The sequence below is a fragment of the Mauremys mutica genome, chromosome 10 (genome assembly GCF_020497125.1).
Source record: "Mauremys mutica isolate MM-2020 ecotype Southern chromosome 10, ASM2049712v1, whole genome shotgun sequence".
Taxonomy (NCBI): domain Eukaryota; kingdom Metazoa; phylum Chordata; order Testudines; family Geoemydidae; genus Mauremys; species Mauremys mutica.
This window is the reverse complement of record NC_059081.1, coordinates 25,961,729-26,033,339: the sequence shown is the minus strand read 5'-3', so window position 1 is coordinate 26,033,339 and position 71,611 is coordinate 25,961,729. Positions and strand designations below refer to the sequence as shown.

Sequence of the window (71,611 nt, the reverse complement as noted above, 5' to 3'; positions counted from 1 at the left end):
CCACTGAAAATCAGCTTGTGTGCCGCCTTCAGCACGCGTGCCATAGGTTGCCTACCCCTGGGACAGAGAAATGACTTTCAGCAGATCATAATGGCAGAGAGAAAGGAGGGTCAGGGCAAAACTGGGAGGCAAGATCAAATCAGTGTCTTTGATGCCTATATACAAATGCGAGAAGTATGGGTAATAAGCAGAAAGAACTGGAAGTGCTCATAAATAAATACATTGTTGGCATCACCGAAACTTGGTGGGATAATACACATGATTCGAATGTTGATATGGATGGGTACAACTTGCTCAGGAAGGATAGACGGGGGAAAAGGAGGAGTTGTTGCCTTATATATTAAAAATGTACACACTTGGACTGAGATGGAGATGGACATAGGAGACAGAAGTGTTGAGAGTCTCTGGGTTAGGCTAAAAGGGGTAAAAAACAACGGTGATGTCATGCTAGGAGTCTACTACAGGCCACCTAACCAGGTGATAGAGGTGGATGAAGCTTTTTTTAAACAACTAACAAAACCAACCAAAGCCCAAGATTTGGTGGTGATGGGGGACTTCAACTATCCAGATATATGTTGGAAAATAACACAGCAGGCACAGACTATCCAATAAGTTCTCGGACTGCACTGAAGACAGCTTTTTATTTCAGAAGGTTGAAAAAGCTACTGGGGGGAAGCTGTTCTAGATTTGATTTTAACAAATAGGGAGGAACTCCTTGAGAATTTGAAAGTAGAAGGCAGCTTGGGTGAAAGTGATCATGAAATCATAGAGTTCACAATTCTAAGGAAGAGTAGAAGGCAGTACAGCAAAATAGAGACAATGGATTTCAAGAAGGTGGATTTTAGTAAGCTCGGAGAGATGATAGGTAAGGTCCTATGAGAATCAAGACTGAGGGGAAAAACAACTGAGGCGAGTTGGCAGTTTTCCAAAAGGAACTATTAAGGGCCCAAAAGCAAGCTATTCTGCTGGGTAGGAAAGATAGAAAATGTGGCAAAAGACCACCTTGGCTTAACCACGAGATCTTGCATGATCTAAACAATAAAAAGAAGTCATATAAAAAATGGAAACTAGGACAAATTAGAAAGGATGAATATAGGCAAACAACACAGGAATGCAGAGGCAAGATTAGAAAGGCAAAGGCACAAAATGAGCTCAAACTAGCTACAGGAATAAAGGGAAACAAGAAGACTTTTTATCAATACATTAGAAGCAAGAGGAAGACCAAGGACAGGGTAGGCCAACTGCTCAGTGAGGAGGGAGAAACAGTAACAGGAAACTTGGAAATGGCAGAGATGCTTAATGACTTCTTTGTTTCGGTCTTCACTGAGAAGTCTGAAGGAATGCCTAGCATAGTGAAAGCTAATGGGAAGGGGGTAGGTTTAGAAGATAGAATAAAAAAAGAACAAGTTAAAAATCACTTAGAAAAGTTAGATGCCTGCAAGTCACCAGGGCCTGATGAAATGCATCCTAGAATACTCAAGGAGCTAATAGAGGAGGTATCTGAGCCTCTAGCTATTATCTTTGGAAAATCATGGGAGACAGGAGAGATTCCAGAAGACTGGAAAAGGGCAAATATAGTGCCCATATATAAAAAGGGAAATAAAAACAACCCAGGAAACTACAGACCAGTTAGTTTAACTTCTGTGCCAGGGAAGATAATGGAGCAAGTAAGTAAGGAAATCTGCAAACACTTGGAAGGTGGTAAGGTGATAGGGAATAGCCAGCATGGGTTTGTAAAGAACAAATCATGTTAAACCAATCTGATAGCTTTCTTTGATAGGATAACGAGTCTTGTGGATAAGGGAGAAGCAGCGGATGTGGTATACCTAGACTTTAGTAACGGCATTTGATACGATCTCGCAAGATATTCTTATCAATAAACTAGGCAAATACAACTTAGATGGGGCTACTATAAGGTGAGTGCATAACTGGCTGGATAACTGTACTCAGAGAGTAGTTATTAATGGTTCCCAATCCTGCTGGAAAGGTATAACAAGTGGGGTTCCGCAGGGGTCTGTTTTGGGACCGGCTCTGTTCAATATCTTCATCAACTATTTAGATACTGGCATAGAAAATGAGCTTATCAAGTTTGCAGATGATACCAAACTGGGAGGGATTGCAACTGCTTTGGAGGATAGGGATAGGGCCATAATTCAAAATGATCTGGACAAATTAGAGAAATGGTCTGAGGTAAACAGGATGAAGTTTAATAAAAACAAATGGCAGTAGCCACTGAGGCAAGGTGGGGATAGAGGGTTGGGGTTTCCCCTGGATGGGGAGACCCAGATCGTGGGTTACTGCTGGGGGAAGAACCTGATGTAGCAGGGCACTTGTCCTTGTTGAACCTCATCAAATTTCTCTTGGCCCAATCCTCCAATTTGTCTAGGTCACTCTGGACCTATCCCTACCTTCCAGCGTATCTATGTCTTCCCCCAGCTTAGTGTCATCTGCGAACTTGCTGAGGGTGCAATTCATCCCATCATCCAGATCATTAAGAAAGATGTTGAACAAAACCAGCCCCAGGACCGACCCCTGGGGCACTCTGCTTGATACCGGCTGCCAACTAGACATCAAGCCGTTGATCACTACCTGTTGAACCTGACAATCTAGCCAGCTTTCTATTCACCTTATAGTCCCTCCATGCAATCCATACTTCTTTAACTTGCTGGCAAGAATACTGTGGGAGACCGTATCAAAAGCTTTGCTAAAGTCAAGATATATCACATCCACCTCTTTCCCCATATCCACACAGCCAGTTATCTCATCATAGAAGGCAATCAGGTTGGTCAGACAAGACTTGCCCTGGGTGAATCCATGTTGACTGTTCCTGATCACCTCCTTCTCCTCCAAATACTTCAAAATGGATTCCTTGAGGACCTCCTCCATGATTTTGCCAGGGACTGAAGTGAGGCTGACCAGTGTGTAGTTCCCCAGGTTCTCTTTCTTCCCTTTTTTAAATATGGGCATATATTTGCCTTTTCCCAATCGTCCAGGACCTCCCCCGAGCACCACGAATTTTCAAAGATAATGGCCAATGGCTCTGTAATCACAACAGCCAACTCCCTCAGCACCCTCGGCTGCATTAGATATGGACCCATGGACTTGTGCATGTCCAGCTTTTCTAAATAGTCCTTAACCTGTTCTTTCACAACTGAGGGCTGCTCACCTCCTCCCCATACTGTGTTGCCCAGTGCAGCAGTCTGGGAACTGACCTTGTCTGTGAAGACCGAGGCAAAAAGAAGCATTGAGCACTTCAGTTTTTTCCACATCATGTGTCACTAGGCTGCCTCCCCCATTCAGTAAGGGTCCCACACTTTCCCTGACCTTCTTCTTGTTGCTAACATACCTGTAGAAACCCTTCATGTTACCCTTCACATCCCTTGCTAGCTGGAACTCCACTTGTGCCTTGGCCTTCCTGATTACACCCCTGCATGCTCGAGCAATATTTTTATACTCCTCCCTAGTCATCTGTCCAAATTTCCACTTCTTGTAAGCTTCCTTTTTTAGTTTAAGCTCACTGAAGATTTCACTGTTAAACCAAGCTGGTCACCTGCCATGTTTGCTATTATTTTTGCACATCGGGATGGTTTGTTCCTGCATCCTCAATAAGGCTTCTTTAAAATACAGCCAGGTCTCCTGGACTCCTTTCCCCCTCATATTAGCCTCCCAGGGGATCCTGCCCATCAGTTCCCTTAGGGAGTCAAAGTCTGCTTTTCTGACATCCAGGGTCTGTATTTTGCTACTCTCCTTTCTTCCTTTTGTGAGGATCCTGAACTCAACCATCTCATCGTCACTACTGCCTAGGTGGCCACCCACTTCTATTTCCCCTACCAATTCTTCCCTGTTTGTCAGCAGCAGGTCAAGAGTAGCACAGCCTCTAGTTGGTTCCTCCAGCACTTGTACCAGGAAGTTGTCCCCAACATTCTCCAAAAATATGCATTGCTCTCCCAGCAAATGTCAGGGTGATTTAAGTCCCCCATTAGAACCAGGGCCTGTGATCTGGAAACTTCAGTTAGTTGTCCAAAGAAAGCCTCATCTACCTCAACCTTCTGATCCGGTGGTCTATAGCACACGCCCACCACAATATCACCCTTGTTGCTCTTGTCTGTAAACTTAACCCAAAGACTCTCAACAGGCTTTTCTCCAGTTTCAGACTGGAGCTCTGAGCAATCATACTGCTCTCTTACATACAGTGCAACTCCTCCACCTTTCCTCCCATACCAGTCCTTCCTGAACCCTTTATATCCATCCATGACAGTGCTCCAGTCATGTGAACTGCCCCACCAAGTTTCTGTTATTCCAATCACATCATAGTTCCTTGATTGTGCCAGGACTTCCAAAGCTTCCTGCTTGTTTCCCAGGCTTCTTGTGTTCGTATACATGCATGTACGATAACTAACTGATTGCCCTACTTTCTAAGTATGAATCAGGAGGCTTCCTGTCTTGTACTCTCCTCTTTGTGTTTTCTCTCGGTATTCCACTTCCCCACCTACCTATGGGGTTAGGTCACCATCCCCCAGCAAACCTAGTTCAAAGCCCTCCTCACTAGGTTAGCAAGCCTACCTGCAAAGATGCTCTTCCCTCTCTTTGTTAGGTGGATCCCATCTCTTTTTAGCACTCCTTCTTCCTGGAACAACATCCCATGGTTGAAGAATCCAAAGCCCTCTCTCCGACATCACCTGCGTAACCACGCATTCACCTCCACAATTCGACCTGGGCCTTTTCCTTCAACAGGGAGGACGGATGAGAACACGACTTCTGCCTCAAACTCCTTTATCCTTCTTCCCAGAGTCATGTAGTCTGAAGTGATCTGCTCAAGGTCATTCTTGGCAGTATCATTGGTGCCCATGTGGAGAAGCAGGAAGGGTTAGCGGTCCGAGGTCTTGGTCGGTCTCACCAGACACTCCATCGCATCCTGGATTCTAGCTCCAGGCAAGCAACACACTCCTTGAGTCTCCCAGTCTGGGTGGCAGATAGATGACTCCGTCCCCCAGTTCTGCACAGCAATCTCTGATTATTCAGCAGGTTGTGCTTCCAGCACCAAATGCTGACTGCTATCCAGACGGTCTTCACGTTCACTGCTGAGCTGCAGGGTTGATACTTGGCGCTCTCGCCCTTCACCCTTCCCTTCTACTATGCGGACCGGTGTGCACTTTGTGCAGACCTCGTTGCCTTGGCTCTCTAGGGGCGAGGTGACATGGCGCAATCTGGGTGGCTGCCACCGGCTGCATGCTTGCTAGCCATGTATTCCTTCCCTGCGGCTCCTCTGCTGTCGTATGGCCTGCTCGCAGCGGCCTGTGGGACAGGGCTGCTGTGCGACCTCCCTGCAGGTGAACTCCCCGGTAAACTCCCTCTGTTTGCCTGTCCCCTGTTCGCTGCTCACCCAGTTCGCAACCGGCAGCCCTTTTATCAGGCTGAGGGCTCAAAGCCTTCCCTCCAATCAACCACTCAAGGCCCACCTGGAACTCATCAGTCCCAATTGACAAAAAAGCACACACCCAAACAGATGGTGGACAAAGACACACACTCAAAGGTTCACCCTGCCAGCTCACAACATAAGTCCCTTAATAGAGCACACACCTTAGCTGCCTCTCGCGAGAGCCCTGACCACTTCTGGCTCGCCCTCCCCCGTGGTTGCTGGAGTCCCCCCGGGCTACTTGGCATCTGGGGGAAATACCCGCGTATGCTGGTCGAGCAAGCCGGCCCCACCCCTCGAGCCTCTCCCTGATGGTCTAGTGGTCAGGATTTGGCGTTCTCACCGCCACGGCCTGGGTTCGATTCCCAGTCAGGGAAACGGGCGGGCTGGCGGGCTCTCGTCTGCGCTGGCTGCTTTTCTTTCAGCCGCCGCCGCGTTTCAAACCCCTTTGCTAAGAGCTGTCTTTCGAGAAGCTCTTGTAGCTCTTCTGCCGCAGCCGCCCTTTCGCGCTCCAACTTCCAGGGCCTTTTCCCTCTCCTGCCACCTCAGGCGTTCCTTCCTGCAGCTTCGCTTGTGGGCGGGGCCGTTTTTCTGCTTCCTCTTCTCGAGTGGTGAGGAGGGGAGGCGCTCAGCGCCGTGGCGCGACTTCTGTCGCCACTCGAGGAAGGCTTTTTCTTGCCCGCCCTGCTGAGGGATGGGCTGGGGGCTCTATGTCCAGGAGCAATTGCGGGAGTGTCCAGCTGCAGGGGTAGTTTGGGGAACTGCGTCTGCCTACAGCAGGCTGACGTCACCACCTGCACCACCGTCTCTCCTGCAGAGGAACTCCAGTGTGCTGTGCTCTCAACCGGCACGGGGCAGCAGGCAGGCAGGCAAGCCAGCCTTCTGGGCGCCGTGGGTAGCGCGTCAGTCTCATAATCTGAAGGTCCTGAGTTCGATCCTCAGAGAAGGCAGCCTTTTTGCCTCTCGCTAGAGCCCTGACCACTTCTGGCTCGCCCTCCCCCGTGGTTGCTGGAGTCCCCCCGGGCTACTTGGCATCTGGGGGAAATACCCGCGTATGCTGGTCGAGCAAGCCGGCCCCACCCCTCGAGCCTCTCCCTGATGGTCTAGTGGTCAGGATTTGGCGTTCTCACCGCCACGGCCTGGGTTCGATTCCCAGTCAGGGAAACGGGCGGGCTGGCGGGCTCTCGTCTGCGCTGGCTGCTTTTCTTTCAGCCGCCGCCGCGTTTCAAACCCCTTTGCTAAGAGCTGTCTTTCGAGAAGCTCTTGTAGCTCTTCTGCCGCAGCCGCCCTTTCGCGCTCCAACTTCCAGGGCCTTTTCCCTCTCCTGCCACCTCAGGCGTTCCTTCCTGCAGCTTCGCTTGTGGGCGGGGCCGTTTTTCTGCTTCCTCTTCTCGAGTGGTGAGGAGGGGAGGCGCTCAGCGCCGTGGCGCGACTTCTGTCGCCACTCGAGGAAGGCTTTTTCTTGCCCGCCCTGCTGAGGGATGGGCTGGGGGCTCTATGTCCAGGAGCAATTGCGGGAGTGTCCAGCTGCAGGGGTAGTTTGGGGAACTGCGTCTGCCTACAGCAGGCTGACGTCACCACCTGCACCACCGTCTCTCCTGCAGAGGAACTCCAGTGTGCTGTGCTCTCAACCGGCACGGGGCAGCAGGCAGGCAGGCAGGCAAGCCAGCCTTCTGGGCGCCGTGGGTAGCGCGTCAGTCTCATAATCTGAAGGTCCTGAGTTCGATCCTCAGAGAAGGCAGCCTTTTTGCCTCTCGCTAGAGCCCTGACCACTTCTGGCTCGCCCTCCCCCGTGGTTGCTGGAGTCCCCCCGGGCTACTTGGCATCTGGGGGAAATACCCGCGTATGCTGGTCGAGCAAGCCGGCCCCACCCCTCGAGCCTCTCCCTGATGGTCTAGTGGTCAGGATTTGGCGTTCTCACCGCCACGGCCTGGGTTCGATTCCCAGTCAGGGAAACGGGCGGGCTGGCGGGCTCTCGTCTGCGCTGGCTGCTTTTCTTTCAGCCGCCGCCGCGTTTCAAACCCCTTTGCTAAGAGCTGTCTTTCGAGAAGCTCTTGTAGCTCTTCTGCCGCAGCCGCCCTTTCGCGCTCCAACTTCCAGGGCCTTTTCCCTCTCCTGCCACCTCAGGCGTTCCTTCCTGCAGCTTCGCTTGTGGGCGGGGCCGTTTTTCTGCTTCCTCTTCTCGAGTGGTGAGGAGGGGAGGCGCTCAGCGCCGTGGCGCGACTTCTGTCGCCACTCGAGGAAGGCTTTTTCTTGCCCGCCCTGCTGAGGGATGGGCTGGGGGCTCTATGTCCAGGAGCAATTGCGGGAGTGTCCAGCTGCAGGGGTAGTTTGGGGAACTGCGTCTGCCTACAGCAGGCTGACGTCACCACCTGCACCACCGTCTCTCCTGCAGAGGAACTCCAGTGTGCTGTGCTCTCAACCGGCACGGGGCAGCAGGCAGGCAGGCAGGCAAGCCAGCCTTCTGGGCGCCGTGGGTAGCGCGTCAGTCTCATAATCTGAAGGTCCTGAGTTCGATCCTCAGAGAAGGCAGCCTTTTTGCCTCTCGCTAGAGCCCTGACCACTTCTGGCTCGCCCTCCCCCGTGGTTGCTGGAGTCCCCCCGGGCTACTTGGCAGCTTGGTGGAAATACACGTACATGCACATTGAATAACCGCCTAGATGTTCTAGTTGTCAGGATTTGCGCTTTTCAGAAGAATGTTTGTTTCTTTTTTTCTGTCATTGCTTTAAGTATTTTTATTTCCAAGGGAAGTTAACTTATCTGTCATCCCATTGGCAAGATGATATACGACATCTCCTCCCTTCTTTTTCATTACCATTTCTTTAACAGTTGGATGCAGTTCCTCTTTTCAAATGCAAGGGCTAGAGGTTCAGCAGATTGTGTGAAGGAGACAGCAGGAAATTCCAAAAAAAATAAATCTTGAATATAAAATAAATAACATCAAGAATAAGGAACAGCATAAATCTTAAAGATTTCTGACCTGTGGAAATGAACATCTTGCACAGAGGAAATGCAGGTACTATGAGGAAAATCTTCAAAAATGTAGAAATGCAAAAACCACTGGATGGGAGTAGAGGACAGATTAACAACCCACATTTTTTTCCTATCTCCAGTACCCTGCCTCCATATCTAAGTGAACCTAAAGTAGACTGGAAGATACCTATGTTTACAGTGTTATTTTAATTTAAGCGCCATTTCTTATGAAAAAAAATAATAATTAGGTGAATTTCTTTTATTTTCACTCTATAAATGAATCTAATTTATTTCCTAATTACAGTTCTATAGTAAGGGCCTGAGCCTTCTACTACTGATGGGAAGGCAAGCATAGGACAAGAAGTATGTGTTTTACATTTAAAAGGCACGTTAGATAAAAATAATAAATATACAGGATGAAGTTGTATGTGCTGAACCAATCAACTTCTTCGGTCTTCATCCTGCATGCAAGATGCTCCATGCAGACAGACCCTTGTACCTGCTTAGAGCCCTTTTGACTTCTGTTAAAACTTTGTTCCTAATTTTCAGAAGTTCTGAGCACCTAAACCTCCAGCTGAAATCAAAGGGAGTGGTGCGTACCCTGAATTTCTGAAAATCAGGCCCTTAATTATTCCTAAATGATACAAGGAGACCCCCCATTCTACCTCAGGCCCTACTCCCATCCTCCCTCTTCCCACCCCTGCTTCACCTCTTAGAGACCACAAATCAATTAATTTCAGTTTACCTAAGTCTTAATGAAATTTAATTGAGGCTGTTGCATAAGTGGCCAGCACCAGCACTATTCACTATGGCAGACAGATTGATATAGTGACAGTCACTTGTACTAATCACTTAAAAAATATATTTTTAAAATATTTCTCACTCATTTATTTAGCTATTTAACTAACTTCTGCCATTCTAAATGAGGCATCTGTGATGGGATGGACTGGCCCACACTGGAGCAGAAGGGGTTAAAGCAGTGCTCTCAGCAGATGGAGCCATGCTCCCTCAGCCCTGTGGGGCAAGCTCCAACTGCTGCTAAGAGCATCAGAAAGTTGGCACCTCTGCAACACCTCCTTGACTCCCTATGGCCAGAGGGCCCCTCCCTCCCCGACCCACTATGGTCAGTGCCTTCCCAGATCCCCCATACAAATGCACAGTGCCCTGCACACCACCCCTGCCCAGCACCCCCCTGCCCACAGCCACAGTACAACAACCCAGCACCTCACACATAACCCCCACTCCCTAGTGCCCCAACACACAGAGATCTTCCTTGCCCCCTTACAGCCCAGCACCCCCTTCCAGGCCCCCCAGAGACCCACTTCCCCATGCCTTGCCTCCCAGCTGCACTCACCAACCCTGCTGGGAGGCGACTGTGTCTGCCAGGCTGAGCTGGGAGCACAGCCAGGGCTGGTCCCGGGGCGGGGAATCGCTCTGCCCCTGGGGAGTGGCACAATCAGCCAGGCCAGGGCCTGCCCCGGCCGGGCTCCTTCAGGACCCACTTGCCTGGAGGGGCCCAGCCAAGCCCCCTACACTGTCCGCTGAGACTGGCCAGGCTTCTGCACCAGTCCCAAGCGGCTCAGCTCCGGGGAGACAGGCAAGGCCCCACAGGTGGTGGGAAGCAGAGACTGTCCAGAGCTGGAGGTGCACTGGGGTCCGGCCAGGGGGTGGAAAGGAGCCCTCGGCCGGCAAGAGGCGGAGAGGAGCAAGTGGTGGGTGAGGGGGAGCCAGTGGGCTGGCAGGGTGTCGGGCGGAGTGCAAGTGGAGCAGGCCGGGGCCCCTTCTGAGCATGGGCCCAGCTCCATGGTGCCACTATAAACCTGATAGTGCTCTTTGGTCCTACCTGTAAGGAAAGATAGAATGGGATTACAGTCCAGCAGCCTCTTTTCTGCTTACCTCATGCTCCCAGCTCCACTCAGCACTAAAACTTCCTGCTGAGAGGACAGAGGGTACTTGCTGGGAGGAACCAGGAAGTCCTCGCTCCATACAGCAGTTTGTAGTCCACAGTTTCTAGTTCTTACCACTGCTGCTGCTGAAGCACACTGGACCTTGGGCTACATAATCTCAGAAAACTTTTCCAGTAGGAGGTCACAAACTTTAGTGCTTTAATACAACTAAAGTCTTTGGTCTTACTATAGGGGTATCTGGGTTAAAATTAATGGCCTGTGATATACAGGAGATCAGACTAGATTAGGGGTTCTCCACCTTTTTCTTTCTGAGCCTCCCCCCAACATGCTATAAAAACTCCACAGCCCAGCTGTGCCACAACTGGTTTTCTGCAGATAAAAGCCAGGGCCAGCATTAAGGGGTAGCAAGCAGGGTGATTGTCCAGGGACCCAGGCCACAGGGGGAACCACAAAGCTAAATTGCTCAGACTTTGGCTACAGCCCCAGATAATGGGGCTCGGAGCCCCAGGCTGCAGTCCTGTGCAGTGGGGCTTTGGCTTTCTGCCATGGGCACTAGCGAGTCTAATACCAGCCAGGCTTGATGGACTCCCTTAAACCTGGCTGCGGCGCCCCAGAGGCCCCCAGGCCCCTGGTTGAGAAACACTGGACTCAATGAACTAATGGTCCTTTCTGGCTTAAAAAATTCTGAGGTGTGAATTTCTGCACACCTCAGACCAGATCCTGGTCCCTTGTCCATAAACCAAATAAATAAGATTTGAACATAGGAATCACAGAGGTAGGGGAGGGGCAAAAATGTTCCCAGCCCCACCTCTTTAAGTACAAATACAGCTGCTGCCTGGCACTCTCCTAGAAAGGGGAAATTGTCCAGTCATGGACCTGCTAACCACAATACTCGTCCCTTCTATGGTTCATTTCCAGCTCCAGCTTTCCTGCCTACACGATGCTACAGAGACAGCTTTCCATGGTGCATCTCACAGTGGTACCACTGTATTGTATTTAGAACCTTTGGTGCATGCAAGTAGCAAAGGAGTTGGCTCCATGGGATGGGCTTTTGTTCTTTTTAAACAGATACAATACTGAATATTATTTGCAACAATGTGTAAGCAGAGTCAGGATGAGCTCTACCCTGACATCTGGTGGTGAATTATGGCGAGTGTGGAAAAGAATTTCAGGGGCTGATCTTGTTTGCATAGGCACACCCACCCCGCCTAGCATAGCCCACGGCACCCTAAAATGGTCACTTTGACAGCTGTGGGATCCTCAATTTCTTGTTATTGGGGCAGGAGGAATAAAGTGTTGTTATTCTAATTATGTGAATGAGGGATTATGAACCTGTTTTATGACAGAAAATCTCACCATCAACTAAGTAGCACTCGCTGGACATGGGTTCCAAAACCCAGTGAATGGAGAGAGTTTGGGTATTGGTATGTGTACTTGATGGTATGGGTCCCTTTTGAGGGCTTGGAACACCAATTCCTGTTGCTGCTCCATTGTTGAAGAGCAGAGCTAATGTTGATTCTATTAGGAATTCATCTAGAGGCTGCTGAGCTGAATTCACTTTGGGCCAATAGTGCACCAGCACTGGGGCTTCCTTTCTACAAGCTGAAATCACTAAAGGAGCTAAACTTAGGGCTAGTCTACACTTACCGTCCGGGTCGACGCGGTGAGTTTGACTTCTCGGAGTTCGAACTATCGCGTCTGATCTAGACGCGATAGTTCGAACTCCGGAAGCGCTGCGGTCAACTCCGGTACTCCACCACTGCAAAAGGCGGTGGCAGAGTCGACCTTGGAGCTGCGGACTTCGATCCCGCGGCGTCTGGACGGGTAAGTAGTTCGAACTAGGGTACTTCGAGGTTCAGCTACGCTATTCACGTAGCTGAACTTGCGTACCCTAGTTCGACCCCCGCCCTTAGTGTAGACCTGCCCTTACTGAGCTGAGTGCTGTGTTAACTAGGGGGGGAGCCTGAAGATCTATCACTAAGCGGCTGGCAGGGCTGAGCGTTTGCGGGATGGTTGGAGCGGCCGGCGGAGCAGAGCAGAGTGGAGCGGTTTGTGGGATGGTTGGAATGGCCCACGGAACAGCGAGCGAGCGGAGCGGTTTGCGGGGATGGCTGGAGCGGCTCACAGGTTGGCTGGAGGAGTGGCACAGCTGGTGGAGTGGAGCCGGTCATAGTGAAGGCTGCAACAGAACTCCACGGAGAGGCGGGGCAGTCGGCTCCAGCCCACGTAAGGTGCCCCTTAACACCTTGTGTGCTCCCCCCATTTCCTCCCAGGCTGGGGGGGTAAAACTCTGCAGATAAACTTTTGAACACTGGGGCGGCACTGACCAGGGACAGAGACTTTTGGGTTGTTGGACTTTGGGGTGATTGGACTTAAGACCCTAAGGGGAAAAGGACACTGCCAAAACTTACTTGGTGGGTCTTTTGCTCATGGTTTATGTTATGAATCCTGTTTGTGGTGTTTCCCCAATATGATGCCACATTGTTTCCCTCCTTTATTAAAAGGATTTTGCTACACTCAGACTCTGTGCTTGCAAGAGGGGAAGTATTGCCTCCTAGAGGCGCCCGGGGGGGTGGTATGTAATTGTCCCAGGTCACTGGGTGGGGGCTTGAGCCGGTTTTGCATTGCGTTATTGAAACGGAACCCCTGGACACTGAACCCGGCCCTTGTTGCAGCCAACTCAGAGGGGCAGAAGGATTGCAAATGTGTCAACTTGTATCCCTCTTCCCAGGCACTTGTATCACAAACCTCACCGCTTTCGACTCCAAGAGCAAGGTGTATTTCTTTGATGCTTCTCTAACACAAACACATAGCAACAGGTATCATTAACAACAAAACCAATCCTACCAAAACAAGACACTCCATTCCACATGCGTCTCGCTCTGGGAAGGAAATGAGAAAACAAACAACATGTGACGGATGTGGAGTCATGTTGCTTAATGCAGCTATATTAAATAGAATAATATAGCTATTCTATACAGTCTGTAGGAACACAGTACTCCAGGTTAGCCCACGTTTTTACAGTGTGAGATGATTAACATTTTAATTGCTGGATTACAGTATTGTGTAAAGCCCATATATTTCGGAACAGTCCCTGGTGTGGATTCTGTGTGCCTCTGCCCAATGTTATGACGTTTCCTCAATTGCAAATTAATAAATATTCAGCAAACTCAATTTATAGATCTGCCTCAAAACATTTTAAAGTGAAGAATCAGTTAAAAATCTTTTGTCTGTGTGCATTTCTCTTCCAACTGAAAAATGTCATCTCCAAGGTAAGAATTTAATCAAAACCAGCCACTAATTACTTTCCTGACACTCTGGGAGAGGAATATTGGCACTATAAAGGACTGGAAGATTGTCATGATTAATATTTGATAAATATGTAATTGGATCATTTGATTTTGCTTTCTCCTTTGAATTATGGCAGCAACTTCTTTGCAATTGATGTTTATGAATTCATGCCATACATTTCAGGGGGAATAGAACAAACCATTGACTGATTTGAGAAACTTGAAGTGTTAATCTTATGGTATTGTTAAAACTGGGATTGCCTGAGTCCAAGTCAATACAGACTAAACAGAATCTAGAAAAGTTTTATGTGAGAAGAAAACAAATGAAATTTCTATAGAGTTAAAATTGCATGTCTTCAATCCTTCTATACCACAATTGTTAATTTGCAAGCAAATGAGATTTGATTGTGATAACATAGAAATAATCCAATTGTCAAGTGCACCAAGCAACTGTGTGCAATTGTTTTGTGGAAAAATGAATGCATGAAAATGCTGAAATTATAAACCGTCATTGTTTAAAATGTAATATAAAAGATCTACTCCTCCTTCGACTGAAATGAGTAGCAAAGCTGTCATTGAATTCAGTGGGAGCAGGAGCCCTCTGATTGTAACTGGATGGATGTGATTTCTATGAATAATGAAGCTACAATACTCTTTTTTTCTGATTTTTAGATTTTTGAGCCATGCACCAAAGCCTATAGATTTATTTTATGCTAATAATGCATCAGCAGAGCAAAGCAATCATCTCGGAGGAGCTGTTTTATAACTGAAACAAACTGAATGCCGTGTCAAGTGTTCATTCACTGAGGGATATGGACCTCTAATCTTTTTATTTTGAAGACAGGCGTTTAAATTCACCTATACTTAACCAGCATCACTGACTTGAACAGACAGCAATGAAACAGCAAAAATAATAGAAAAGTTTTTTAATCCTGTTACTTCTAACATGTTTTATGGGTGGTTCCCTTCTACTGTAGAGGGAAGCAGCATACAGCTCTTACACATTTAGCAATAACACATCCCTGACAGACATAATCATGCCAACATAACCCCCAGCGTGGATTCAGCCATGTTGATGGAAGAGGGCTTCTGTCAAGATAACTAATATTGCTTGGGGTAGTGGTGTTCCTACACTAAGGCCTGGTCTACACTATGAGTTTAGGTCGAATTTAGCAGCGTTAAATCGAATTAACTCTGCACCCATCCACACAACAAAGCCATTTTTGTCTACATAAAGGGGTCTTAAAATCGATTTCTGTACTCCTCCCCAACGAGGGGAGTAGCGCTGAAATCGACATTGCCGGTTCGAATTAGGGTTAGTGTGGATGCAATTTGACGGTATTGGCTTCTGGGAGCTATCCCACAGTGCACCATTGTGACCACTTTGGACAGCAATCTGAACTTGGATGCACTGGCCAGGAAGACAGGAAAAGCCCCGCAAACTTTTGAATTTCATTTCCTGTTTGCCCAGCATGGAGAGCTCATCAGCATAGGTGACCATGCAGTCCCAGAATCGAAAAAGAGCTCCAGCATGGACCACACGGGAGGTACTGGATCTGATCGCTGTATGGGGAGACAATTCCATGCTATCAGAACTCTGTTCCAAAAGACGAAATGCCAAACCATTTGAAAAAATCTCCAAGGCCATGATGGACAGAGGCCACAACAGGGGCTCAACACAGAACCACGTGAAACTTAAGGAGTTGAGACAAGTGTACCAGAAAGCCAAAGAATCAAACGGACGCTCTGGGACAGAGCCACAGACATGCTGCTTCTACACTGACAGGCAATTCTAGGGGGGGCCGCCACCAGTACCCCACCCCTGTTCGTGGACTCTGATGATGGGGTACTCTCAGTCGCCATGCCTGAGGATTTTGCAGACGGGGAAGATAAGGAGGAGGAGGACGAGGTTGAGGAGAGCACACAGCACACCATTCTCCCTGACAACCAGGATCTTTTTCTCACCCTGACTAAAATACCCTCCCAACCCTCCCAAGGCAGTATCCCGGACCATGAAGCCATAGAAGGGATCTCTGATGAGTGTACCTTTGTAAATATAAAACATGGTTTAAAAACAAGCATTTTTTAATGATTAATTTGCCCTGAGGACTTGGGATGCATTCGTGGCCAGTACAGCTACTGGAAAAGTCTGCTAACGTGTCTGGGGATGGAGCAGAAATCCTCCAGGGACATCTCCATGAAGCTCTCCTGGAGGTACTCTAAAAGCCTTTGCAGAAGGTTTCTGGGGAAAGCAGCCTTATTCCGTCCTCCATGGTAGGACACTTTACCATGCCATGCTAGTAGCAAGTAATCTGGTATCATTGCATGACAAAGCCTGGCATCATTTGGTCCCGGTGTTTGCTGGCATTCAAGCAACATCCATTCTTTATCTCTCTGTGTTATCCTCAGGAGAGTGATATTGTTCATGGTAACCTGGTTGAAATACGGGAATTTAATTAAGGGGACATTCATAGGTGGCCGTTCCTACTGGGCTGTTTGCCTGTGGCTGAAAAGAAATCCTCCCCGCAGTTAGCAAAGCGGGGGGGAGAGCATTGGCACTGAGCTGTTTGCGTTTGGCTAGCAGGAATCTTCCCTAATACAAGCCACGTGGTTGAGGAAGGGTTAAAGCGATCATCGCAGAGAAAAGGATCGGGGGGGGGGGCTTCATGCTCAGCTGTTCGCATTTGACTAGCAGGGATCTTCCCTGACACCAGCCACATGGTGCGGTGGTGGAGAGGGTTAAAGCAGTCATCCCAGAGAAAACGAAGGGAGTGGGGGGTTAGTTTGGTTTCTGCTGCTGCACATTAACATGAAAACTGCAGCCCTAAATGGACAACTCAACGGGCTTTGCTTGGTATGGGAAAGGAGGGTGCTGCTGTTATGAAGGTTGCAGAAGCTGAAAGACTATGGCTTACCATGGCCGCCTGCAAGCCAAATTCTGTTGCCCGGCGTGTTTGCTCTCTTACACCAAAGCCACAAGCACTCAATATAAGATGCAAAAAATGACCTTGTACCTAAATCACATGTGCTATGTAATGTGAATAGTGTTGTTCACCGTGAAAGAGTATACCCATTGTTCTGTAAAATGTATCTTTTTAAATACTTATTTCCCTTTTTCTCCTTCTGCAGCTGCAAATGTTTCAAGCCGCCCTCCTCCGTCCCAAGGGCTATCTCAGATAAGGCGGCAAAAAAAACGCATGCGTGATGAAATGTTCTCTGAGCTCATGCAGACGTCCCACACTGAAAGAGCTCAGCAGAAAGTGTGGAGGGACACAATAGCACAGGACAGGAAAGCGGACAGTGAACTTGAGGAGAGGTGGCTGCAGGAAGATCAGAGGAGGCAAGATGCAATGCTGGGGCTACTACGGGATCAAACAGACATGATCTGGCATCTAGTGGAGGTTCAGGAACATGAGCTGGAGAGACTGCCGCTGCAGCCCCTGTTTAATCACCGTCCCTCCTCCCCAAGTTCCATAGCCGTCTCCTCACCCAGATGCTCAAGAACATGGGCGGGGGTTCCGGGCACCCAACCACTTCACCTCAGTGGATAGAAGGCTGTCATTCAACAAGTATTGAAGTGGCCTTTTCCTTCCCTCCTCCTCTCCTCCCACACCCCACCCAGTGACCCGGGCTACCTTGTGAGTTATCTCCCTATTTTTATAATCAATTAATAAAGACTACATGGTTTTTAAATCATAGTGACTTTGTTTCCAAGCTGTGATCGAAGGGGGGAGGGCGGTTGGCTTACAGGGAATTAGAGTCAACCAAGGGGACAGGTTTTCATCAAGGAGAGACAAATAGAACTGTCACACTGTACCCTGGGCAGTCATGAAACTGGTTTTCAAAGCTTCTCTGATGCGCAGCGCTTCTTGATGTGCTCCTCTAATCACCCTGGTGTCTGGCTGCGCGTAATCAGCGGTCAGGCGATTTGCCTCTACCTCCCACCCCGCCATAAACGTCTCCCCCTTACTCTCACAGAGATTATGGAGCAAACAGTAAGCAGCAATAACAATGGGATATTGGTTTTACTGAGGTCTGAGTGAGTCAATAAACTGCACCAGCAACCCTTCAAACGTACAAATGCACACTCTACCACCATTCTGCACTTGCTCAGCCTTTAGTTGAACAGCTCCTTACTACTGTCCAGGGTGCCTGTGTACGGCTTCATGAGCCATGGCATCCCCAAGGATAACTATAGGCATTTCAACATCCCCAACCGTTATTTTCTGGTCTGGGAAATAAATCCCTTCCTGCAGCCATTTAAACAGACCAGAGTTCCTGAAGACGCAAGCGTCATGAACCTTTCCCGGCCATCCCATGTTGATGCTGGTAAACATCCCTTGTGATCCACCAGTGCTTGTAGCACCATTGAAAAGTACCCCTTGTGGTTTATGTACTGGCTGTCTTGGTGGTCCGGTCCCAAGATAAGGATATGGGTTCCATCTATCGCCCCTCCACAGTTAGGGAATCCCATCGCAGCAACGCCATCTACTATGACCTGCACATTTCCCAGAGTCACTGCCTTTGATAGCAGCAGCTCAGTGATTGCACTGGCTACTGACCGGTAGCTGTCTGGCATTGCAAGCTTCCAGAGGGCTATCGCCACTCGCTTGTGAACTGTAAGGGCTGCTCTCATCTTGGTATTCTTGCAGTTCAGGGCAGGGGAAAGCAAGTCACAACGTTCCATGAAAGTGCCCTTATGCATACGACAGTTTTGGAACCACTGGGAATCATCCCAGACCTGCAACACCATGCGGTCCCACCAGTCTCTGCTTGTTTCCCAGGCCCAGAATCAGCGTTCCATGGCATGAACCTGCCCCAATAACACCATGATGTCCACATTGCCGGGGCCTGCGCTTTGAGAGAAGTCTGTGTCCATGCCCTCATCACTCTTGTCACTGCGCTGCCGTCGCCTCCTCGCCTGGTTTTTCAGCTTCTTTTTCTGCATAAACTGCACGATAATGCATGAGATGTTTACAATGCTCATAAGTGCTGTGGTGAGCTGAATGGGGTCCATGCTTGCCGTGCTATAGCGTCTGCTCGGGCAATCCAGGGAAAGGGGCGGAAAATGATTGTCTGCTGTTGCTTTCACGGGGTGAGGGTTGACTGACGACATTTACCCATAACCACCCGCGACAAATTTTTGGCCCCATCAGGCATTGGGAGCTCAACCCAGAATTCCAATGGGCAGCGGGGACTACAGCAACTGTGGGATAGCTACCACAGTGCACTGCTCGGAATGTCAACGCTTGCCACGGTACTATGAACGCACACCGCTGAATTAACGTGCTTAGTGTGGACACATGCACTCGACTTTATACAATCTGTTCCCAAAAATCGACTTCTGTAAAATTGGAGTAATTTCGTAGTGTAGACATACCCTAATAAAAAAAAAACCTTCTGTCGGTGTATGCTGCATCCACATTACAGCGCTAGAGTGACATACCCTCGAGCCTCAAAGTACAGAGGTTTTGTGGCATTAAGCCTCTTTCCCTTTGTATTATTATTTCAGTGTTTAAATAGTGCCATTAGTTTGCATGGTGTTTTTCAGATATACCAGGGATATCCCTGCCCCAAAGATCATGCAATCTAAATTAGACAAAATACTGATAAAGGCTGGGGAAAAGAATGCTACATAAAAGTAAAGCATTGGGTCTTTATCTTTGGCACGTGTTGCTAGTTCCAAGGGTTTCCCCATCCCCGGCCATCAAATTCTAGCATTATATTTCTATTGTAAAGCAAGCTAAACTATAGGATTCTGAGAGGAGGCAGGAGAGCTAGGGTGAATGGTTATCTCTGTTATGTGGCACAAAGAGGGAAGGCTTTGAGAGGAACTTGAACACAGATAATGAGGCTGAGTGACACACTGGAAGAGGGAGGCTATTTCAGACATGGGGACAGACTGAAAAAGAGTTCAGAACTGTGAGTTTGGTGGAGATGGTTTTGTGATGAAAGCACTTGGAAGAATATATTACATGAGACAGTCTGTAGTAGACTTAGCAAGAGCCAAGATGCTGGCAGAGATGGGCACTCTGCAGAGGTTTGAGGCTGAGGATGGAGTGTTTGAACTTGAAGTGGAAAGAGACAAGAAGAAGCCCCATAAAGGGATTTGAGATGTGGGCTGGTATCAGAGCAGCAAGCAAAGGCAAACCTAAATGATTAGTTGCATAACTTCAAGCCAGAGAGGAGACATTTATCACAGTCCAAGTGAAAAATAACAAGGGAATGGACCAGAGATTCAAAAATGGGTACAGAGATGAAGGGACAAATTTTGGAGATCTAGAAGGAAAAGCAACAGGACTTGAGAGAAGGGAGGAATCACAGGGCTTGTCTACACTACCGCTTAAGTCGATGTAATTTACATCGCTCAGGAGTGTGAGTGCTCTCCCATCAGTACAGAAGTATCTTCACCAGACGTGTTACAGCCACACAGACACATCGGTGCAGCTGTGCCGATGTAACGTGGTAGTGGAGACTATCCTTAAATGATCCTAAATTTATTAACTTGAGTGACCAAGGGCTCATCTACATAGTGAAGTAATGGAGCTGTAATTTCTAAAGTGCACTAACGTGTTGAGCATTAGCATGCAGACCCTGCTGGTGCACCCTAAAGTTTTTTTAGCATGCTTTACCTCAGTGTTGTTTGAAACAGAGAATAGTGTAATTGTCATTGAATATGGAGAAAGGCGTGAACCTGCCGGAACCTTTTGAAAGCTACAGGTGTAAAGATTCTAATCCTCAGTTCTAGCCGAGCTATGCTCAGTGCAGGGTTGTGGGGGGTGGAGTGAGAAAAGTGGCTGTAAGCCATCTTTGCATTTCCTCCTTTCTTGGGCCAGCTGGGCCCTCTGTGTACAAGTTTGAGCACCTTCACCCACTACATCAGTGGGTTGTGTAGAGAGCAATATAGAGCCATTACACCAGGGTTTCTCAAACAGGGGTCGCTCCTTGTGTAAGGAAAGCCCCTGGTGGGCCGGGCCAGTGTGTTTACCTGTCTTATCCGCAGGTCCAGCCAATCGCAGCTCCCACTGGCCGTGGATCACTGCTCCGGGCCAATGGGGGCTGCTGGAAGTGGCACAGGCCAAGGGATGTGCTGGCTGCCGCTTCCAGCAGCTCCCATTGGCCCGGAGCAGCGATCCGCAGCTAGTGGGAGCCACGACTGGCCGGACCTGTGGATGGGGCAGGTAAACACACCAGCCGGGCCTGCCAGGGGCTTTCCCTACACAAGCGGCGACCCCTGTTTGAGAAACCCTGCATTACACCCTCTGTACACCATCTGAGGATTCCTCCTATGATGGCAGAATTTCCTGGGGGCCAGATGATCTGCTGGACTTCCAGCTCCCTTGACGTGCTAGAGCAGCATAATGGGCCCAGAACACAATAGAGATTCATGTTCAGACAGTGAATGTGTTGATGTATGTGCATGTACACAGTAGCCTCAGCAGTCTGCACTGACTGGGAAACAAACTGTGATGAATATTATGAATTAGCAAGTAAATGAATAAACATAATTTTAAAACTGAGCCAATGGAATTATATCATTTAGTCCAATGTGGTTGTTTATGAAAAAGATCATGCCTCCCAAGCAGATCTGACACCAGTTCCCCCAAAAAGGAGGATTGGTAGGTTTTGTTAACACAAGAAAAAAGACAAAGTCTTTTTATTATTATTTTGCAGAGTGTGCTTTGGGAAAACATGAAGCACTTCTAATGGAGATTTCCAAAGACAAAAATGGCAGTAGGTATCTAACTGCCCTTTGTGCCTTTGAACATCTCCCCCTTTGTTTTGTTCAGTAATAATACACACTTTTATTCATTTTTCTTCATTCTATTCCCAAAGCCTAAAATAACCATAGCTTTAGTTTTCTTCTGCACTGCACACAGACTTTCTGTTAACAGCTACTGCTACCTGGTGGACATAAACAGTACTGCACCACGCTACAATAAAAGATACGTTTATCTCTATACTCTTGTGCCCAAATCCTGAGCCTAGCCCTACAAACATCATGTTGAGCCAGCACCAATAAAATAATGACCATAAACAACTGTCTTTTTGAATAGACAGCAGGGACTGCACTTAACTAGTTTCCAGGCTCTTTCAGCAGGTTAAGGTCACCTTACAGAGGAAAGCCTGTTTGCTGTGTTGTAAGTGTATCACTACCAGGATATCGGCGAGACAAGGTGGGTGAGGTAATCTTTTATTGGACCAATTTCTGTTTATGAGAGACAAGCTTTTGAAAGCTACACAGAGCTCTTCTTCAGGTCTGGGAAAAGTACTCAGAGTGTCACAGCTAAATACAAGCTCAAACAGATAATTTAGCATAAGTAGTTACCACATATTCTATGGGGACCATTCAACGTGAAGTGGCCCATCAATACCCCTGTAGTTATAGGACAAAAAGGGGTTGTAATAAGCTGTGCACGTTGTTGTAATAAGCTGTAAATCCAGTGCCTTTATTAAAAACATGATTTTTAGTGTCTAACAAAGTTATGAATTTAAGATCCCAGGCTCATCTTTGAAAGTGTTGTGCAGGTTTCCTTTGAAGATGAGGACTGATAGGTCAGATTTAGAGTGATCACTCTGTGAAAAGTGTTCACCCACGTGATATGGTGTTTTTGTCTTTTATCACTTTCCTGTGTGAGTTCATTCAAGAATGTAGTGATTGCCTGGTTTCAACTACATCATTGTTATTGGGCCATTTAGTGTAGAGAAAAGTCTGGACAATGCAGAACAAATGCATTTTGGAGGTGGAGGACTGGACTGTGAGCATCTTGATACCCAGGTATATACAGAATGGGAGAAGAGGGCAAAATGTAGCTCTTTGACACAAAGGGTGCCTCCACATACAGATACAAAGACACTATCAAACTGTGGATAGGCATCTCAGTGAACACCTGCAGACCTGTGAAAGTCCTGTGGATATTGACTGGGCTGCAGAACTTTCACTGACCGCTCTTTATCTCTCTCTCCCCATTGTCTATTCAGATATCACTTTGTTTTTGCTATTCTCTTTCCCCTCTTAGGCCCTGATCCAGTAAAGCCCTTTAAGAGCTTAATTTTAAGTTTAAATGCTGTGCTGGATAGGGCCACAGTGCATATCCCTAATGCAAGCAGGTAAGATTTCACACACATCTCCTTGATATACTAGGATGTGGAAAGTATCAGAGGGGTAGCCGTGTTAGTCTGGATCTGTAAAAGCAGCAACGAATCCTGTGGCACCTTATAGACTAACAGACGTTTTGCAGCATGAGCTTTCATGGGTGAAGTGGGTATTCACCCACGAAAGCTCATGCTGCAAAACGTCTGTTAGTCTGTAAGGTGCCCAGGATTCTTTGCTGCTTTTAGGATGTGGAAGACAGCAGGTGTTTTTTCTCCATTCCACTGATGTTAGTATATTCAAATACTCACTGTTTTCTTCTTGCTATTTTTTATTTAAGTGCTGACATATTTGACACTGTGCAAGAAAAAAATCATATCTGCCCCCATAGTGTTTACAATCTATGAGACAAAGATAGACAAGATATACTGGAAGATCAGAGTTAGATGTTACCTTAGAAAATGTTGTTTTGATTGGTTGGTTTTGCTTGATTAGTTGGAGAACATTTACCTTTTGTCTGCATTGGAATTTTAGGATGAAATCCAGACCTCACTGAAGTCAATGAGAGTTTTGCTACTGACTCCAGTGGATCAAGGATTTCACCCTGGTCTTGTTATGGAAGCAGCTGGTTTATTAAAGGCTATTTAAAATTGTATGTATACATTTACTAAATAACCACATAACTTCATTTCTCTGCTTCCTCCCCATGACTCTTCTGTTTCAATTCCTTTGCTATGAACGTATGAAACAAGGCCCTAATCCTGCAATCAGAATCACAAAGGACAGACCTCATGAACCTCATTGCAGGATAAATGTATCATAATCCCATGTTTAGAAATATACTGTGACATATAGGGTCCAAGAGCTTTCTTCTTTGTTTATACTGTATAATTTTGTTTGATTTTCATATCTGTTCCTATCTGACCTGCTTCTGTCCCATTTAAAGTGTAATTAGATAAAGCAAAAATACTGAACATTCATGAAACATTTACCCCAATAAATTTATTAGATAGAAGATTGATTTGGAAATTTTCTCTTAATTTTAATGTTTTGTACAACAATAGTTTTGTAATGTTATAAGCAACCCATTCCTTAATCTTTCCAAATCTTCCGAGAGTAATGCCATAAAACCAGTGGTATGGCACAAAGGAATGAGCAAGAGCTGGGAAATCCTCCATTTACATTTCTAATCCTGGCAGTGACACTGACCAAGGATCTTGGCCACTACCTGCCTATACTATAGTGAGAAATCAAAATGGCTGAGATATTCTTCTTGGCTGCCCCTTGGACTCCATTCCAAATACACTCTAGATTTTCTCTCCCATTCTATTTCTACAGTGTATTGTTTTAAATCAATCTACCTGAGTCTAAGATCTTGTCTACATTACAAAGTTTTGTCGGCAAAAGCTGCCTTTTGCCAACAAAATAAAACCACCTCAACAAGTGGCATAAAGCCTTTTGCAGCAAAGTTAAAGGGACAAAGCATCAGCATAGACACTGCTGTTTGTTTTGTTGACAGAACTGGCTTCCGCCAGTATCCCACAATGCCCACCTTAACTGCTCTGCTCATTGTTTCTATTTCTGTTGCGCACCCCACTCCTTTCAAAGCTCTGGGAAGTATCTGACAGCTGAGTGTGCTGCTCCACAAAGAGCAAATCATTAGCATGTTGTGTGACGGACTTGGCAAAAATACCCTATTTAGTGACAGTGTGTGGAGGGGGCTTTCAGCGTTTCTTGAAAAATTAGCACAGATCTCAAAATTTTTACCACGGACATGTTGCTGACCCCTGGTTCTGCCCCACACTAAGAACAGAGCACCAGGTAGACTGCTACTAGGGGTGAGGGAGAGACTGCAGTGTTGCTTTTTGACATTCCTCAGCATGGAGAGCTCAAAGAGCTGCTCAAGATGCTGTGGGAGGACTTAGAGGGAATCACAGAATAGTAGGAACGCAGAGCGGGCTGCTTCAGGAGAGACTGCTGTGTGGAGCCAAGCCAGGGGCTGATGTGGGGTGGGGGTGTCCCCCTCCCCCTTCCTCAGGATAGCTTGGTCAGCCTGTTGTCTCCCCTTCCCCAGACACACCACTCTTCTCTCCCTCCCCCCATACCCTTAAATTGAAAAAGGGGCGACACTCTACTAGGGTGCTCCCTGAAGGGATTGAGAAACCTGTATCATGTGACGCTACCTGCCCCATGAGGCACTGCAAACCCATCCCAAAGCACCCTGCAGCCAATTGCACAGTGGGACAGGTACCACAGTGCACTGCTCTCTGTGTCCACGCAAGAGCTGCTAGTGTGGATGCACGCTGCTGACACAAGGAGCTAGTGTGGACATGCAACAGTGATTTTAATGAAAGCGGCATGACTTTTGCCAAGAAAACTTTGTAGCGTAGTCAACGCCCAAGCGAAGTTGTTTGCAGGGTTGTAGGAGCCAGTGATTTCCCTACACCCCCCCCCCAGGGGGGGTGTACACCCCCCCTGAATTTTCCCAACACCCCCCCTAGTTTTGTGAGCTAGTTACATACCAATTTAGTGACTGTTTGGAAATCTGAATTTAAACTGAAACATTAATACACACTTTAAAAGCTTATACAGTGTATGATAAAATATGTGTATCTGAAAAAGTATAATAGATTTGAAAAGTATGAACATAGACTAGCTTCCTTGCTTCCTTATACAGCTGTTTTTTTATGATGTCAGTGCATTCATTTCGGTGATGTTGGCCAACCTAATAATTTCAAATGCTGATTTGTAAGCAAAGTCTAAGGCTATGGCTACACTAAGCACTAAGTGTAGTCAAAGCGCCAGCGCTGGGAGAGAGCTCTCCCAGCGCTGTCCGTACTCCACCTCCCTGTGGGGAATAACGTACAGCGCTGGGAGCCACGCTCCCAGCGCTGGGGCTTTGACCACACTGGCGCTTTGCAGCGCCGCAATTTGCAGCGCTGGAGAGGGTGTGTTTTCACACCCTGCTGCAGCGCTGCAAATTTGCAAGTGTAGCCATGGCCTAAATGAGCTCTCCCTGACAGCTAGTGATGAGCTGGGGGCTAAGGCTTCAGGGCCAGATTATATTTACATTCACACCTAATCTACCTAGGTATCCAGCAAACAGAGCTGTGTTGTCCAAGTGATAGATTTTGGCTGGTGTTGGGTTACAAACCACTTGAATGTGGGGGGAAAAGGGATGAAATGTTGTTCTTATTGTATGAGTAAAGGGCAGTATAACTGTGCTTAGCCTGTGATGATTTGAAGGCATCAAGAGAGAGGGTGGGGACCTGTCCCTCTCCACTGTTTAAAGACAGAGCTGATAAGGCTCCATAGATAGTCTTTTGTTCTGTTAAGTGACCACTGCAGCTGAAATCACTGACAATCAGGTCTAAGTGCTTAGTCCTGTTGTGGGGACAGTGTTCCTGTGGGTACAGTGTTTTTCTGTAAAAGACAGCCCAGACTGCACTAGCAGCAAGGTTCCCACACTGAGAGCTCAGCTGAAATCACTGAGCGCTGGTGGAACCTCAAGAGACCAACTCACAGAGGTCACAGTGGTAGGTGACAGCAGAAGGTGACTGTGCAGGGCCATTGGCAACAGAGTGGTGGAGTGAACGGTGGCACAATGAACAGCCGTGGCCAGAGCGAACTGTGCCTTTTTGTCCCCCACCTGGAAGGTGTACTCACGTGAAAGCACCTCTGAACTCTGAGTCTCCACTGACCAAGGACAACACCAGTGAGTGGAGTGCGGTGGAGGGAAAAGTGAGGGGCATGTTAAATAAACATTTGTTTGTTGGACTATATTTTAGTCACTTTGCTCCAGAATGCTAGATTTGTGACTGGGAATGGAAACTTATATAAATATGTTTCCCAGTAGGCCAAGATTTTTGAAATGCAGTATTTGCCAAGGTTGTTATCTCACATTGTTGCTATATTGGGAGGTCATTATGTTGGGGAGTTTCTGTACTAAACATTTTTATTATAATTAATTTTTACATAAGAATGGTCATACTGGGTCAGACCCATGGTCCATATAGCCCAGTACCCTGTCTTACAACAGTGGTCAAGGCCAGGTGCTTCAGAGGGAATGAATAGAACAGGGAATCATCAAGTGATCCATCCCCTGTTGCCCATTCTCAGCCTCTGGCAAACAGGCTAGGGACACTCAGAGCATGGCATTGCATCCCTCTCATCCTGGCTAATAGCCACAGATGGACCTGTTCTCCAGGAATTTATCTAGTTCTTTTTAAAATCCTGTTATAGTTTTGGTCTTCACAGCATCCCCTGGCAAAGAGTTCCCTGGGTTGACTTTATATTGTGTGAAGAAATACTTTCTTTTGTTTTTTTAAAATCTGCTGCCTATTAATTTCATTGGGTGACTGCTAGTTCTTGTGTTATGTGAAGAATTAAATAAAATTTCCTTATTCACTTTCTTCGCACCAGTCAAGATTTTGTAGACCTCTATCATATCCCCATTAGTCATCTCTTTTCTAAGCTGAAAATTCTCAGTCACTTTAATCTCTCCTCCTGTTTCATACCCCTCATCATTTTAGTTGCCCATCTCTGTACCTTTTCCAATTCCAATATATATATTTTTAGGATGAGTGACCAGATCTACACACACTATTCAAGGTGTGCACATACCATGGATTTATATAGAGGCAATATGATATTTTCTGTCTTATTATCTATCCCTTTCTTAATGATTCCCAACATTGTTTGCTTTTGTGACTGTTGCTGCACATGGAGTGGATGTTTTCAGAGAACTATTCACAATGACTCCAAGATTGTGGCATTGAGTGTTAACAGCTAATTCAGATGCCATCATTTTGTATGTATAATTGAGATTGCTTTCCAATGTGCATTACTTTGCATTTATCAACACTGAATTTAATTTGCCATTTTGTTGCCCAGTCACCCAGTTGTGTGAGATCCCTTTGTAGCTCTTCGCAGTCTGCCTGGGACTTAATTATCTTGAATAGTTTTGTATCATCTGCAAATTTTGCCACCTCACTGTTTACCCATTTTTCCAGATGAATATGTTGAATAGGACTGGTCCCAGTACTGACCCCTCAAGGATACCACTATTTATCTCTCTCCATTCTGAAAACTGATAATTTATTCCTACCCTTTGTTTCCCATCTTTTAACCAGTTACTGATCCATGAGAGGACCTTCCCTCTTACCCCATGATGGCTTACTTTTCAAAAGTCAATTTAAATTAAATACATTTTTTTTAAATTATATCTTTTTTTAGAAATCTAGATCTGTTATGTGTTTTGGTGTAACTTGCATTTTCCTTATGTTAAATTTGCATTATCCTAACAAAACATTTACTTTGTTCACTTTCTTCACATCAGTCAAGATTTTATAGACCTTTAGCATATCCCCCCTTAGTCATCTCTTTTCTAAGCTGAATATTCCCAGTCATTTTAATTTCTTCTCCTATTTCATACCCCTAATCATTTTAGTTGCCCATCTCTGTACTTTGTGCATTTCCAGTATGTCTTTTTTGGGATGGGGTAACCAGATCTGCACACAGTATTCAAGGTGTACATGTGCCATGGATTTATATAGAGGCAATATGATATTTTCTGTCTTATTATCTATCACTTTCTTTAAAAAGCAAAGGTTTCAGAGTAGCAGCCATGTTAGTCTGTACTGCAAAAAGAACATAAGCTTTCGTGGGCTACATCCGATGAAGTGGACTGTAACCCACGAAAGCTTATGCTCAAATAAATTTGTTAGTCTCTAAGGCCTGGTCTACACTAGGACTTTAATTCGAATTTAGCAGCGTTAATTCGAACTAACCGCTCAACCGTCCACACCAGGAAGCCATTTAATTCGAACTAGAGGGCTCGTTAGTTCGAATTTGGTACTCCACCCCGACAGGTGGAGTAACGCTAAATTCAACATGGCTAGCTCGAATTAGGCTAGGTGTGGATGCAAATCGAACTTAGTAGCTCCGGGAGCTATCCCACAGTGCACCACTCTGTTGACGCTCTGGACAGCAGTCCGAGCTTGGATTCTCTGACCAGCCACACAGGAAATGACCCGGGAAAATTTGAATTCATTTTCCTGTCTGGGCACTTTGAATCTGACGTCCTGGCTGGACATCGGGGCGAGCTCCGCAGCACCTGCAACGATGCAGAGTTCTCCAGCAGAGGAGTTCATGTTATCTGTGAATAGAAAGAGGGACCCAGCATAGACTGACTGGGAACTCTTCGATCTGATCGGTGTGTGGGGCGAGGAGTCTGTGCTTTCGGAGCTGCGCTCCAAAACAGGGAATGTGAAGACCTACGAGAAGGTCTCCAAAGCCATGAGAGACAGAGGATACAGGCGGGATGCAACGCAGCGTCGCGTGAAAATCAAGGACCCCAGACAAGGCTACCAAAAAATCAAAGCGGCAAACGGACGCTACGGAGCCTGCCACCACTGTCCCACCAGTGACCGTGGACTCTGACGATGGGACAGTGTCGACGGCCAGTTCCTCGGTGATGTTCGCGGACGGGGAAGATGAGGAAGGGTTTGTGGAGGACGAGGCAGGCGAGAGCGCTTACAACGATGGTTTCCCCGACAGCCAGGATCTATTCATCACCGTCACGGAGATCCCCCAACAACCCTCCCCGGCCATTATCCCGGACCCTGAATCAGGGGAAGGAGCAGTCGGTAAGTGCTGTAACCATGTTAACTTTTATTCTTAATATAACAGGAATCTGAAGTGTGTGAGAAGGAGGTCTCTCTATATATGGTAATAGAACAGAAATCCTCCTGGGAGATCTCCACGAAGCTCTCCTTCCGTTAATCGATAAGCATCAGCAGGAGGTTCCTGAGGAGAGCTGCCTTATTGGGTGCTCCGTGATAGCACTGTTTTCCACGCGAGGCTTTCATGAGGTATTCAGGGAGCATTGCCTCCCCTTGCACGGCTGCATCGGGCCCTGGTTCATGCTAGCTTTCACGCAGCATGCGCTCTCTATCTCCTTCAGTGACCCTCCTCAGGGTGATCTCGCTCGGAGACTCCTGCATCTAATTAGGTTAATTACTGTAATTTTACGCCTGGTCCAAAGTATTTTTAAAAAATCTAAGGACAGACGGCATAGCACAGACTCAGCACGCAGCTGCGTGACGACCGTAACGGAAAGCCAAAGAATATAATGGACGCTCATGGAGGGAGGGGGGAATGAGGACGCAAGGTATCCCACAGTTCCTGCTGTCTCCGAAAAGTATTTGCATTCTTGGATGAGCTCCAAATGCTTCTAGGGTCAAACACAGTGTCTGCGGTGGGTCAGGGCATAGTTCGGCAATTTGCGCACACAACCCACCCACCACCAGAAGTGAAAACAATCCTCTGTTGACTCTTTTACATGTCACCCTATCTTTACTGAATGCTGCAGATAGACGCGATGGTGCAGCACTCAACACCAACATCCTTGCTCCCCCCACGCTATGGATGGCTGATGGTACAATAAGATGGAAATCCATCCTCATCATCAGCCTATTGGCACATGGGGCAGTGCAAAAGGGCTGGTAACCATGCCGACTAGTATCAGTAAGGTCGATCAAGGGCGCCTGTCCCTAATTTTTGATGGCTGATGGTACAATATGGCTGGTAACCGTCCTCATCATTGCAACAGGGGGCTGAGCTCCATCAGCCCCCACCCTTCATTGTAAATAAAAGATTCAATTGCCCCTGGACTAGCAGAGGGATGATGGGCTCCTTCATCCACACTCCTTAATGTCCTGCCTGGACTATTATTGCAGCTGGAGGCTTCCTTCCACTCATTTCTCACAAACAAGTCACTGTGTCTTATTCCTGCATTCTTTATTACTTCATCACACAAGTGGGGGGACAATGGTATGGTAGCCCAGGAAGGCTGCGGTAAGAACGGAATGAACAGGTGGTGTTGTTGCAGGAGCACCCCCTGTGAATAGCATACAGCTCATAATTTATGCAGGATCAGACACAGAGCAGCTGTGCTCTCTGGTTCTATGATACAGTGGTTCTCTAGTACACTTGCCCATAATCTAGGCAGGACTGATTCTATTTTTAGGTACCAAAAAGGAGGGATTGACTCAGGGAGTCATTCCCAATTTTGGCTTTTGCGCCCCTGGCTAAGAGCAGCCAGGGGCACTTATGACAGCAGCAAATGGTACAAAAGGACTGGTAGCCATGATCATCTTACTTCCAATTTATGGAAGGGTTTGGATGGTGCAATATGGCTGGTAACCATCTCTGCTGTCATGCAAAAGCATGCTGCTGTGTAGCACTGCTGGCCCACCTCTGTCAGCGGCATCTAGTACACATACGGTGACATACACAAAAGGCAAAACAGTGTCCATGGTTGCCACGCTATGGCGTATGCCAGGGCAATTCTGGGAAAACGGGCTTGAAATGATTGTCTGCCGTTGCTTTCCCGGAGGAAGGAATGACTGGCGACATTTACCCAGAATCCACCGCGAAAATGATTTCTGCCTCAGCAGGCACAGGGGTTTCAACCCAGAATTCACAGAGACAGCCTAGACTCAGTTAATTGTTCGCAAAAATGTATCTTTGCAAGGAATTCACTCCCTGTTTCCCATCTCACAGCTTCCACTGTCTCCAGACCTGCCACAGCATCCCCCTCGCAGAGGCTGGCAAAGATTAGGCGGCGAAAGAAAAAGACAAGGGACAAGATGTTCGAGGAACGTATGGGCTGCTACCTAGCAGAGGCGGACCAGCAGAGCCAGTGGAGGGAGACCGTCTCTCTGTGCCAGCGCTCACACAGCGAACGGGAGGAGAGGTGGCGTGAGGAAGACAAGCAGGCGACTCAAACAATGCTTGGACTAGTGAGGGAGCAAACGGACACGCTCAGGCGCCTTGTGGATGTTCTGCAGGACCGCAGGAGGACAGAGACACCCTGCAGTGTATCTGCAACCGCACTCCCCCGCCACAAAGTCCCATACCCCCCTCACCGAAAATAATCAGGAGGGGCGGCCGGGGACGTGAATACTGTCACTGCACCACAGCACAGTGCTCAAGTACCCAAAAGCTATCATACCCTACATTTGCCGAAGTCCTTCACTTCCAGACTCACAGTAGTCCCAATCCCAGTCCCATCCCCTAACTGTCTACTTAATTAATAAAAATGCTTTGCTGTTAATTACTGTTTCCGTTATGTTTTTTCAAAGAAGACTGTGTTTGAATGGGGGGCGTGGGGAAGGGGGTGGTTAATTGCATAGGACAGTCACCTTTCCCAGGGTACAGACACAGGGGCAGGATCAGCAGCGGGTCACACACACGGTGCAGTCAGTAGGCACCCTGGTCGGTTTTTGGAGGTGGTTTCCAGGATCTGTGTGGGTGGGGGAGATGTGACTTTGCAGCGGGGGAGGGCGGTTACAGATCTTATACAGCGGTCCTTGTCCTGGACCGCTGAGTCACGCAGCTGAGGAATCTGTATCCGTCCTCCTCCACCACAAGGTCACATATCCGCCCGCACACAGAATTCCATAAAGAGGGATGGCAGGCTCCGTTGAAAGAAGCCTTCCGGCACTGCGGACCGCTCTAGGAGCAGGAGCCTGTCATTCCTTGAGTTTAGAGGCGGTCTTTACATCACCGCACACCCTACCCAGCACAGCCTGCGTCCCAGTTTCAACCCTTTCACGAAAAGTCATGAATAAAGAAACCTTTGTTAAGTAATAATGGGACATGTATTTTATTTTTACATGTGTACTGGAAGTGGGGGTAACGGGGTGAACGGGGTATGTAACCGAAGAGGAGAGTCAACAGTCAGTGGGTAAAGAAACAGGGGCAGGTTCAGCTTCTCTGTAAAGAAACTGAACAGTCACAGGTCACGCTGCTCGCTGCTCGCTGGTATTTGAAGAGTTCCTTGTCGCTGTCCCAGGCGCCTGTATAGGGCTTCATGAGCAAGTGCATTAGCGGGCATGCTGGGTCCCCGAGGATGACTATAGGCATCTGCACATCCACAACAGTTATTTCGTGGTCCGGGAAGAAACTACCTTCCTGCAGGCGTCTGAGCAGCCCACAGTTCCTGAAAACACACGCATCATGAACCTTGCCCGGCCACCCGACGTTGATGTTTGCAAAACGTCCCCTATGGTCCCCCAGTGCTTGCAGCACCATTGAAAAGTAGCCCAATTTCTCAGCAGCTGACTGTGGAAGACGTGGACGATAAAGTGCGAGGAGGAGAAAACAGCGATGATCGCAGCGGGCTCCGTGCTTGCAGTGCTGTGGCGTCCGCGCTGTCACTGACCAGAAAAGTGCATGAACAGATTGCCCGCAGGCGCTTTCCCGGAGGGAGGGAGGGAGGTTGTGATTGACGGTTCAATGACGACACTTACCCAAAACCACCCTCGACACATTTTTTCCCCCAGCAGGCATTGGGGGCTCTACCCAGCATTCCAATGGGCAGCGGGGAGTGCGGGAACTGTGGGATAGCTTCCCACAGTGCACCGCTTCCGAAGTCGACGCTGGCCCCGTGAATGTGGACTCAGAAATTCGAATTAGTGTATTTAGTATGGATACACAAATTCGACTTCATAAGGTCGAATCCACAAATTCGAACTAAGTTGATTCGAAATAGTCTTGTAGTGTAGACAAGGCCTAAGGTGCCACAAGTGCTCCTGTTCTTTTTAAAAAAGCAAACAGAATGTTGGGAATCACTGACTGCCGCTGCACGCTGAGTGGATGTTTTCAGAGAACTATCCACAATGACTGCAAGATCTTTCTTGAGTGTTAACAGCTAATTCAGACTCCTTCATTTTGTATGTATAGTTGAGATTGTTTTCCAATGTACATTACTTTGCATTTATCAACATTAAATTTCATCTGCCATTTTTGTTGCCCAGTCACCCAGTTTCATGAGATCCCTTTGTAATTCTTCGCAGTCTGCCTGGGACTTACCTATCTTGAATAGTTTTGTATCAGCTGCAAATTTTGCCACCTCACTGTTTACCCATTTTTCCAGATCATTTATGAATATGTTGAACAGCACTGGTCCCAGTACCGACCCCTCAGGGATACCACCATTTATCTCTCTCCATTCTGAAAACTGATAATTTATTCCTTTGTTTCCCATCTTTTAACCAGTTACTGATCCATGAGAGGACTTTCCTCTTACCCTATGATGGCTTACTTTTCAAAAGTCAATTTAAATTAAATACTTTTTTTTTAAATGTATAGTTTTTTAGAAATCTAGACCTGTTATGTGTTTTGGTGTAACTTGCATTATTCTTATGTTAAATTTGCATAATCCTAACAAAACATTTACTTTATTCATATCTTTTTTATATATCTCATTGGTCCTGACACCCCTCCTGTAAATTCGAACACCCCCCCTAATTTCAATTCCTGGGGAAACCACTGGTAGGAGCCATGTTGGCCCCAGGATGCTGGCGACACGCTGGGTGAGGTAATAGCTTTGATGGGCCCTTGAAGGAAAGTGCTGTGTGGCGGGAAAGCTTGTCTCTCTCCTCTACAGAAGTTGGTCCAACAACAGACGAGACGGAGCCTCGCTTGTCTCGCTAGTGAATCCTGGCACCGGTGCAGCTCCAGGACCCGGTGCTCTGCCTCGAGCTGTGCCGGGGCTCCCCAGCTGGGGCCGGGGTCCGGCCCCCTGCGGGACGGGAGAGCGGTGCTGGCCTGGAACGGCCGCTGGCCCCTCTGCTCGGGCCCGTCTCTTCGCATCTCCCCGCGCCCGCGCCCCCGGCTGGGCCCTGCAGCCTCCGCCCAGCACAGGCCTCCAGGCGGCGACGCGCGCACCGCTCGCCTCACACGCGCGCTCGGCCAGCGCTAGCCCCAGCGAGCCCCTTTCTGCCGCCGCCTCATCGATGGACTCGGCGATCTCCCCAACCGCCTCGATGCAGCGTGCGTCGATTTGCTCCGCCTGCTGCGCGGAGACTGAGCGGCCGCTCTCGCGAGCCCGACCGCAGGCTGGGCCGCGAGCGCGCCGATTCGCGCCGCCCGCTCCGCGCCATGGATGAGCTCGGCGCTCTCCTCATCGATGCGCTCCCGGAGTCGATTCGTCGGCCGCGGCGCCATTTTGCAGGAAGAGCGGCGAGGGAGGTAGGAGCCCGGCCGCCGACCCCAGCGCAGCGCCTGCCCCCTCCGCGGGGCTGCACCCGAGTGTGGCCGTGGGTCGGGCTGGCTGCACCGCGAAGGGCCCTTCGCCGGGCGTGAGCTGGGCCTGAGGGGCTGCTGTGCCGAGGCGAGGCAAGCCGCGTCCGCGCTCGGGTCCGGGGGGCTGCTGGTACAAGGCGGGCGAGGCCGATGGCCCATCGCTGCGCTGGGAGGCGGCGGGTACTGGGTTGAGGCTGCAGCAAATCGCCTCCCCCTCTGGCGTCTCCCAGCGCCGGGCGCAGCAGTTTAAACGTCCAAAACTTCCCTCTGCGCAGCTTCCGGTTGGGTTAAGGGGCGACGTTGTAGGCAGGGACCTGCCACTTCCGCGGGTGCTGCTGTCCGTAAGGGCGGGTGGGTGGGGGCTGCCTGCAGTCTGACCCGTTTCGTGTTGGTCTGATGGCCCCGGGCTCCCTGCAGGCTGTCAGGGCGGCTGTCGGCGGAGTTCGGGAAATTGCGCGGTACCGTTTGGAGGCCATACGGGAGAGCTGCCGTGCAGTCAGGCTCCTGAGCAGCGCGGAAGCGGTGGCATGTTCTAGATAGGTTTGTTTACCATCCTCCTAACCACAGTATCTGACACTATATAACCAGTCACTGGTGTGTGATATTTCTTTCTTCTGTTTCAGGAAGAATTTTATTTAAATAGAGAAACAACCCTCAGAAATGGCCAATGTGAGTAATTTAGTCATTGAACTCTGCTACCAGTAGCTTATAATGTTAGTGGTGTCATTAAGCTAAACAGCATTAAGCAGGAAATTTAGTTTTCATTTGTATTGTGACTTCAGTTGGGTGCCATGAAAGACTCCTCATGCACCTTATATCTAAAGATTAGCCCTGAAGAAGAGCTCTGTGTAAGCTCAAAATCTTGTCTCTCTCTCACCAGCAGAAGTTTATCCAGTAAAAGATATTACCTCACCCACCTTGTGTCTCTAAGATAAGACAACATGCAAACTACAAAAAAAATTGTTAATATTTTATGTGGCACCAGATTCTCTTTTATTTTTTCATGGCATCTGTGAAATTCTGTGTAATTCTTCTACATAAGGTTCGATTGTTCATAAAGATTCTGTTGTACACAACTTTTTTTTAACATAAAAACAGTGTTGGATTGTTGACTGATGGAAAAATTTGACTGGCTGAATTTTTTGAGGCTGATTTATAAATTCATATATTTGTCCCCAATCCTACAAACACTTAGGCACATGCTTCAGTCCCCCCTCCTGCAGTCATGTGATATTTTTTGTTGTCGGAAGGGGGTCATGTCACAATGAAGTTTGAGAACCCTTGATATAGGGTATCCTTTTACACAAGATTTCTGGTGATAATGTAAACCGTAAGTGTAAAGATTAAGTGGTTATACTGTGTGTACAATAAACTAAAAATATACGTCTGTTCTGTGTCTTGAGTATATTTTAATATTTATTATAGAGTTTACAAAAGAAATATTTTTTTAAATTGTCCAGCAATCTAAATCATTTATCTTGTATAAACCTTTCACATTAAATAGCAAATTTTGATATTTCAGAGGATGCTCTGGCAGCACAAATTGTAATTTAAAAAATTAAGTTCTGATTGTGCTGATATTAAGTGTAAAAATTATTTGATAGAATAGTGTGAAATACAAGGCTGTGAAAGCCATTACTTAAAGCTGATTTCAAATAATTGTGTACTGATTATAAGCACTCTGAGATCTAAGGATAACACACGCTGTAAGGCCCTAATCGTGGAAGTATGAACATGGGTAATCTCATTTTCGTCAGTGACATTCTTTGTGGGGGTGTGTTTGTAGAATTGGGCCTTAAGTGCTAAGTTTTATTATTTTGATATTCCTGGATGGTGCCCCATTTGCAACAGTGCCCCATTTCAAGTAAAGCATTGAGGTGGAATCAGATTGCACTGTGCTGTGGCTTTTGAATTTAATGGAATTTTGGGCCCAAAATTCCAATTTAAATTCTAGATCCCTGCAAATGCTGGTGCATGTCAAGTGCTTAAATGTACATGTATAAGTGTCTGCAAGATTGTGGTGTTTGCCTTTAGAAAGACAAAGTGGTTGAGGTAATGTCTTTTATTGGACCAACTTCTGTTGGTGAGAGAGACAAGCTTTTAAGCTTCTGACCTGAAGAAGAGCTCTGTGTAACCTCAAAAGCTTGTTTCTCTCACTAACTGAAGTTGGTCCAGGGGTGGCCAACCTGTGGCTCCAGAGCCACATGCGGCTCTTCAGAAGTTAATATGCGGCTCCTTGTATAGGGACCAACTCCAGGGCTGGAGCTACAGGTGCCAAATTCCCAATGTGCTGGGGGGGGTGCTCACTGGTCAACCCCGGGCTCTGCCACCAGCCCTGCCCCCACTCCACCCCTTCCTGCCCCCTCCCCTGAGCCTGCCATGCCCTCACTTCTCCCCCTCCCAGCCTCCTGCATGCCATGAAACAGCTCATCAGGAGGTGCGGGGAGGGGAAGGTGCTGATCGGCAGGGGCGCTAGTGGGCAGGAGGCGCTGGGAGTGGGGGGATGGAGCTGATGGGGGGGCTGCTGATGTGTTACTGTGGCTCTTTGGCAATGTACATTGGTAAATTTTGGCTCCTTCTCAGGCTCAAGTTGGCCACCCCTGAGTTGGTCCAATAAAAGATAATAGACCAGCACAGCTACAACAACACTGCATACAGGAAATGTTTGGTTTTGGTCAGATATTGTCAGTTTAATACGTATTTTAGATAATTAACAAAAAAGATGTCTGTATAAGGTACACTAGCCTTTACTATGTACAGGCTTTGTATTCAGGTTGACAGGATTAGGTCCCAATCCTGCATACATGCACGTGTCTGACTTTGAGCATGTGAGCAGTTCCATTAAAGTCAATAGGACTACTCAAATGCTTAAAGTTAAGTGTGTGCATACATGTGTATAGCACTGGAGCCTTAAGATTTAGTCCTACCCTGAAAATCTTTTCAAAAATTCCCCCCCAGTTCTAGGAAAGTAGAACAGAGGCCCAAATACTGTCTCACAAGATGAACCTAAATTAAGCAACAAGATTGAGTTTTTAGGGCACTGCAGTTCAGCAGGTTGGAAATCTTGTGGTAGCTCTAAGTATGTTAAAAATGAAGGAGTTTATTTAATTAAATATAATGGTTTATTATTTTGGTATTAAAATTCAATTTATTTTACTGTCCCTAAACGTTTGAATTGGCTACAGATTTGTTTTTCTAGTGCATAATTGGATTGTTGAAGTCAAGAAACTAGAAGTTGTTGGCAGCTTGAAGTTATAGCAGTTAGATACTTAGTAGTTGGAGTTCTTGAAATTTGGGGAGAAGATTAAATTTGTGGGCTTAAGCACATTAGCTGGATATTTTTGCTAAACCAATCAACAGTAAAATAGTGAACAATGTTGACATTTAAATTTATCATCATTAGGATTCAGAGTTAACAACATTGAGATGAATTGGAGTTGGTCACACTTCCGAGTGCTATTGTTTCAGGCTGTTTGCAGACTTGGGAAGACAACATTGCATCCATTTACGCTCGGTTTGTTTTTTAAGGTTTTTCTTTGCTATCATAGAAGTAGGTGTTGTCTTTTTGTAATTGAACGCTTAGACTTGGAAACACAATTCTGTGGCAAATTCTGCCTCTGCTGAATACACAAGAGCTATGTGGCCTTCTGATTGTAAACCCATATTGCTGGGTTTTTTTGTAGCTGAAAATGTTTTGTGTCTGCAGAGCAAAATAATGTTGTCAGTACTAATTTTAGGCTTTCCTGGCTTGATTGTGTCCCTCAAGTTGAAATATTGCAGGTAGATGGTATAGTGACTGAATTGCTCCTGCCCATTCTGATAATTTGGTTTTAAAATAAATTTGCGTGCGCATTCTGTGTGCGCTTTCGTATTCTTTTACATTTTATTATTATTCTAAGTATCCTGTAATACCTTTGCACCAGGGGGTGGACTAAAAACAGTGCTAGTCTGTAGGGCAAAGCACTGAGATTAGATATCCGTATTTACTTACCTAAAATATTTTGATGGATCCTAAGATCAACTTTCCTGATTGTTTTGTATTTTTAGGTTTTTGGTTTTTTTCCCCCCCAAATGTAACAACAGCAGGGAAAATGATACCTAGTGTATCATGACCCTATACATAACCATATTTACATTCATGTGTTGTCACAATGATACCCCTGACTTTTAACCCCTTTCTAACTGTAGCTCAAGTGTGGAGGTATTTCAGTGTGCATTTTTGTTTGCATTGTGCAGTTTCCTTTTATCAAAATTGAATAGGAAACTTACAGTACTAATGAAGTGTAAAATATTCTTAGTTAAATACAATTAATGACACTTCATTACTATAAGTTTTTCTGTGGAGTTACATGTAGTTTTGTCTTCTAAAAAGTTAAATATAAATTCATTGATCACTTTTCCTTGCAACAGGTGACACTCATTTCTTCTTTCATCCTCTTTAGGTGCTCTGTAACAGAGCAAGACTGGTGACCTATCTACCAGGATTTTACTCCTTGGTCAGAAGGGTTGTTAATCCCAAGGCTTTTTCCACCGCAGGATCTTCTGGCTCAGATGAGCCTCATGTTGCTGCTGCACCTCCTGATATATGTAAGGAAAAATAAACGAATTTTGTTACATTTACTGCCTACCAGAGTTCAACATCTTAAAAACTATCTGTCTCAAATAAATAGAGAGAAAATTGCATTTTTTTAATATGGTGAAACATTTAGTTTTTTCACTTAATCTTTGTGATTACTTTTTTTTGTCTGTTTTACATGATTGTACTCAAATGTTTTTATTTAGGAATTAAAAATAACTGTTTTTTCAATGTGAAGAATAATGTAAGCACTCAATTTTTGACAGGTCCAAGAACTGTGTGGCCAGATGAAGTAATGGGACCATTTGGTCCTCAGGACCAGAGATTCCAGCTCCCGGGTAATATAGGTTTTGATTGTCACCTAAATGGTACAGCTTCTCAGAAGAAAACACACGTTCATAAAAGTTTGCCTGATATATTAGTGGAGCCCTTATCAAGTGAGAGACATGAATTTGTGATGGCACAATACATAAATGAGTTTCAGGTAAGAACAACAATTTAATACATGAAGCTGAAAATTGTAGTAGTGTTTTGATTTTCTTATATCCCAGTGAGTAATCTCCCAAAAATAGAATATTGATAGTGCTCTGAAAGTGATGTGAGATGAAAATGAACAGAGATGGGGGAGGGATCATATAGAACATTTGTTTCCCAAGAAAATCAACTGTCTCTTAAAACCCCTGACACTGAGTCATGTGAATATTTTTTGCAAAATGTCTCATGAAATAGCATTTTAAATAGCTGCTTACTTGTATGAGCTATATGAAAACAAGATTAGGTTAATTTAACTTTAAAACAAATTGTTGACTTAGTCTTTTTGATCTGTTTTTACAAAAAAACAGATCAGTGTTAATTATTAACTTTTAATGATTTCCTTTGGATTGGATGGGTCTAATTCATTAGGACAAAGTCTCCCTTAGTTGTGCTTGTGGTTCTTGTATGTTAAAATAAATAAATAAAAGTTCATGAAAGCCAACATGAGAAGTGTACTAACTAAACTTGATTGTAGTTGAAGTTACTCCTTTCAGAGATGCCTTATTAACAATAGGCAGTTTGACTATTATATTTGCTGGCCTTGTATATTAAGAAATTTTTAGCTCATGTATAATGCCATCAGTGAACTGAGACCTCACTGGTTTTGGAGCCAAATTAGCGATAGACATTACCCAAAAAAGCCACAGTAGTGTGAATTCATTATTTATTTACTGTGTGTGTGTATAATCTCACAGCAAAACGGCTGGCCAAGTATTACTATTTTATCAACTACAATTGGTTATAACAACATAGTAAAAGCAACCTGATTGGTTAATAGCTTAGGTTAAATAATTAAATCAGTGTTTTAATATCATTGCTGCAAAGAGCTGCAGGTGATGCGTTAAAGAGCCAGTTGCCTCTCCCAAGCCTCAGTCTGAGTATCACTGAGCTAGTATATTGGCTTTCCACAGTCCACATGAATGTTGTGACATCCTCAAACATAGGAAATCAGTTTAAAAATTATGATAAACTATTTTTATGTAAAAATGCTGTACAATATTTCTTGTGTACTGTAAACGGGCTACTCACCGCCGCGGCGCCTCCCGCTGGTTTTTCCGGGGAATTAGCTCTTTTTCAGCCCGGAGCGCCCTCTGCTGGCCGGTGGTCCGCCTGTTTTCCTCTCGGCCCCATGTCCCTCCCAGGATCCCAGCGCCCCTTTAACTGGGTTTCCCCCTCCCCGGGGAACCCCCACCCTGCTTTCCCCGCTTCGCCTCAGAATGGCTACTGCCTAGTCGTGCTCTAGCCCCAGCTCCTGGGACAGACTGCAGTATCCGCCTTCTCATCACAGGCAAAGGGGTTTGGACCTGGTGCTCTTCCTACCCCTGGGTCGCCCCTTGCAACCCCCAGTACCTGTGGCCTACCGCTAGGCTGCAGCCTGGGGTTTTTCTGGCTCGAGCTCCCCAGCTCCCTAGCCTGTTCCCAGCCCTGCTTCACCCAGGTACTTTAGCTCTGCCCATAAGCAGCCAGGCCCATCCCTCTCTGAAGGCAGAGAGAGACTGTTTGGGCTCTGGCTTCCCTGCCTTCTTATAAGCCCCAGGGCTTCAGTTTGGGGCGTGGCCCCAGCTGTGGCCACTTCCTTACTCAGCCCAGCTTCCAGAGCCACCGCTCTCAAGCCCTGGCAGGCAGCTTTTCAAGCCCCTCTGGGCAGGAGCAGGGTCCACCCTGCTGCAGTACATATAACCTGAGTTTGAACAATCCACTTGCCCATAGTGAGCTTTCTGGCTCAGCGCCTTGAACTTCTGTGGAATCAAAGCTTTAGTTTAAAAAAAAAAAAAAAAAAAGTGAACCAAGTGTAATTGACACAGGTTTTGTCTGGCTGCAACTAATTCTGTAGACTGAAAGCTCTAGCGCCTCTACTGCTGCTTATAGCTTTGCCAAGCTGTTGTAGAGAGAACATTGATAAGAGCACTGTCAGTTTCCATTGCTGCTATTCAGGAGGCTGTACACAAGAATCAGGTCAATTTCACGCTGCTGCTGTTTGGGAAAGTTCTGAGTATTAGTAAAGGCAAACACTGAAGCTTTTCTCTTGGAAACAGGAAACGGAGGCAAGGGGAGGGTAGAGTAGCAGAGACCCCTCCACCCCATCCCACCTCATAGCAACTAGAAAGCAGGAGGAGGTTAGACTAGAAGAGATACCCAGCTCCCATATCAGAGCAGCCAGGAGAGATGTTTAAGTAGCCAAGGCCCAACTACCTTCCAGCAGCCAGTGTGTACTGAGGTGGATTTCAAATGTATTATACTCCTGTGTGCCGGAGGTTGATACAAAAGTCTCTCAATGGGGTAAATAGACAGCACCCTGGTAAGAATACTAGCTTGCTTCCTTCCCCAGCAGTTATAGAGAGGGAATTGGTTTTTGGCAACTAGGTTTAGTCCTCTGGCTGTTGGGTGTCCTGTAAATTTGTAAGCCTTGTAAGTGCAAGGACTGGTTGGATGTGGGGCGAACGAGAGAGGAAGAGCCATGAGAGAAGCAGTCAGAAAACGGCAGTGTTATCTGAGTATGAAAACACGTGCACCCGAACCACAGTTAGTGACTTTTTTTGTGAATTCTTTGGCAAGATCAGCAGATCCACTAGGTTTTTTTTCCACACAGAGAGGAATACACTAGAAACCTGCTTGATGATTAACATGTTATAGCAAAATGCTAACCTAAATGTTGAGTCTTTTTAAGAGGAATAGTTTTATAGACTGACCATGTGCCTCTGCATTCGCTGCAGCTCAAGATGCTCTACAAATATACTGTACGTATAGTCCTCTTAGAGAAAAACTGAATTTACTAGTTCAACATTATTAGACTGTCAAGGGAATTGCTACATTAGCTCGCTGGAATCCCATATTAATGGTAAAATAACCTTCACGTTATATGTGGATTAAAGAGCCAAGAAATCCATGTTGAAGTGTAGAACAGATGTGGAAAGCCTAATGTAACATTTCACTCTCCCATAGCAGATGGCTGTTTTCACTGTCCTCTTAAGAACTGCAGTTTACTCCTATAACTAACTTGCAGAACTTCCACATGAAAGGCAGCTACAGAACCCAAATTGTAGCAACTAGAGCCCTAGATTAGTAGCTTTAGTTATTATAGAGCTTATATGGCCGTAATAGTGGATAGTTTTAGCTGTGAGGCTACAACAGTTGGGTACTTAAATTTGCTTGCAAAATATCAAGCTTAGGAGCAGTGCATAATTTTATGTAAATTTTTGTTTTGACTCCTGTAGTGGTATATCTACATCTGTTTAGTTTTTTCAATTGCAGCACACATTATGAATGCATGAAAATGCTAAAAGTGTCACTTTAAAGATTTATAAAGCCACTTTGTTTTAGCCATTTAGTTGACTGCTGTAGGTGTAATGTGAGTACAATTAAATATAAGGTAGTGCATTTAGACCCATCTAATATATGAAAATGGTATAGGTAAATGCAGTGGTAAAAGTTCAAAACTTTTTATGTACACATTTAGTACATATTTTGTAATGATACACAGGCCTCATATTGCAGCTTCCCTTACACAAGTAATTACAATTGACTTCAGTGGTTATAGGATTAGATTTTAGGAGAAGGCTGATCTTGATAAATCGTAGGCTTGGAAGTCAGGAGACTTAGTTCTAACAGACTTACCCTGATGTTCAAAAAAGCCTCAGTTTCTCCACCTATAAAATGGAGTGATGATGAGGTTTAGGGACTTGTTGCAAACTTTGTGAGCAGCCTTTACTCAATGGAATTACTTCTATGAATAAACGTCTGCAGGATCTGGAGATTACACAACTCCAGTTGGAAATACTATTTTAATTGTTAATCATGTCACATATTATATGAACCTGAAAGTTACCCATTTGTATTTCCTTGATTTTCCTCAGGGCACTGATGTCCCTCCTAAACAGCAAATAAATAATGCTGAAACATACTTTGAAAATGCTAAGATAGAATGTGCAATACAAACTTGTCCAGAACTGTTACGAAAAGGTACATCTTTCACATTTTTGAACAGTTTAATTTTTTAAGTTTTTATGAAGTAAAATATATATAGCATTTCTCACCATCAGACCAAGGTTGTGGAGGATATGAATTATTGTTCCTATAGCTTCACATTATTAAAAAATGCTATAAAAATAATCCAAATTACTGGCTGATTACAAAGATTTACATTTTACATAATGAAATCCTTAACTCTATATGAAAATCCATACAGAATTGTTGTACTATTAACAGCAATATTTGTAAAGTAATTTAAAAATTAGTGACTTGGTAGTAAAATTAAAAGGTCAGCTGAAGTCTTTTTTTAAGGTATGCTACACTCCTAGGCCTGGTCTATACTAAGAAGGGGGGTCGAACTAGGGTACGCAAATTCAGCTACGTGAATAGCGTAGCTGAATTCGAAGTACCCTAGTTCAAACTACTCACCCGTCCATACGCCGCGGGATCGAAGTCCGCGGCTCCAAGGTCGACTCCGCCACCGCCGTTTGCAGTGGTGGAGTTCCGGAGTCGACCGGAGCGCGCGGGGAGTTCGAACTCCGAGAAGTCGAACTCTCTGTGTCGACCCGGCAGGTAAGTGTAGACTAGCCCCTAGTCTGACCAAAACTACCTCCATAGCTGCTGTGTGTGCACCTATATAGGCTTGTGATCCAATGGATTGTGTAGGCAAGCTTGCCATATCTGAACCACTTCTCTGCCCTGTGTTCACATGGGCAGAATTGCCCTGGAGCTACTGAATCCTGTTATCTGGCTTCTCCTTTTTCTGGTTCTCCCCATGCAACAGAAATAGTTCTGGATGGACTTGGGGTATTGCATAACTGCAAGACTCCTGGGGCTAGGTTAACAAAGGGACTTAAGTGCCTATGTTTTTGCAGTTAAAAATTTCCTAGGTGCCTGTTCTGCTACCTCGCTGTAGGCAGCCAAAGTCCCAGTGCAGTCCACAAACTGGGGGAAGTTAGAGGAGCACCTGTCTCACCTGCAGAGCTCAGTCCAGTAGGCATGCTCAGAGGCCGCCTAACTCCACATACATGGTGGGGAACACACCTCCCTCAACGTTTAGATCAGTGCTTAGAGTTCTCCCCTGGTATGTGGGAGACCCTGGTTTTCTGATGAGAAGGGATTTGAAGAGGGATCTGCCACTCAGGTGAGTGCTCTAACCACAAGGCTATGGGATATTGTGATGTGTGTCTCCCTTAGTCTCTCCTGTTGAAACTGTTCCACTATGGATAAATAGAGGCACTGGAGGTGGAGAACTGGATCCTTGGTCTCCCACCTCCTAGATGAGTGCCCTATCCATCAGATTATAGATTTATTCCCACTGTTTCTGGCCCAATGACTTCTCCTCCATGCATTAGACTCTAGGAAAAGGCTCCTAGCTGTGAATCCCAACTAGAAAGAGGCACCTTCCTGTGGACTTAGGCATGTCATACCCAGGCCAAAAATTTCAAGACCACAAGCATGAAATGGTCTTAAAAAGCAGTTCAAAGGTCCCAGAAGTTGTGGGGGTGGGACTTATGGTGTCCTGATGCTGAGTGTGGGGAGACAGGTCATGCCCCCCCGCCCCAAAAAAAGAGAAAAAGCAGCTCTTGGAGTAAAGCAGAAAACCCCACAGGGTGAGCAAAAACCCCCACCAATTTTGGAAAAGGTAAACCCAAATGTGCTTAAAGTAAACTGTTTTGCCAATGCCTAATTATGTAAGAGAGACAGGGTTTAGCATACACTCTTTTCCTCAGCATCTCTCCTTAGCTAGCTTATTCAGTTCTTCAGTCAGCGTGCTGCCTTTTGTGAATCCCATTCTTAGGTGCCTGTCTCTCCCCATCATTACATAGGGAGTCTGAGCGCCTAACCCAGGCTTTATGAATCCCAGTAATTTTGTACGTCTCTAAAAGTTAGGTGTTAGGACATTGTGTCACCACACCTGAGTCCATCTCTCAATCTAGCCCTTGGCCTACAGTGTAAACACACAATTAATGCAAGGATAATTAACACCTGTAGTTTAATTATAATTACTTCATGTTGTACTATAGTATGTTTTAAAAGAATAACATCTCATTAGCATAATACCTGGGTACCTAACTCAGCTACTAAGTCTTTGCTGAGCAGTAAGATACTTATTTGCATGCAAATTTTAAAATGTACAGATTGATGAAGTTTTATTATTACAATAGTTTAAGTGAAATGTAGCACACTGAATGGAAAAGCTCCTGACATTTGAGGTACTCTGTCTGAAGTAGAAAAAGCATAAAATATACAAAACCAACCCATTACACTCCTAACATGCTGATTCCATTTCTTTAGACTTTGAATCAATGTTTCCAGAGGTGACTGCCAATAATCTAACAGTACTAACCATAACCCAGAAAACTAAAAATGATATGACTGTATGGAGTGAAGAAGTGGAAGATGAGAGAGAATTGTTATTAGAAAACGTAAGTATTTGTATTTGGTGTCAGCATATTCTTCTATGTGGTCATATCTATTGTAGATGGGCCCTATTTTGTTTATTTTAACCTGTTATTAGTTCTGGAACTGACTTACTCTCTAATTTTCTTAGACCAATCCCTTGAGCTAGCCAAGTGTAATTTTTTTTCTGTTGGTAAAATGGGGATAATGAACTTCACCAGTTTTACAAAACTCTTTTTGATATCTTTAGATGAAAATGCTAAATATTAATCTTATTTGGTTGTGAGATAAGTTAAGGAGTCATCTTATGTGTCAGTGTGTTAAAGCCTTTTCATATATTACCCAAGATACTTGGTTTTATAATCGGTCAATATTCTACGTGGAATAACAGCCATCATTCCTTTTCACTATAGTTCAAGAGCAATGCATTTCATGCTGTTTTGTTGCTTTGCATGATTTAATTCACATCCTTTCATAGCATTTGCTAAATTGACCTGTTTTATAATCTACAAAGCAGTGATTGGGTATTTTAAATATTCTAATAATGTATTCAGTTAATGCTTTTAACCTGAATGTCATTAACATTTACAAATTAATCTTCCACATTAGCTTAATACAAGTGAATCTAGTTGAATTGCCACTAGAGGTCTCTTTCTAGAAAAAGCAACTTCGTGAATTTGTTGTATATTCCAGCAGATGTCAGTATTTACTGCTGACACTAATTTTCTTAACTGCATTATTTTAAAATATATCCCTTTAAAATGTTTGATTATGTTTTTTAAATCTCTTTAACTGATAGGTTCCCTTCCTGTATGATGATTTTGTCTACCAATCCATCTAATTATGGATGGGAGTCAGCATCAGTAGAAATTAAGATGAAAACAGTTCTACTCACTATCCTTGAAATAATTTATAAATGCAGTTTATCAGTAGAGGCAATGTAAGGGTTACTACAGGAAAAGGAATAAGCAGTCTAAAGTATCAGCATGAAGACTGCATACAAAGTAAAATTCCCTTCATTTTAGTGTGTCCTTGTCTTTAAATTATTTATGGTCTGTTGGTCTTTAGCGTTGTAATCTGGTCTAATTATATGTTAATTGTCTTCTTTCTTCCTTGTGCACCTCCTTGTCAACTCTAATATAATCATTGTAAGGGTGTAGATGTAACCTCCTGGCCTAAAGGTTACTAACAGCAAATTCACAATAAAATGGCCTATTTGTTTGCTTTGTAGATGGTTAGAAATAACTTCAAAAGAACTAATTTAATGTGAGAGGCTTTTGCTAAAGTAATGGGGGTTATTTACAGACATATCTGGGTGTTTACAGTAGCAAGACTCAAGTTTAAATTAACACATCACTTTAAGTGATTGCTCTGAGACTGTTACAACACTGGATCAAAATATCTGATTTACCAAAAATTTATGCATTAAATGCTGTCTTTAGATTGCTTACTAGTATGTCTGTGACTTACTTTAAAGTTCAAATGAGTCTTCAGTTCCACTGAACCTTTAAATAGAGAAATGGGAGACTAGATCAACAGTAAGGTAGAGATCTTGATTTTTTGACTACTGGAAGGGATGTTAACTGACTTATCAGATTCTGAATTACTCTTTGAAAATGTTGAGACATAGGGCTGTGTCTGGAGCCTAAACATTAGAAAAAAATTCAACTTCCACATTTATATGGGCAGCTTTTGATTTTTAATAAAAAATAAGGAAATAAGTACACGGTCTAAATTTTAAGTAATATTATGGAGTCTGGTCTTCCACTACTCAGTAATATACCTATGGATTATACATACATATTAGGCTAGGACCTCATGCTATCATATCTTTTGTTCCTTTTGTTGCAGTATCAAGGCAAAACAACATAGTTTTACCAGTTGTGTTCACATGGTATCTAATCTGGTGTGTGTGTCACAACTTTGATGGTGTTTGTTTATGGTTTGTTTCTTTTAAAATAAAATCTATTAGATAAATGAATACAAGATGACATCAGAGACATTAAAAAAACCTTGGCCGTATCACATCACCCAGCTGTACTAAAAGTTGTTCCTAAAATATAAATTTTTCTTTTTGTATGTTTTTGTGAGATGTTAGCCTGACATGTTCTCATCCTTGTGTGGCTTGCTTGTTTCTGAAAAATATTACTGTAAAACCTCAAAAGTTCTTAACCAGCTTCCTCCCATTTATTTGGAAAACACACATAGTACAACTTTCTTTGCATGGCCAGAAATGTTCGGAGGAGTTGAATTCCCCACTAATCTTCCCCAATGGTTAACTACAGCATAACAGTTGGTTTCAGTAGTCAAAGTATCAAATACTTATAAAACTATATTTTTAAATACATTTTTAACTAGAAAGTTTGATGTCCAGACTTATGTTTAAAAGGTCTTGTAGTTAGACTTCTGTAATTCAGAGCAAACATGCATTGCTGTCCTATTCTCCTGTTCTTCTAACAAAACTTTTTGGAAATACTTAAAGTTGTATATTTAATGGCTTGTTGTAGCAAACTAGGAAATTTGGTTTTGATCTGTAAATGACTCATGAAGTAGAGAAATAACTGTGGCAATGTTTGACTTTTACAGAGGTTTAGCAGGTATGATTCTGCAAACTGCACGAGCAATCAAAGCAATTAGATGATCCTTGAACAAACTGTTAATCCTCTACTGAGTGGCACAAAGAATTTCTTTTAAATCTCATGTGATTGTAGTAGCTTAATATATGTTGTTAATTTTAATCCTTTTAGTACTGTTGTTGGCCTTTTTCTTTAAAAGGATGTTAAATTTGGCATTTATTGGTGCAGATTAGAGAGGCTCTGCACTAGGTTTAATTTAAATTCATTCAGTATTTACATATAAAAGGAGCACTTCTTTTTAATGTAATTATTTCTCCCTCCCCACCGTTTTTTTTTTTTTAGTTCATTAATGGTGCCAAGGAAATTTGCTATGCACTTTTGTCTGAAGGCTATTGGGCTGACTTTATTGATCCATCATCAGGATTGGCGGTAAGTTACTCTGCTGAAAAGAATGGGTGGAGAATGGAGACTGATATAATAGTATGTGGATCCTTTTACCTGTCAGTTACTGGTTCAAATCCAGCTCTTTTAGGTGTTGATCAAAAACTTTTTACCATCTGATAGCTCCCTTGGTGTCTTAAAGTGACATCATGTTCTTGGCCCAGTTGCCAATTACTTTTTATCCACACTACATGAAGCATTATTACAATTGCTACTCTGAAGAACGATTGTAGCAAAGAAGCTAAGTATTGGAGTATAGAAAATAAACTAGCTTCTCCTCCTTAGAAGTATACAGTCACTGCAGAATGGGGTGGGAGTACATCAGTGCATATTTCTTCTCTGGAATATTTTATAGCATTTGAGTTCTTGGACACCTTAAATACTACAGTATTTAAATCCCCTTTTGCGGTAGCAATACAGTAGAATACTCTAGTTTAAGGTATAAAGTATACTGGTAGATGGCTAATAATTCAAATAGCGATTCTGACTAAGGCTGCCAACTTTTTGAAAAAAGTTAAGACAAATTGAATACTGAACGGAATTGAAATTGACTGCATTGCATCTCTTTCATCCTGATTTACAGCATACTTTAAAACAAAAAAGTACACATCTAACACTCAGACCAGAATTTCACAGCTGTTTACCAACTGGATAACAATAACAAAATAGTCTCCTGGCACTTGTCAATTATGTCCCTATTATGTGGAATATATGCTAATACCATCCCTATTAAACAGCCATTGGCATTCATTATCAAGTTAAAGTGGCTACCTGGAATATGTGTCATTAAAATTGTCATGCCTATTAAGTGCAATCTAGTTAAGTGGAGTTTACTAAGCTCTTCTTTCGTTGAAGCATAAGTAATCCTCTTCAAGCACATAATATACAAGTCCAGCCCTTTTTCTATGCCAGGAATTAGCAACTTCAAGGTTGTAGAGGATCACTAAAACCTTTTGCCTAGTCATGAGTGCTTAGAGTGCTCCCCTGGAATGTGGGAGACCCTGGTTTTCTGATGAGAAGGGATTTGAAAAGGGATCTGCCAATCAAGTTTGACCTGGCCAGCCCTCTGTCTTACCAGCAAGGAAGGGGTTCCAGCACCTAGCTTTGGTTACTGCCTCCCCATTGGCAGAGGTGCATCCAGACATGCCCATACTTTGGAGCCAGTTGACCTTCCCTGATCTATGCTATTCTAGACTACAAAGCGAATTTTAACCAAAGCCTGGTGCAGGTATGCACTGCTGTATGAGAGAAACAATATTGTAAACTCTACCATATTAGACCATTGTAGCTGCCGAGCTAAGCATTTTTAGTGTATAATGGTTGGTTGGTTTGTTTTTTTAAAACTGAATAAAGTCTGATCACTGTAGTCGGGAGGGAAAATAATAGGTTTAGCTGGGCTTTCTTTAAAGCTGGTCAAGGGGCTACTGCAGATGATGCTGAATGCCCAAGTTCCATCTACGTTTTTAATTTAGTTTAAGGCAAAATAAATAGCTTTCTCGGTTTTTGTTCAAACTTACAGGTTTCGCACACTTTCATTTATTTATTGAGAAATTTGATGGCTTGCTGCTATCCTGTATTAAAAGTTTGGTAGAGGTGGGGACTCTGCTTTTGGGCTCTATTCTGCAAATCTTAATCACAATGGGTAGCATTTACTCATGCATCTACTTACAGTGAAGATTTCAAAATCAGTTCCTGTGCTGGGGAACTTCATAATGTATCACAAATACCTCAGTTTAAAATCTGATCATGTGAAAGTGCTATTTGCATATATGCAGTTTAAGTGAAAAGACTTGGGCATATTAAATCCTATTTTAATAGATGTCTGTATGCATGCCTCAAGTTTTTTCCTTATTTTGGTTAGTATGAAATATACTAGATGTATATATTATCATTAGTGAAATAAGAATATATGAGTACAGGATTGGGACAGGAACTTCTACATTCTAATCCCAGTCCCAACACCCGCTGCGCCACTTTACACAAGGCATTTAATCTCTGTGCCCCAGTTTCCTCATATATATAAAATGTGAATAGCCACCTGGAAGAAATGTTGTTGTATGGAATAATTAATATAGGTAAGCACCTTGAAGATGCAAATCACTCTTAAGTGTTATTTTTAATTATAACTTTTACTATGAATAACACGTTTCTGGAATTGTTGTATAAAAATCTTTTTAAAGAGGAAATACTTTCAAAATGTATAAATCTGTAGCAATTGTCATTCACTTTTATTTCCAAAATGCAAAGAAAAATCTAAAAACTATTGGAATATACCTCAATAATTTTATGGATGATGGTGTCTTTTAGAATCATTGTAGTTAAGATGGATCAACTATTCCATTTAGAATTCCTCCCTTTTTCTTTTCCAGGATTTTGTAGTTTTACCATTTAAAAACTCTGGATATTTGCTGTTTCAGTAGCTGCATTTACTTCTAACAAAGTGGGGGGGGAATAGTCTGACTGCTTAATAATATGTTAAATTTGTAAAGTATATAGGGATTTAAGAATTAAATTCCTGGTCCTGCAAGCTGTTCTGTGAGAGTGGGTGCCTGTGCCTTTTATTTTAGAAAGTAAAGCAAATTAGACAGTTAACTCTAAAAAGGTGTGCTTATTTGCATGTACTTTAACTACTCTTCAGAAATAACTTTAATACAGTGGGCTCCTTTTAAAAGTTCTACTGTTTTGTTTTTTAATGTTAACATTTTAGGGATATTCTTTATCTTAAGGAATGCTTCAAGAAATAGTTCTGTTTCAAAACAGAACATATTATTAAGGGCAACAAAGCTTACAAAGTGTTTGTTTATGTGTTTAAACGACCTATATCAAAATCCTTTGGGGCTAAGAATTAATTGTGTGTTTCTCTTTTAAACAAACACACACACACACACACACACAAGCTTATTCACAGTGAAATCACTTTACAGATTTTGGAAGCAGTTTTGTTACTAGTATTGCTAGGTTTGCATTTTGTTTAAACTCAAGTAGATCTGTAATATTTTAAATCTTAAACCTCTATTTTGTAAGATTGTCACTATATTGAACTGATTAATCCAAAAATCTTTAAAACATGAAAATTGTCTTTTTTCCCCAGTTTTTTGGGCCATACACAAACAACACACTGTTTGAAACAGATGAACGCTACCGCCATTTAGGATTCTGTGTTGATGACCTTGGCTGCTGCAAAGTTATTCGTCATAATCTCTGGGGTACCCATGTGGTTGTAGGAAGTATTTTCACAAGTGCTGAACCTGAAAGCCCTATCATGAAGAAATTAAGTGGAAAATAGCAACTGTCTTACACAGGTCAAATATTAACTTGTATTTTTACTTGATAATTTGTCTATAAACACTGTCAGAAAATGCCAAGTTTTAGAGTATGCTCACTTATAAATAATAAAATGACTGTTATTTATTTTAGTCTGCGTGCAATACATATTCACCACATGATTTACAATATTAATTGACAACATTTTAGTTGGTAGGTATGCAGATATGCCATATGATTTTTAAGCTGCAAGTTACCCTTGTCCTGAGTTGATTGAAAGTATAACACCAAGCATAATTCAGCCCTTTTCTGCTTGTTAATTGAAATGCCTGTAGCTATCTATGTTAGCAAGATCACTCTGAGCTCATAGCTTTGCCGGGCTGTGGAGATGAACCTACTCTGTTCTGAGGGTCTTAATTTGCTGTCTAGGCATTCTCTCCCCTATCCAAAACAATGCCATATAGACGTGCTTTGAGTTTTTGGGCCTTATCCACGTCAATAAAATCCAGAAATGTTTGCAAGATTAGTAAGCACTGCTGTTTACAAAACCAACTGAATTATTGCACAGAAATTAAAAAACTATCTTGGTAGGCACACATTTAATATTAATTTTCTAAAAGAATGCTTGGTCTCTCAGTAAGACTGTAAATTGTCTTCTCCAATGAGGATCTCTACAGCAATGTATTTTCACAAACATCTTATTGCAAAAATAAATTATTTTTTTCTTTTTCGTTTGTGGCAGTAGACCACTGTCTCCTTGAAGAGTCTGACTAACCTAATCTGAATTTTAATAATTAACCACATCTTACTGTACTTTTCTTAGAATGCAGTTTCTGATTATAAAACACAGAAAAGTGATTGTCAGACCATTGACCAAAAACTCTCCAATCAGCTCTCCGGCTGGGGTGCAGGTTCTGGGTTGAGGCTGGGGATGAGAGGTTTGGGGGTGCAGGATGGTGCTCCGGGCTGCGGTCAAGAGTTTAGAGAGCAGGAAGGGGATCAGGGCTGGGGTGCAGGAGTGGCTCAGGGGTGCAGGCTCCGGGCACCACTTACCTCAAGCAGCTCCTGAAAACAATAGCATGTCCTCCCCGATCCGGCTCCTTCACGGAGGCGTAGCCAGGCGTCTCTGCGTGCTGCCCCATCCATAGGCACCGCCCTTGCAGCTCCCATTGGCTGCAGTTCCTGGCCAATGGGACCTGCAGGGGCAGTGCTTGGGGCGGGGGCAGCATGCAGAGTCTGGCTGCCCCTAAGCATAGGAACTGGAGTGGGGAAATGCCGCTGCTTCCAGGAGCCTCACGGAGCGGCCCCCGCCCCCACTGTCTGGCTGGAGTGCAGGAGCGGGGCAAGTCCCAGACCCTGCTCCCCAGCAGGAGCTCGAGAAGCAGATTAAATCAGCTGGTGGGCTGGATGTGGCCCACAGGCCATAGTTTGCCCACCCCTTGTCTAAAACTACAGCATAAGAATTGTTCTAAATAAAGACAAATGAAGTCATAGCTCACCTCTTAATTTACACAGTTAAACATTGTATGTTGCAAACCATCCATTCCTGTCAAAGGTGAGGAAAAGCAATTTGCAATGATTAACTAGAAAACTAATTAGCTAAATTACTTGACATCAGTTTTTGCTTTTTTTTGTTTTTTGTTTTAATATCAAAATTGCTGTTAATGGGGTTCATACATTTTAAAATAAAAGAGCAAGGTTAATTCCTGTACAATATATTTTAGCAATAAAATAAGTCTTTATTTCCTACTATTTTCTAAATAGCTAAAGACCAAGGTTGGCATGATCTATTAATCTTAGGGAACTTGAACTAACTGCCACTGTAGCCTTCTATGGATGACATGCATCAAATTGTGCTGGCTTTTATAACACTGACAGTATTTTCATGATAAATTCTGACAATGGAATTTATAACTGATATTAAACAATGAAATGTTGAATTAGGTGACTGCCCACAAGAAGATATTCAGGGGAATGGATATTGTCCCTCTTGCACATTGGTATATATTGACAGTGATCTCACAAAACTGGGTGACTGACAGATGAAATTTAATGTTGATAAATGCACATTGGAAAATATGATTCCAATGATGGGGTCCAAATTAGTTGTTACCACTCAAGAAAGATCTTGGAGGAGTTGTGGATAGTTATCTGAAAATATCTGCCCCAATATATATATAATACATATACATATATATAAAAATTAGAATTGGAAAAGAGACAGACAAGAGCAACAAAAATGATTAAGGGTATAGAAAAGCTTCCAAATGAGGTGAGATTAAAAAGACTGAGACTGTTCATCTTCGAAAAGAGATGACTTAGGTGGGATATGATAGAGGTCTATCAAAGCATGAATGGAGTGGAGAAAGTGAATAAAGACCGGTTAACCCTTCACATAACTAACCCAGGGGTCACCCAATGAAATTAATAGGCAATAGGTTTAAAACAAACATAAAGTACTTCTTAAAACAATGTGCGGTCAACATGTGAAACTCATTGCCAGGGGATGTTGTGAAGTTCAAAACTATAACTGGGTTCAAAAAATAAATTAGATAGCCAAGATGGACCTATCCTCCAGAAACCTATTAACCAAGATTGTCAGGAATGCAGCCCCATGCTCTGGATGTCCCTAAGCCTCTGACTGCCAAAAGCTGGGACTGGATGATGGGATGAATCCCTCAGTAAATTGCCTTACTTTCATTCCCTCTGAAGCATCTTGCACTGGCTAGTGTTGAAAGGCAGGATATGGGCTAGATGGACTGTTGGTCTGACGCAGTATGGCCATTCTTAGTTTGACTATCACCTGTCTCATTGAGAAGAGGTTTGGGGAAAACCTCTACCTGCCCAGTTAGGTCAAAGTGGAATAGAAAGTTGTTGATTAGCTGGTTGTCAGTTTTGTGTGTCTCTCTGTAGAGCCAAATAATTTGTGTTTAAATTGTTTTGCAAATCTTGAACATTTATGCTACAATTCTCATAAAAGGCACTGGCTGCAGGAGTCTGCAAGACCTGCCCCAGAGTTCAATGGTGACATCTCTGTACTTCCAAGCCTCATGTCTTAGCAGCTAGAGTGTGTATAAGTCTGACCGCTGACATGGTACCATAGTAGAAGTAACATCTTGCAAAGCAAAGAGGTTGCTGCTACGTCAAACAATAACTACCCAAAGAAAATCTGGATGAGGCAGGGGACAGAAAGATGCACCTATTTCCCCACCCCCCTCATGAATCTTACCAATATTGTGGTAGTATCTAAATGAGATCAGGGCACTGTTAGGCTGTACAGGTAGACCCAGGAGAACAAACCTTCCCTATCAGAGGTGAGAGAAGTGGGAAGAGGGTCTGGTGGAAGCATTCCTGGGGAGCTGGGCAAGTGGGTTATCACAAAGCCAATGCTGAACACCTCACTCCTCCAGCTGCTGCTTGAAGCATGGTGGATGCCTGGCAGCTGTCCCACTGTTGCCTTCAGTTTTGGTGGCAGGAAATGGGAAAGAAGAAACAGTATCTTTCCCCTGCTCCTAGACCTCTCTTCTTCACTTCAGTGTGGGGTGCACACAGTCCATACTAAAGACTTGTCAGCACAGTCCTTTGTTTGCACCAGTAAACAATGTCCTTTGTTTGCAGCGTTGTAGCTGTGTTTGTCCCAGGATATGAGAGAAAACAAGGTGGGTGAGCTTCACAGAGAAGAGCTCTGTGCAGTTCGAAAGCTTGTCTTTTCCACCAACAGAAATTGGTCTAATAAAAGATTTTACCTCACTGACCTTTTTTCATTGTGTTATAACATGTTAATTAGCATATTAGATGGTATATTTTAAAAATTATGTCAGTTGGCTAGACCATGGCCAGCTGACATTTTAAACACAAGTCCCTGGCTGCACAAGGTGCTAACACATGTTCATCATCTTATTAGTTAATGTGTTACAACCTGGTGTTGCTTCCCAGTAGAAATAAGCCCCAATAGAGGAGCATGATCTTAGAAGTGTCCCTCTTGTTGTTTGTAGTAAATCAGTGGTGAGGTGGTGTTTAAAATGTGTATGTAAATATATACTACTTCTGTTTTAGAAAAAACAGAAGGGGTCACTCTCCCTAGGCTACTGTATTAGAATACACAATCGCAATTAAGAAAAGTGAAAATAAAGATACAGGCTTCAGAATATTAAGTCTGCTAAATATCCATTCAATACCTGGTAAGATTCTAGGTTCGCCTATGTGTGTACAATTACCAAACGAGAGGAAAAATATACATTCTGTTACATGACATGATAAACTATTTATCTTGATGGGAAAATAAATCTTTGTATTTAAAGCAAAGGATATGGTTTAGTATTTTCAAAACGTGTGGGAACTGTAAACACATTTGTAATACACACTATAGCTACAGGACTGAATAAGGTACTTCAGTTCCTTTAGCAATTACATTGTTTACTGGTTCAAATTATATATGAAATCTCTAGAATATAAGGATCTATAGATACAAAGTTGTTCTGATGCTTTTGGCGTTGGGCCAGATTGCACAGCACTATAGCCCTATTTTCCGGTTCACAATAAATGCAGCCAGAATCTCACAAGAACAGGCTTCATCACCTCAAAACTCTATGCAAACAGATGATCTCTTGTGACATTTTGGGACAGAAATAGCTCACAAGATTTTGGCACCCTTGAATTGATTTCAACTTTAACATGGATGCACCTTGGTACTATCTTCTCATCTCACCTCTAGTTCAAATCAGATTCCCTGATATCGTAAGTAGAAGGTAATAATGTTGCCTTTTTTAAATCTTCCATTTCTGAGCACTGAACTGGAAACTTGAACTGTGCTCAGTGCCCAGGTCTTGACGAGATTGTGGAAGGAATGTATACAATAGCTGCCTAATGTGGAAGGAAAACCAAAGGGGGTTGTAAGTGAACAGAAGTACTGGAGCCCATCCTGAGTCGGGCCAGGAGTGAGTTATAACGTGAGAAATATCCAGTATTAATTATGACAGGATTCATAGTCAAACCTAAAGATGGCTTGGTCAATAATTATATATAATAAGAATAAGCTAGGTTTTAGCATTTGTTGTACTCACAGTGCTATCTTCTGTTATTGCATACATTGACACTGCTCCCATTGAGCTGGGAGTGGTGCGTATGTAAGGGTGGAATTTGGCTCCCAGCTATTACAACCTTCTATAATGCTGCAGTGTAGTGTAGTGGCTGCACAGGCACCATAGGGAGACTATATCCTTTTGTTGATGTCTGATTCAAAATCATAAAGATGTCCCATATCCTAGTTAATCTTGTAGTCATGTATCCTTTTTAAAACCTGTGACTAGCATTTGGGATTTATATATCATTACTATGATTCATAGTTGTTGGTATTGTTTTCAGTTCCTGGTGTTGTGGACGTTTCAAAGTTGGTGCAGAAAGGGTCTATCAGCACTATTGGCTGTTCTCAGTTACATCAGTATCAGTCCACAGTGTCTCCATTGAAACTGGAGCTGCCGGAGCTTGATGAGCTACAAGGTACAGTGCAAGATTTACTTGTTCACTCAGTCCTCTGACGAGCAATGGACTTAGGTGAGCATCTACAGTAGGTTAGATAAATGGCCAGTATTTTAATAATTGATATGCCAAAAAGAGTTCAGGCCAGATCCTGGACTCCTTTATACTAATTCTAGGGGCTTTGCTGGAGTTACCCTGTCTTTACCCTGGTGTAACAGCCTCATTTAACCAGACACAAAACTTGTAAGATAGCAAATAAATCTTTTCACTTAATTTAATCTTGCTGTAGTATAGCATAACTAACTCATTTCACTCACATGTCATGTAGAGGGAGTGAATAAAAATACCCATTAATGTAGTAAAGCTTTGAAATGTAATATCAGATTAATTGCACCAACTGCTTCACATGGGCTCAGTCTTTAAAGCCTTTTTTTTTTATTAAGACCTACTTTAACACTCTGCTTTTACACAGGATCCTGAAGGTTGTAAATGAAATTAGTGTTTCTATACATATGCTTGAAGAAAGCAGGAAAAATAATCCAAACAGTCAAACAGCCCTCATTCACAGGAACGTAAATGCTAAAGAATTCTATTCTCCCTCCACACCCAACACCTGAGTAAAAAAAGCCCTTAAAATATCTGAAAGGTCAAAGATACATCTACAGGGAGAGAGGCCCTTTCTGTGTCTGCCATCTTGATTTCAGGCCTGTTGCCCTTTACTGGTAATTGAGGTGTCACTCAACAGCAGATATTGTAGGTAATAAAACTGCAAGAAAGCAAGCTTGTAATTTTAGACTACTCCAAGTAGCTGACCCAAAGCAGCTAAGGCTTCAGAAGTAGTCTCTCTAAAATTAACTACTCTCTCCTTGTAACTTGTGTAAAATTAGGACTGTGAACATGTCTTATCTAAAGGTTTTTAGTCAGTCAGTCTAAACTAATTGCTGCAATTTATCTATAGTAAAAAGCTTATGTTTTAACTTAGATGAACAATATATTTTTAATTCATATGGTCATGCAAATAATATGGTATCCCATAAGATATGTTTCACATTCAAATTACATTGATATAAGTCTAAAGTCAGGATACCACTTTTGTACTCTAGTTTATGGGGAGTTTTTATTGGGAGAAATTTTCAACAATTTTCTACAATTGGACAATTACAATATTCTAATGCATATATTTTCCCCACTCCCTTTTCCCAGCAGTACAGATGGACCATGATAGGGCTGTTACACACATGGGTTTTGTCCACCAGCTAAACATGGAAGTTTTGGTGCTTCAAAATCTGTGTGAGCACAGAGTAGGATGTTTGGTCTCTGAATTCATTCCAAGATTGTAAAATTAAACTAAGCAATATGGGGCAGGGACTGTCATTGATTATATGGCTGTACAGCCTGCAGCACAATGGAACCCTGACCTAACTGAGGCCTTTCATACTGTTAAACACCCGTGGCTGGCTCGCGTCAGTGACTCAGGTTTGTGGGGCTCAGGCTGCAGGGCTGTATAATTGCTGTGTAGAGACATTTGGGCTCAGGCTGGAGCCAGGGCTCTGGGACCTTCCTCCTTTGCAGAAGGCCTTGAGCTCCATGCAGAAGGAGGCATTGTTATATTTGGACTCAGCAGAAAAGGAGATACAGACTCAGAGGGAGCTGATAAAAACACAGCTGTCCTCTGTGCTTGCTTTATTGTTCAGCTAGCAAAACTGAAAGCAACATGTAAGTAAGGCATTTCACTGAGAAGGGGGAGGTACTCAAACATTTAAAAGGTGAGGGCATCACATTCCTCCTCCCTACTTTAAAAAGCTTCCTCTCTCTCTCTCTCTCTTTCTCCCTTCCTCCCTCTCTCTATATATATACACCTTATCATTTATATAGCTAACATAAAACACTGTATAACCCAACAAAAATTGTAGGTGGGCTACTATGGATGCTTAAATTGCAAGGGATTATTCTGCCCTGGAATAGCAATTCATGAACTAAACAATTTATAAATTCAGGTGCACAACTCGTTTTTGCACTCTCTTGGGATAACATGGTGATGGCAGTGCAGCAACATCCTGAACAACAGGAACAATCAGTGGCAAGCATCAACTGGATCTAGTATGGAATCAAATGGATCTGGTACCAAAGTTTCTCTCAACAAGTCTTTTGAAATTAGGACTTTGATGGGAGGAAGTTTGATTAGAAGAACAGAAAGTTCTACTGGAACATCCTTGAACTCCAGTAATGGTCCATATTCAGTTTCCATAAAATACTGTCAGATAGTTGTAACACAAATGAAACAGGTCCCATGCATTTTACAAGTTCTCCAGGTACCTACTTCACTCCACAACTGTAGTTGTGAGTCCATACTAAGTCCCTGACTTGACAAGAACGATGATGAGTCTCACATTGTCCATCAATTTGCATAGCTTGGGATTTGGCTACACTTGAGGCAACTCAGGATGTAGTAAGTCCCAAGAGATATGCAAAGACTGCTTCAAGAAAAGAGTTGCAAGTGACTCCTGGGTACTGGCATGTGGTATGTTCCTGTAGACAAGGAAGAAATTGTCCAATTTCTGTGGATGACTCAAAATAGACTTGTTAGCTTTTAAGGCATGATACACAAATTGTGTAAATGGTGATTCTTATGATCCAACACTGTACTCTGTAGTACCATTCCCTTCACAAGGGAATGCACATATTCCTTAGAGGTTTCTTTATTGATGTCTGTGCTAGTGATGGGTAACCTAGCTATCAAAAGGAGAGAGAACACTTAGTCCAAAATTTCTTTGGGTTGAAGAGAGCTGGGGCATGGCAGGCACAACAGCCCATCAGCATTGTCAATGCTAAGTCACTTTATGGAATTGAATAGTATAGGAATGAGCTTAATGTAGAAATGTCCATCATTTTATATGAGCAGCAGCTAATGATGGAATTCCATGTTTCAGTTCAAAAATTGAAATGAATGGGCGATGACCCATCAGCGATGTAAAATGTCTACCATACAGCTGAGCTAGGTATGGAACTTCCAAACTCCAAAGCTAATGCTGAGAGTTTCTCACTCTGTTTGTGCATAGTTCTTCTCAGGTGTAGTGAGTTTTCATGATACAAAGGCAAACGGTTTCTCCATGCCATTAGGAAAAATGTAGGAAAGCACTGAAGCTTATGGTGAAGCAGCCCAAAACATTGCACTAATAGCAAATCTGATAACAGTTTCTTTGCTTCCTTAAATGCACATTCACACTATTTAGTCCACATCCATTTTTAATTTGCTCGTAACATATCATCTAATGGCACCAATATTATCACTAGCTGAGGCAAAAATTTACCATAGTTAAACAGTCCTAAAAATAATCGTAACTGACAAATTCTCTAGCAGTGGCGCTTCAAGAATCACCTTCTCCTTCTCTGGTGAGTTCCTTAAGCCCGTGGCATTAATTACATGTTCAAGGTATTCAGATGAAAATTAGAAAAACTCGCATTTGTCTCAGAGCCCTGGCAACTGACTCAGGTGTGTGGGGCTCAGAGTTAAAAATAGCAGTGTAGATGTTTCCAGTTGGGCTGGAACCTGGGCTCTGAAACCCAGTGAGTTTGGACTCTTCCTAAGCACTCCTTTGTTTGTGATTTTACAATGCAATAAGCACTGTTTATGTCAATAAAAAGTTGATTCCTCTTCCCCTCGTCCCCAAAGAATCACAGATATTAGACGTGGAAAAGACCCAATAAGTCACATCTAGTTCATTGTTCATGGCAATATACAATTGTTCCTTTAGAACTTTAACAAGTGCCGTATCCACTTTAGTTTTAAATGATTTTGCTGATGAAGGAAGCTTCCACCATTTCCCTTGGGAAAATATTCCACAGTTTAAGAACATTTTCCTGTTGTTATGCCTACTTTTTCCTTTGCTCGGCTTTATCCCAAGTTTAATTTTAGGTCTATAACTTAGGGGCTGATTGGCAAGGCCAGGTACTGGAGTAGCTGGATTCTGGGTAAGCTTTATACTGCTGCACTTTAGTACTTCCTGCTATGGCTTATGCAGTTTGCCACACTTTCACACTGATCTTTCGAGGAGAGCTTTCATTGCCAAGGCAGGCTTTATAGTCCTAGCGCTCAACCTTCTATATTGTCTTTTTCATAGCACCATAATCACAGCAAAGTGAACTCAATATATTTATTCACAAAAAGCACTGGTGACTCATGTTTTGTATTGTTCAACTAGCTGTAAATAACAGTCTGCTGTTAGATTTTTCACAAACCTTGACTCTATGAAGAAGTTAATGCCTACATTGTATGTCTATTCAGTCAATGAGCTTGCCTTTAAACGTCCAACCATCTGTCTTTGTATTCCGCAGAGGCTGTGATTTATTTCTTGAGTCAGAATGATAAAAATAGTAGGCTGTGAGGCTTGTTGAAGCATGACTGGATGGTAATATACAGCACTGATAGCTACATGCTGTAAAAGAGCAGTCAAAGTGTCACAGTTAATACAGCTTTGAAACTTTACTATGCAGAAGAAAAATGCTGCTTTTAGCCCTTTTAATTTAAATGAAACAAGCACAGAAACAGTTTCCTTATCTTGTCAAATCCAGCCCGAGCCCAACCAGCTACATAGTGATTTTTAGCCCTGCAGCCCAAGACCCGCAAGCCCGAGTTAGCTGACCCAGGCCAGCCGTGGCCATGCTGCGGGTCTTTTATCCTTGTGTAGATGTATGGTATATCATCTACGGTAAACATTTTTCACAAAACAATCACTCTGTATCAGAACTCTCAGACCTCATTCTCTAAGGAAATCTGCACACCACCTTCAAAAGATAAGCCTGAGAGTTTAAATTCATAACTTTGCTAGATACTAAAAATCATGGACTGAACAGAGACACTGGATCTGTGTCTTCTCACAACAATCGATAACACTCCCCCACACACCCAAAACTTCCTTTTGCCCACCACTCCCTTCCTTTCCTCCCTGTGACTGGAGGGTGGTTAACAGGCCCCTTCATCTTGACTGGTCCCTTGAAATATGTGTTAACTACTCATGCTAAACAATTTGTCCCACCTTATATTTTAGCTGTGACACTCTGAGTACGTTTCCCAGACCAGAAAAAAGAGCTCTGTTTAAGCTTGACTGCTTCACTCTCTCACCAACAAAAGTGAGTCCAATGTCACCTCACTCACTTTGTCTCTCTAACATCCTGGGACCAAACAGGGGTGTCGCCACAGGTGGGCCTGAGTGGGCTGCAACCCACCCACTTACCTTACAGGCCCACCCAAATCTGAGAAGGGGTGAAGTGCTGCCACAGCAGCCTGGAGCATCACTTGGGCACCTGAAATCCAGCACAAAGTGATGCGCCCACCCTTCAAAAAGCTACATGCCAGCAGCTCTGAGCCGCCCCATGCACGTGCCCAGTTCAGCAGGTGGAAGAGAGTGTGGCATTGGTGGAGACGCTGAGCTAGCACAGTCTGTCATTGCCCGTCCATCTGAAAGTCACAGCCCACCCAAATTTCCACTCCTAGCTACGCCACAGCGACCAACACGGCTACAGCAACTCTGCATATAAAAAGAGGAAGAAAATGTGCAACTTGAACTGAACGAAAAGGGCACTGGGTAGTAAAATGAGACAAGCAGAGAACAATGGTGAGATGGGCTCCACCTAAACCAAAGTGGAACCAGACTGCTGGCGCTAAACATTAAAAAGGTTGTAGAGCAGTTTTTAAACTAGGAGATGGGGGAAAGCCGACTGCTGCAGAGGAGCGTGTTGATCGGACACAGACTTCTCTTAGGGGAGAGTCTGATGATAAAGAATCTCCAGGTTATAGTCAGGAGCAGAGGACTGAAAAGTATAATGTAAGGGCCGGATCAGATGATAAACAGTCACATAAAAAAGAATCTGGCACATCAGAAAAAGGCAGGCTAATAAACAGGGACAAGTTTTTAAAGTGCTTGTACACAAATGCCAGAAGTCTAAATAATAAGATGGGTGAACTAGAGTGCCTTGTGATAAAGGAGGATATAGATATAATAGGCATCACAGAAACCTAGTGGACTGAGAGCAACCAATGGGACACAATCATTCCGGGATACAAAATATATCGGAAGGACAGAACAGGTTGTGCAGGGGGAGGATTGGCACTATATGTGAAAGAAAGTGTAGATTCAAATGAAGTAAAAATCATAAGCGAATCCACATGTTCCATAGAGTCTCTATGGATAGAAATTTCATGCTCTAGTAAAAATATAACATTAGGGATCTATTATCGACCACCTGACCAGGACAGTAATAGTGATGATGAAATGCTAAGGGAAATTAGAGAGGCTATCAAAATTAAGAACCCAATAATAGTGGGGGATTTCAATTATCCCCATATTGACTGGGAACATTTCACTTCAGGACGAAATGCAGAGATAAAATTTCTCGATACTTTAAATGACTGCTTCATGGAGCAGCTGGTACGGGAACCCACAAGGGGAGAGGCAACTCTAGATTTAATCCTGAGTGGAGCGCAGGAGCTGGTCCAAGAGGTAACTATAGCAGGACCGCTTGGAAATAGTGACCATAATACAATAGCATTCAACATACCTGTGGTGGGAAGAACACAACTGCCCAACACTGTGGCATTTAATTTCAAAAGGGGGAACTATACAAAAATGAGGGGGTTAGTTAGACAAAAGTTAAAAGGTACAGTGACTAAAGTGAAATCCCTGCAAGTTGCATGGGCCCTTTTTAAAGACACCATAATAGAGGCCCAACTTCAATGTATACCCCAAATTAAGAAAAACAGTAAAAGAACTAAAAAAGAGCCACCGTGGCTTAACAACCATGTAAAAGAAGCAGTGAGAGATAAAAAGACTTCCTTTAAAAAGTGGAAGTCAAATCCTAGTGAGGCAAATAGAAAGGAGCACAAACACTGCCAACTTAAATGCAAGAGTGTAATAAGAAAAGCCAAAGAGGAGTTTGAAGAACGGCTAGCCAAAAACTCCAAAGCTAATAATAAAATGTTTTTTAAGTACATCAGAAGCAGGAAGCCTGCTAAACAACCAGTGGGGCCCCTTGATGATCAAAATACAAAAGGAGCGCTTAAAGACGATAAAGTCATTGCGGAAAAACTAAATGGATTCTTTGCTTCAGTCTTCACGGCTGAGGATGTTAGGGAGATTCCCAAACCTGAGCTGGCTTTTGTAGGTGACAAATCTGAGGAACTGTCACAGATTGAAGTGTCACTAGAGGAGGTTTTGGAATTAATTGATAAACTCAACATTAACAAGTCACCGGGACCAGATGGCATTCACCCAAGAGTTCTGAAAGAACTCAAATGTGAAGTTGCGGAACTATTAACTAAGGTTTGTAACCTGTCCTTTAAATCGGCTTCGGTACCCAATGACTGGAAGTTAGCTAATGTAACGCCAATATTTAAAAAGGGCTCTAGGGGTGATCCCGGCAATTACAGACCGGTAAGTCTAACGTCGGTACCGGGCAAATTAGTTGAAACAATAGTAAAGAATAAAATTGTCAGACACATAGATAAACATAAACTCTTGAGCAATAGTCAACATGGTTTCTGTAAAGGGAAATCGTGTCTTACTAATCTATTAGAATTCTTTGAAGGGGTCAACAAACATGTGGACAAGGGAGATCCAGTGGACATAGTGTACTTGGATTTCCAGAAAGCCTTTGACAAGGTCCCTCACCAAAGGCTCTTACGTAAAGTAAGCTGTCATGGGATAAAAGGGAAGGTCCTTTCATGGATTGAGAACTGGTTAAAGGACAGGGAACAAAGGGTAGGAATTAATGGTAAATTCTCAGAATGGAAAGGTGTAACTAGTGGTGTTCCCCAAGGGTCAGTCCTCGGACCAATCCTATTCAATTTATTCATAAATGATCTGGAGAAAGGGGTAAACAGTGAGGTGGCCAAGTTTGCAGATGATACTAAACTTCTCAAGATAGTTAAGACCAAAGCAGATTGTGAAGAACTTCAAAAAGATCTCACAAAACTAAGTGATTGGGCAACAAAATGGCAAATGAAATTTAATGTGGATAAATGTAAAGTAATGCACATTGGAAAAAATAACCCCAACTATACATACAACATGATGGGGGCTAACTTAGCTACAACGAGTCAGGAAAAAGATCTTGGCGTCATCGTGGATAGTTCTCTGAAGATGTCCACGCAGTGTGCAGAGGCGGTCAAAAAAGCAAATAGGATGTTAGGAATCATTAAAAAGGAGATAGAGAATAAGACTGAGAATATATTATTGCCCTTATATAAATCCATGGTACGCCCACATCTCGAATACTGTGTACAGATGTGGTCTCCTCACCTCAAAAAAGATATTCTAGCACTAGAAAAGGTTCAGAAAAGGGCAACAAAAATGATTAGGGGTTTAGAGAGGATCCCATACGAGGAAAGATTAAAGAGGCTAGGACTCTTCAGCTTGGAAAAGAGAAGACTAAGGGGGGACATGATAGAGGTATATAAAATCATGAGTGATGTTGAGAAAGTGGATAAGGAAAAGTTATTTACTTATTCCCATAATACAAGAACTAGGGGTCACCAAATGAAATTAATAGGCAGCAGGTTTAAAACAAATAAAAGGAAGTTCTTCTTCACACAGCGCACAGTCAACTTGTGGAACTCCTTACCTGAGGAGGTTGTGAAGGCTAGGACTATAACAATGTTTAAAAGGGGACTGGATAAATTCATGGTGGCTAAGTCCATAAATGGCTATTAGCCAGAATGGGTAAGAATGGTGTCCCTAGCCTCTGTTCGTCAGAGGATGGAGATGGATGGCAGGAGAGAGATCACTTGATCATTGCCTGTTAGATTCACTCCCTCTGGGGCACCTGGCATTGGCCACTGTCGGTAGACAGATACTGGGCTAGATGGACCTTTGGTCTGACCCGGTACGGCCTCTCTTATGTTCTTATGTGTGTTCTTATGCCCTTTCAGATACCGGTATTTCTTTAGAGGAGGGGCAAATTCCAGTCCCTGCCCTGCCAGCAGGGACTCTGTTCAAGTACCCACTTGTCCCCTGCTCTGCTTCCTCCTCCTGCAAGAACCCTGGGTCTACCTCTCTCCTGCTCACACAGCCCATGAGCTAGTGCCACCAGGAGTTAAGTTCTTAGCGAACTCCCTGAACTCTACCGTATGGGAACAGACGCACAACACCATTTGGCCCAGCCACCCATCTGTACGGAGGACTGGCCAGGTCAAAGTTCAGTGGCATAGTGACCAAATGCAGGGTGCGATGCTATGGACCACTCTAGCTGTACTGATTAGTAGGGGGCCTTTTTAACAAGTGTCAGGCTGTGACCCCCCTGGCTCCACAGCCTATGGAACTTTGAGAAAGTATAAAAACCTTGGCCGGGGTGGGGGCACACCCTCATTGGCACCACTGCAGAGAAGTAAGAGGAAGCTGAACTGGGGAAAGCCATAGCAGAAGAAAGTGCGTGTGAGTGAGTAAGAGAGAGAAAGAGTATTAGAACATTTCAAAATGTTGACAGAAAAGAATATTGGAAATTTTTAAATTATTTTTAGTATGTTTTGTGATGAGTTCCAATTAATGTAAATATTACATAGACTCATCCACACCCACTGTAGTTAGGGTTTTGTGGCTCTTTTTTAAATTGTAAAATTAGGCTTGTGAGGAAAGACAGGTTTGGCCTCCACTTGTCTATAGGGTGTGGTCAAAGTGAAACTTCCTGACACATTTCTCCATACTGTGCAACAGATGAAGACATTCACCATCTTTGGAAACATTTTCATTCTATGTGAGTGCAAGTGAGAAAAGGAATTAGTGTTCTGTGGCTGAGCTAGCTGTAGCCAAGAGTGCCAGGCTTCCAAATAAGGATGGTCGTTTGATTGTCAATTTAGAGAAGAATCCTTGCCATAAGAATTACTATAAAGGGCAAAATTCAGAGGCGATGTGTAAGGCTGGGTAAACTAGACAGACCCTTTATGCTCCTTTAGGCTAGCTTGTGCCTCAGTTGACATGCCTGTACAGAAGCATAAGGTGGTATAAGGCGCTCCTTACTCCTCTCTGCAGACTACCCATATTGAGGGTTACACTGTGAGGGGGCAAGTAGTCTTTATGGAGCCACTTTTCTCCCTCCAGCACAGGTCAGTGTGGAAAGCAGAGTTTTAGTTCTCCCTTTGCCCACCCTGGTTTGTCCATCACAGCAGAGCCAGCATGACCACCAGTAATCTCCACGCTTGGTGCTTGCAATTTACTAGAACAAGTTTTCTCAAAAGATTTTTTTCTGAATGTGGCACTTTGCAGAATTGGGTCCTGACTGAAACTAGCATCTATTATGAGTTAGGGTATGTCTACACAGGGATGAAAGACTTGTGGCATGGGTGCAGCTGACCTGGGCCAGCCAACTCAGGTTTGTGGGGGCTAAAAATCACTGTGTAGATGTTTGCGCTTGGGCTGGAGCCCAAGCTGTGGTAACCTCCATCCTCACAGGGTCCCAGAGCTCAGGCTCCAGCCCAAGCCTGAACATCTACACAGGTATTTTTCAGCCCCAGAGCCTGAGCCAGCTGACCCAGGCCAATCATAGGTTATTGCTCTCTGTGTAGACATACCCTTAATGGCAGTTCTTCTGCCAGGCCACTCAAAAGGAAGTCTCCTTTATTATTATTTAGCAATAGTGTGGTAGAGTTTATGAGCCCTGCTCATGGAACAGGGCCTCATTGTGCTAGGTGCTAGACAAACACAGAGCAAAAAGACAGTCCCTGCCCCAAAGTGCTTCCATCCTTTCTGACAAGCTAGAAGAGTCTGTTGTAAGACAGTTTCAGCCTCTCTGCCATTCTTACAGAAGGTGTAATGGAGAATTGCAACAGACCATTTACAGCCAGGGAGCATTATAATTCAAACATGAGACCAACCTCGACTCCTGAGTCATTAACTCAACCTTGTTATTTATATCCATAATGGTTCCTCCGAGCAGCCCTGAGACATTCACAACTTTTGTTTCAGGGAATTTTGCACAAAGGTTTCACAAGCATACCCAATATCACTTTCCCTCACCTCACCCGACCCCAAAAGGAAAAACATTTCACATTATTTCCAGTTGCAAAAAATTTGCTATTTTCTCATCAGAAACATATGAACATGGAATTTTTGCATTTTCGTGAGCCAGATGCTACCAGCACTCAATAATGGGCCCATTTTCACAAGAAAATGTGCCAGGTTATGCTAAAAATTGTGTGGAAATGGGCTAATTTTTGAGATTTTTAATGCATTTTAATGACTTTTGAGTAATGTTACACAAAGGTTACAGATTTTTTTTACTCCTCAACTCTCCAAACTATCTGAAATTGTGGATAATATTTAAAAGAATCAAGTAGGAAAAACGACAGTGATTGCTCAGGTTAGTTCAGGGATTAGCCTGCTGACTCCTGCAGAACATTCTACAGCGGGTGTGGCTAGCAAATGCACACCTGCTGAGTTACCAAAATAGTTATTGTGTATTGCATATGATTATGAATAATAAGGTAGGCCGAAAAATTAATCTATTTGTGGTTTTGTGAGATGCTTATCACCATAGTATTTAAATTGAAACCTACTGTACTGTAGCTACACGGTGAGTCTAGTTTAAAATTGATACTCATTATATTCACTTTTCATTTAATCATTGCTCCCACTCATACCCTCTCGGCAACGATTCTGTGGTTACTTGAAATAGATAGTCTTTTGAAACAGAAGGAATTTCAGGATCTACCAGTTGTGTCTGGCAGCAGAGGAGGTGTGCATTTGCTAGCCACACCTGCTATAGTATGTGCTGCAGCAGCTGGATGATTAATAGCTATTTTCTATTAATGATAGATTTTTAAAATGGACCAAAATACCTATAGCGTAATGAAGAAAAATGCTGATTAAATGGGCTTGATTCATTTCCAGATTTAGTTACCCCTTCACACAAAACAAGCACCTTCTTTTTGAAATGCTCATCTAGTGGCCCCCAACTCATATTTCATGGGAACCTGATTAAGCATATTAGTTGGTCCACCAGGGCCTGGGTTTTAATCTCTGCAGTCCTCCAAGGCCAGTGCTGTTCCAGATGATCTTGTTAAAGTATGTACTATGCCTGTGGCGGGATAAGATTAGGAAGCCAAATTTATTTATGTTCTTCAGCCACAAAGCTCATATTGCCTTTGCCATTTTGTAACAAAACCACAATTATCACAGGCTGATTTTGACAGAAATTCAAGACTGCTCAATAAAAACAATGAGTTGAAAGCTCATGTAGCCTGGCTGCCAGATGCAACAGGGCTGTGAATAGCACAGTCTGTGTTCAGCAGAAATAGTCATTTTCAGATTAGGCTTGCTTGCCTATCTAATCAGATTTTCTGCCCTTTTTCTCCTATCCATATTATTAGGTTCTTTTTACATGTTCATCTTACAGTTTAATAGTAACCAGCAGCTAGCACTAAATAACCTCCTAGGTGGCTACGTTGCACAGGAAACTATTTGTTAGGCATCTTCTAAGTGATGATTCCCAGCTTTTCAGAAAACTATGCCACTTCACCAGAAAAAGCCCACAGCTGTACCAGTCTGCTGTCTCCTTATGCTTCCCCATCCCTGCATCTAGAGACTTCCTCGCACTCTTCCCCAATAGCTAGTAACCAATTTGTCTCCCTTCCGTTTACCATTGACTCTTTGCTCTCCCTTTCCATGTCGCTTCCCACCCCCGATGAATTTGAAGTCCAGCTGTTCTTCTGGACCCCAGTGATACATCTACCTGCCTTCCCACACAAAGCCTTTGCGGTTCTCCATGTGCACACACATAATGTAGCGTGGATTGCTCCCTACCAGGAGTCATCAAATGGCAGAAGGTTCAGAGGAAGTGGTGCTGCCAGTGGAAAGGGTGGGGGCCCAGAGCAGCAATGAGGAGATGCGAGATTATTTATGTGAAGGTGTTTGACTTCACATTACGGTGAGTTCTCTTCTGTGTGGACATTCAGGACTTTTGAGGCTGGATGGCATTTCCCCTTCCACTCAGCTACCAGCAAATACCAGCTTTGAGGCCAAGGGCTGGAAAACTCTATGAGGCAGGAATAACAAACAAATCACTTACTGGAAAGTCAATAGCTAAATTGAAAGAAGCAAATCTACTTCTGTATATTAAAATGTGCAAAATATGGGTTGACTAAAGCTAGGCAGGAAACTGTTTTCCCATCCTGTGAGAATCTTTGAGATTTCAAAAATATTTCCTATCCCAAATCAGGACAAAAAGGCAAAAATCTCAAAAAGTTGCATGAACCGAAAAAAATCTGGAAAATTTCAGATTGGGTCAATCAAAACATTGATTTTTGAGACTTTCAAAATGTTTTGTATCAAGTTTGATCTTCTATTTTTATTTACTTTTTTATACATTAACTTAAAGTTCTTAACAAAAAGTCATTTTGAACCAAAAAAATGGAAGTTTTATTTAGAAAATGTTGAAGTGGGACATTTACACACTTCCAACCCCTTTCAAAAATATTGGAAAGGTGAAAATCATTGAAATGCCCCTTTCCGACAAAGTTTAAATTTTGACAAATCAGTATTTTCCAAGAAAAAAGCTTCACAGAAAAATTCTCAGCTAGCACTAGTGTTACCAAAGTTCTGTTATTAAT

General features: G+C 43.8%; 1 protein-coding gene and 6 non-coding genes across 9 annotated transcripts; all 7 read left to right on the top strand.

The window, feature by feature from the left end:
- The first annotated feature begins 5,721 nt into the window (after nucleotides 1-5,721).
- TRNAE-CUC lies at nucleotides 5,722-5,793 on the top strand. Its single transcript has one exon. It is a non-coding gene; the product is annotated as a tRNA-Glu (tRNA).
- A 500-nt stretch (nucleotides 5,794-6,293) lies between these two features.
- On the top strand, nucleotides 6,294-6,366 carry TRNAM-CAU. The gene has a single exon. It is a non-coding gene; the product is annotated as a tRNA-Met (tRNA).
- A 142-nt stretch (nucleotides 6,367-6,508) lies between these two features.
- TRNAE-CUC lies at nucleotides 6,509-6,580 on the top strand. Its single transcript has one exon. It is a non-coding gene; the product is annotated as a tRNA-Glu (tRNA).
- A 504-nt stretch (nucleotides 6,581-7,084) lies between these two features.
- On the top strand, nucleotides 7,085-7,157 carry TRNAM-CAU. The gene has a single exon. It is a non-coding gene; the product is annotated as a tRNA-Met (tRNA).
- Nucleotides 7,158-7,299: 142 nt separating this feature from the next.
- Nucleotides 7,300-7,371, top strand: TRNAE-CUC. Its single transcript has one exon. It is a non-coding gene; the product is annotated as a tRNA-Glu (tRNA).
- Nucleotides 7,372-7,875: 504 nt separating this feature from the next.
- Nucleotides 7,876-7,948, top strand: TRNAM-CAU. Its single transcript has one exon. It is a non-coding gene; the product is annotated as a tRNA-Met (tRNA).
- A 26,681-nt stretch (nucleotides 7,949-34,629) lies between these two features.
- On the top strand, nucleotides 34,630-52,688 carry MMADHC (metabolism of cobalamin associated D). Of its 3 annotated transcripts, none has more exons than XM_045032509.1 (8): nucleotides 34,630-34,719; nucleotides 35,397-35,442; nucleotides 39,216-39,360; nucleotides 39,616-39,833; nucleotides 43,738-43,843; nucleotides 46,151-46,281; nucleotides 49,174-49,260; nucleotides 52,364-52,688. In XM_045032509.1, the coding sequence occupies exons 2-8, from the start codon at nucleotides 35,434-35,436 to the stop codon at nucleotides 52,556-52,558; spliced, it is 891 nt and encodes a 296-aa protein (XP_044888444.1). In that variant the 5' UTR covers nucleotides 34,630-34,719; nucleotides 35,397-35,433; the 3' UTR covers nucleotides 52,559-52,688. The 3 variants fall into 3 exon arrangements, with proteins under 3 accessions (XP_044888444.1, XP_044888443.1, XP_044888445.1); XM_045032508.1 differs by having other exon boundaries at nucleotides 34,686-34,866; XM_045032510.1 differs by lacking the exon at nucleotides 34,630-34,719 and adding an exon at nucleotides 35,176-35,313.
- The last annotated feature ends 18,923 nt before the right edge of the window (nucleotides 52,689-71,611 follow it).

Excerpts from the sequence above, each read along its gene's own strand:
- MMADHC (XM_045032509.1), top strand. Across the intron at positions 39,834-43,737 it reads AATACATAAATGAGTTTCAG|GGCACTGATGTCCCTCCTAA; the intron begins GTAAGAACAACA and ends GATTTTCCTCAG. Across the intron at positions 49,261-52,363 it reads ATCCATCATCAGGATTGGCG|TTTTTTGGGCCATACACAAA; the intron begins GTAAGTTACTCT and ends TTTTTTCCCCAG.